General features: G+C 34.7%; 2 protein-coding genes across 6 annotated transcripts; both read left to right on the top strand.

Moving 5' to 3' along the window:
- Positions 1-17497: 17497 nt before the first annotated feature.
- On the top strand, positions 17498-21784 carry LOC110601050 (ubiquitin-conjugating enzyme E2-23 kDa). 2 transcript variants are annotated; one of them, XM_021738044.2, is made up of 8 exons: positions 17498-17698; positions 18614-18687; positions 18965-19044; positions 19351-19465; positions 19798-19850; positions 20678-20806; positions 21094-21257; positions 21536-21784. In XM_021738044.2, exons 2-7 carry the CDS (start codon positions 18644-18646, stop codon positions 21234-21236), a joined length of 564 nt encoding a protein of 187 aa, XP_021593736.1. In that variant the 5' UTR covers positions 17498-17698; positions 18614-18643; the 3' UTR covers positions 21237-21257; positions 21536-21784. The 2 variants fall into 2 exon arrangements, with proteins under 2 accessions (XP_021593736.1, XP_043806802.1); XM_043950867.1 differs by lacking the exon at positions 21536-21784 and having other exon boundaries at positions 17500-17698; positions 21094-21466.
- Positions 21785-40574: 18790 nt separating this feature from the next.
- On the top strand, positions 40575-45603 carry LOC110601500 (WAT1-related protein At5g40240). 4 transcript variants are annotated; one of them, XM_021738651.2, is made up of 7 exons: positions 40575-40875; positions 41060-41125; positions 41233-41346; positions 41439-41679; positions 41794-41952; positions 45072-45223; positions 45325-45603. In XM_021738651.2, exons 1-7 carry the CDS (start codon positions 40766-40768, stop codon positions 45479-45481), a joined length of 999 nt encoding a protein of 332 aa, XP_021594343.1. In that variant the 5' UTR covers positions 40575-40765; the 3' UTR covers positions 45482-45603. The 4 variants fall into 4 exon arrangements, with proteins under 4 accessions (XP_021594343.1, XP_021594342.1, XP_021594345.1 ...); XM_021738650.2 differs by having other exon boundaries at positions 40578-40956; positions 45325-45601; XM_021738653.2 differs by having other exon boundaries at positions 40578-40956; positions 45098-45223; positions 45325-45467.
- Positions 45604-72089: the final 26486 nt, after the last annotated feature.

The raw sequence follows: 72089 nt of genomic DNA, 5'->3' as shown, positions 1-72089 counted from the left end.
TGAGCTAAATGCATGATGGTATGAGTTTGGAGGCATTTGTGCATGTTTGAACCAAGTTTCTGCCCTTTGGGAGAAACCAGGTTCGGCAGCCGAAAGGACTTTCGGCCGCCGAACCCCCTTGTGGAGGCAGCCTTCGGCTGCCGAAGCTTGCCCCCGAAAGGAGACTTTCGTCTCTGTCTGGCAGTTTCGGCCGCCGAAAGTGCCGCCGAACATGCATGAGTTTCGTCTCTGTCTGGGAGTTTCGGCCGCCGAAGGTGCCGCCGAACTTGCCTGACTTTCGGCTCTAGAGGGACTTTCGGCCGCCGAACCTGCCGCCGAAAGTGCCCTGTCCAGCCTTTCTTTGCATGTTTTGCATGAATGTTTTGAGATGTTTTAGGGGGTTTTTGGGGGATGTCTTTAGAGTTATGTTCTAGTATGTTGGTCCCTCATTTGAGTCCACCTGTGTAGGTTTGGACCCGAGGAACCGAGGACCTCAGCAGTGAGTCAACTGCTTCAGTCAGTGTCAGAGCTAGCCAGAGGTGAGTGGAATGACTCTTATGCTTTTAAATAAATAAATAAATCAGTTTTGAGCATGTTCATGCACCACGGATGCCATGTGATATTTTAGGATGCTTGCATTAGAAATCACGAATATGTTGCATAATATGTTGTTGATGTGGATGAATGTTGAATGATCCATTAGCCCTCATATGTTATGATATGATGATATGGTATGGAAGTCCAGGTGTGGCCTGCACTACGCCCCTGGCACTATGTAAGAGAAAGACCGGATGTGGCCTGCACTACGCCCCCGGCACTATGGATTATGTATGTTATGTTATGTTATGTATAAGAGAAAGACCAGGTGTGGCCTGCACTACGCCCCTGGCATGATTGGAATATGTAGAGGGCTAAATGGTGACAAGTTCATCCTTGATATGATTAGTTGTGATGTGATGCATTCCATGATAGCATGTGTTTTAAATGCTTTACTATTCTGCTCACTGGGCTCTAGTAGCTCACCCCTCTCCCAAATTCCCCAGGTTTGCAGGTACAGGGTAGACCAGGAGGTCAGCAAGAGTTTTGAAGTCAGTTGTATGTAATAGATAGAATGTGAACTGACAAAATGTAAAGTTATGAATAGTTATGTAATGTAATGACATGGAGGATTAGAGGTTGTGCTTGACCTATGTGTAAGGTATCCCTTTTAATGCATGATCATAGATCTTTTATGATGTTTATGTAAACCAGCTCAACATATGTTGTAATTGCCCATTGGGGCATTGTTGAGATCCCACAGAGGGATCGATGTTTATGATTATGTCTATGTTCAGTGCATGCACAGGTTGAGTTTGGTTGATGTATTTGGAAAGAAAAGTTTTAATTTTTATGTATATTGTTGATCATGTATGGGATTATACAGGTTTACAGGTTATATGTCAGGCTTGCTACGGGTCCCGGCGGCCTTAAGCCGATCTGGATCCTAGCGCCGGTAGCGGTTCGAATTTTCGGGTCGTTACAATAGTTGTGAAGAGAATTTACGTGAAGCAAAGTTGGAGATGAAGAAGTTTGTTGCTAAGAAAAGAGAAGAGATAAGAAAGAGGAGGATGGAGAAAGAAAAGGATAAAAAAGAGACTAAAGTTCTGATGTCAACTTCCATAGAGATTGAAATTGAAGAGAAAGTTGTAATACATGAAGTTAGTGAAGCTATTATTGAAAATTACATCAGTGACCTTAAAGAAGAGATTGTGAATGATGGTGGACATAGGGAGGACATGATTAATGAGATGGAGGAGGCGAATGAGACTGTTTTGAAAGTTATAGAGGAGAATGGGTCACTTTCACATTATCTTTCTATGACTAACATTGTTATGCCTAGTTCTTTTGTTCTTGATGTGCAAGTTGTAAATGAGAACATCTATTAAGAAAGCTTTTTGATATTTTCACCTATTCAAGAGGAGGTCTTTGAAGATGCATTAGTTTCTAAAGCTTCCATTCCTAACATGAACATGAGCAAGATTCGAGAATGAATTTTTTCTAAAGAAGGAGGGAATAATATAGATCTAATAGGGAAGATTCACAACAATGGTATAGACCAACCTTATATTATTCACATGGGTCTAAAAGGAGTTTAAAATCATATTCATATGATCCAAATATACTTGGAGCATACTTCAATTTATATGGAGCATATTTATTATAATACTTGCAATTATGGGTTTAAGGAGTATAATCAAGCCTATGGATCAAAACTACACAAAAGGAAGCCTAAAGTGAAGATTAGTGAAGGCTTTTATAAAGATTCAAGTCCATTGGACCTAATTAGAAGGTGTACAAGTCCATCAAACCAAGTGAGTAGATTTGAAAAAAACATGTGGAATGCATATGCAACTTAAGTAGCATGTTCAAGGAATATGCACAACTCATGGGCAGTCTTAGGGGACATGTTATATATATTATTTTGGGCTTTAATGGTGTATTTTTTAAGTCTCTTTGTTTGGATTAAGTTTATGCTATCTTATTTACTTTAGTATTACTAGTTTAGTTGTTTGAACTAGTTGTAGGCTTTATGTTCCACTCTTACTTTCTAGGCCTTATATTGATGTTATGTAAGTCCGATATACATTAGATGGACCTTTATAAGGTATTGGGCTAAGCAAGTTTTTGGCCAGCCCTTGATAGAGGCACGTTAGGGCTAGTTTTTCCTTATTCTCTTATGATTAGGATTAGGTTTTAGTATTTAAGCTTAAGTTTTCTCTTTGTTCAGAGACAACTTCTTTAATCAAAATTCAGAATTATTCATGCTATTTGCGTCTTGCGAGAGTGTAAGACTACATTCTTCCAATTGCATCAAAAATCAAGGTAAACTTATCAATTTAATTGTAGCGTTTGTTTTGTTTCTTTAATCCTTAATTATTATTGTTCTTACTATCCTTTGAGTGGGATGCTATAAAGGGAAGTTTATTGTTAACCTTTAGAGCTATTCCATCTTGTCATAGAGTTTTTGGACTTGATCTATAGGGTTTCACATCAGGACAGGCAAATCAGCTTGAGTTAATCTTGCTTAGGGCCTAATCCTTCTAAATATGGATAGTCAGGGTGGATTGGCTTGAATTGATCTTATTGGACTTGATGGATTAAGAGAGATGTAGTAGGGGTTAGCTCCCATATGCATATAATATATGATGGATGTGTATATGAGTGCGTGTGTGGCTCCTTATTATCTTCTTGTGCAAATTTGTTTGTGTTATGTGTTATTTGTGTATTTCTTATTAGGTGGCATTAGTTGTAGATAGATTTATAGAAATTGTTTTGATATTCAATATTTATACTCATTGAGCTGAATGCTCACCCCTGTTCAAATATTTTTATTCTCTAGATGACAAGTGTATTTCTTTGAGAGTTGACTTACAATTCTTTGTCGTAGGATTATCTATATGTTTATTATATTTTAATATTTTAAAACTTTAACTCTAGAACTCTGCAATGACTATTGAATGTATCCCCTGAGTTATAGGAATATTTAGTTTTAATTAATATATTTTGTTATATTGGATTTCTTTTAGAGAGCTGAGCTCCCTATGTTGTTATTAATATTTTTTTTTATGATTAGTTGAGAATGTTGTGGATTGTAAGGGTGAGTTGAGCTCCACAAATTATTGAAAATTATCATATGAAAGTTGGGTAAGTTTTCTCCCTATTGATATGTCCAGTTTATGGCAGAACTCTATCTGTTTAATTTCTTAAACTTGGACTTTTTTTGGGCTAATTTTGGGTTTGATGCAATTTGAGGCTTACTACGGGCTTTGAGGGCCTTATACCGGCCCAAGTCCTAGTACTGATCCAACTCATGAGGTTGGGTCATGATAAAGTTGGTATCAGAGCTTAAATTCAATGGGAAAATTTTGTTTCTAGTATGTCATATGTGAAGCATAGGTTTCATGTTCATCTATTTTTGCAATTCATTGCTTCTAGTTTTAGTGTTACAGGTTAGGTATTATGGGTTTATATTTTTAGAGTGCAACTATTATTTTTGGGTATGATGTGGTGTATAGATTTGAGTTGGCATATTTGTTACGATATATCTATGACATGAACCCTAAGGGTTTAAATCATGAGTTAAAAATGAGTTATATATTGTGCATACCCTGTTAGAAGCACTCATGCATTAAAATGCATTATGTCTGCCTTGGTGTTGATAGATGTGCCATTTTAACACTTTATGAATGGAGTACTTGATTAGGACACATTAATTTATTTGGATTTATATGTGGCTTGAGAAAAAATAAAAAAGAAAAGAACTGGGATGATGGTCTAGTAGATGCATCGCAATAACCTATATAATACTTTTGAGGTTTATACTGTAAATTGCATATTACAGTATGAAAATTGAATTATTATATAAAACTGCATACACCATATATTTTATAAGAGATGTTGCAAATAGCTTCTATTTTAGTATTTTGTTTAGAGGTTAATGAGGTTAGGTTCATAATAAATATTAAAGGTTCACAGTGATGCGGAACCCAGGATTAACATGTGATAAAAAATTCTGTCACACAACTTGATAAAGAACAAAGCAAAGATATCTTTCAGAATGTTGTTCTACTATACCCCTAATCAATGAATGTGATTAGAAATATAGACAATCAAGTGAAAATTGCTTTACTACACCCCTAATCAACCAATGTGATTAGAAATATAGATAATTAAGCAAAGGTTGCTCTACTAAACCTCTAACTAATCAATGTGATTATAAATATAGATAATAAAGGGATTCCAGTTTTGAGAATGCCACAAGAAAATCTTGATAAGTTAACTAAGTATGGAGGAGATCCATATTAGAACGCCACAAAGTTAAACCTTGATAAGTTGCTAAATAATGGAAAAGAACCAAATATTATTCATAACATCATCTTTTTATTCATTGGCTAATTGTGACTGCCACCTTAAAGGTGTTTTTATAGCCTCCAAACCCTAATTTTATTGTAGGAAGGTGTAATTACAATATAGGAAGGGTATCTAGTCAAATAGTTAAACCTAGATTACATTAAAGATTATTTTCCTAAATTGTCTTGGAGAAATCTCCTTCCTAAATAGGCAACACGAATTTGGCTTCTAATATAGACCAAATTAATTTAAAATAATTCCCACAAAATACAAAATTATTAAAATAATAAAATTGACCTAAATGCAATTTGGCCATACATGCATTACGCAATCTGAAATTGTATTGCGTGTCCACATATGTTGAAGATTGTGTTGCTTATTTCCTTATTCTTCCATACTTTCCAAATATAGTTCTCATCTCGTAAGTCTTGAATTAAGCGATGGTAGCTTGATTTGTCATGATTTGTGATTGCAAAGTAATAATTTGTTTAGATCAATCGGGCCCATTGATTCTTGATTGCAAAGTAATAATTTGTTAGTTTGGATAGTTTAAGTCCGTAATTGCTTGAATTATTCAAACACAAGTAACTCTTGATGTAAAAGCCAAGGAGATTGCATAATCTAACAAGATCACCATACGTTTGGGTAGCTAGAATTAGGTCTTTCTATTTCTTAATGCAATTAACAGTTATATGATGCTAAAGCCCCAAGGACGTTCCTTGGAAACTTATTGATTAGTGATTAATGAGAGAACGTTTCCTAGTTAATGTATGCTTAAGGAGGGATATGGTGGTGAGAAGCGTCTTCCACCTCCATAACTAATCTATTGAGTCAAATAAAAGAACATAAGTGCTAATGATTAATTCCAACAACTGAAGTGGATCCAACTCTTCAACTAGAATTTTCTCATTATTGAATTTCCTTTACTTTACTATTTTTAATTCTAGTTTAGTTAATCAATCTCAAAACTCCCTTTTATTTTATTTTCAGTTTATTTACTTGGTCTTGATAAGAAAAATAGGTGAGTATCAATTCCCTGTGGATTCGATCCTTTTACCACTATCTACAGTTGTAAAATTGTGGATAACCAAAAAGGTTATTTTTGACCAGTTTCGACAACCGCTGTAATACCCGGCTAGACTCCGGTATTAGAATTCCTACCGTCCGGTGGAATCTCGAATGTCGAAACTCTCTAGTAGGGTAAAATATGTTTTTACAAATGTTTTTCATGTTTTTAATGATTAATTTTGAGTTAAAGTTTTAAAGAAAAGAAAAGAAAGAGAATGAAGGAAGAGCCCAGGTTCAGCCGCCGAACATGGCATGCATTCGATCATACATTTTATTAAACTATCTTTGTTCACTAGGCTCTTATAGCTTATTCCCTTTTCCCCTAACCCCAGATTTGCAGGATCAGAGTTAGCTCGGAAAAATCGGCTGAGTTGCTGGTATAGCTTTTTGTAATAGTATAGTTGTGGACATGTATTATTTTATGGATTAGAATTGTGCTTTGCCCTAGTGATCAAGCCAAATGTAGACCCATTTTTCATGTTGTTATTTATGTTAATTTACGCATTTTCTACCTAATTTTGTGGTTTTGATCTTATTTTACAGAAAATGGTGGAAAAGGGTAATTTGGTAAAAATGACCTTAAAACTGTCCAAAAGAGAGCAAAAGAGAACAAGCCTGGTTTGCCCAATTCGTTTGCCCAAAATTCAAATTGAAGCTAAAATGGGGGAAGTATGATTTGTTGTTTGACCAGACTTTTTGCCCACACAGACTGGGCAAACAAACTCGCAGGACAGAAGCAGTGCGCAGACAGCAAGCAAGACAGATTGTTTGCCCAAGCTATTTGCCTAAACAACCCGGACAAACAAGGCCTGCGACAGCAAGACAACAGAGAAGCGGAAATTCAAATTTTAAATCTTCAAGAGATCTTTTTCTCCCCAAACACATGAGGACAGCTTAGCAACCCTTCAAGCCACCTCAGCACTCAATCCCACATATCTAGGAAGCCAAATCTCAAGAGGATACACTTCCCTTCCAAGAATTCAACTCCAATTAGGAAAAGAACTCTATTCAAATCAAGAAACTAAGGGCCTCACATATTCAGCTATAAAAAGGGGATCAAACCAGCAACAAGGAGGGCTGTAATCAATACTCTATCATCGCAGATCGCGCACCAGCAGCCGGCCCTTCCTTTCCTCTTTCTTGTTTTCTTTCTTTATTTTCTTGTTAGTTTCAGCCATGAGTGGCTGAAACCCTTTTTTCTAGTTGAAGATTAGGTGAAACTTCAAGTTGTTTATGGATTGTGAGATCTGAACATATATTGTTTATCTTTTATTTATCGATATTTATGCAATTTCATGCTTAATTTCATTGTTGCTTTGTTATTTAGATCAATAGGGCCCATTGATTCTTGATTGCAAAGTAATAATTTGTTAGTTTGGATAGTTTTAAGTCCGTAATTGCTTGAATTATTCAAACACAAGTAACTCTTGGTGTAAAAACCAAGGAGATTGCATAATCTAGCAAGATCACCATACGTTTAGGTAGCTGGAATTAAGTCTCTCTATCTCTTAATGTAATTGACAGTTCTTTGGAAACTTGTTGATTAGTGGTTAATTAGAGGACGTTCCCTAGTTAATCTATGCTTAAGGAGGGATATAGAGGTGAGAAGCATCTTCCACCTCCATAACTAATTTATTGAGTCCAATAAAGGAACCTAAGTGTCAATGATCAATCCTAACAACTGAAGTGGATCCAATTCTTCAACTAGAGTTTTTCTCATTATTGAATTATCTTTATTTCGTTATTTGCTTTGCTTTACTATTTTTAATTCTAGTTGAGCTCAACAATCTCAAAACCCCCCTTTTATTTTATTGTCAGTTTATTTACTTAGTCTTGATAAGGAAAATAGGTAAGTATCAATTTCCTATGGATTCGATCCTTTTACCACTATCTATAGTTGTAAAATTCTGGATAACCAAAAAGGTTATTTTTGACCGGCTTCGACAATCGCAAAGTCACCTACTGTTTGACCTTAAAATCCCTGTTTTCATGATCCTTTATGTAAAAGTTTTAAATATGAGTTTATGTTTGAACTAAGCTTAAGGCATGTTATGTTGACCATACTGGAACTTTTGATGAGGGCTATAGTATGGATTTTATATTTCCAGTTATGTTACATGCACAGGTCGAGTCATGGTTCATGAAATGTATAGGTTTTTGTTATATCGTGTGATCATGTATAGGATTTTATCAAGTGTAACAGGATGTATAGTAGGCTTGCTACGGGCTTCGATGACCTTAAGTTGATCTAAACCCTAGCACTGGTAGCGGTCCAATTTTTGGATCGTTACACTCAAGAAGAGAGGTCGTCTGAGTCAACCCCAGCACTAGGTGTTGGATGTTGCGAGGCCAAGGGGATTCGACCTTAACATTCTCAGGTGTTTGCCCCATAGTGATAGGGACCGTTGTAGAGGCACCCCTGGTAGAAGACTCGGGCTGATTAGGAGCTGATTCTTCAGTTGCAGGAGGGGGAGAAGGATGAGGGAGCATGGTGATCTCCTCAGTGCAACGAGCTCGCTTAGGTGGTGGTTCAATCATTCCAGCAACAGGTTTGCACTCACGACCAACACGTACCGCCTTGGCAAACTTGTTCCTTGATCCGACCATATTTGCATAAAATAAAAGGTGAGTAAGTAAGGTAGTTTCAAAATAAAGGGGTTAGAAAGAAAAATACCTTGCACGGTAGCATGAGACATGCTTTTGTGAATGTTTAGAAGGCTAGGCAAGCGAGGAGCCCGAGCTTAATTAGCTTGAGTGTGGCTTTGCCAGGACAGAATGGCATTCCTCACCACCATGGTAATATCGATCGTCTGTGTCAAGGCCATCCTCTGAAGGAAGTCCAAAGACTCCTCATCCCGATGTGGCTAGACTCCATCCTTTCGAAACTCCATATATACGTTCCAATTAGTTTGGAGCCATCTAAAAATCCCGGATACCCGGTGGCGTAGATGAAAATTTCATTTTTTCCAGTGTTTGAGGGAAAAGGGTATCCGGTCAAAAAGGGTTTGGCATTTTCTCTTGCTAAAGAACCAGAATTCTTCGTTCTTTTAGGTTTCTAGCTGGTACAGCTGGGATAACAGTGCAACACTCGACTCGATGTTGTTGTTAAAGCAAAAAAAGCGGAAAGCTACCAAGATCCTCCAACTGTTGGGATGCAGTTGGGTGACTGCTAGCTTATGGAAACAAAGGACTTCAATGAAGAACCGATCCATCGGAAATCAAAGACCCGCCTTCAATTGCTCTTCGTAGATGATGATTGTTTCCTCCACAAGAATTTAGGCATCCACACGAACATGCGAGGTGGGAGCATAAACTCGGAAGGTCTTTCGTGAGATTTGATAGTGATCATAAAGCAGTCTACATCCTTCTCATTCAGCATGGAAGGAATGTTGTTTACCAAGATACTTTCATTGTCATGGATTGCCCTCAGCAAGATAATGGGAGCAGGAGGACGAATAGGGCCGTCGAAGAAGGACCTAGAGATTAAATTTCTACTAGAAGAAGAGGAAGAAGAAGTAATGTGTTGCTATTCATTTCTATGAAAGAAAAAGCAAATAGAAATTACCTTGAGTAAGGAAGTGTGTGAATGAAAAATATGAGTGGTTGAGTCTTTTCTAAAGCGCAGGAGTTAATTATGAGCAAAAGTGGTATTTGGAGGAGAACAAGGGTTTTTATATGACGGTTTCGACAGTTGATTTTGAATGTGGCTCGAGGAACAAAGCAATCATCAGTTATAATCATGAGCAAGCAAAGTGACGCGTGTGTGAAAAGCCAATCTAGATATACCATGTGTCCAAGATCGTGAATACAACTATAACCTTCGAATATGAAGAATCAAGACCAACGGGAACCTCTGATATAACACAATAATCACCCAAAGTAGGTCATGAACTGTCGCCATAAGACAGGACCACGCGGCAAAGATCTGATTAGATGATGCGTGGTCCCACCCGTAGAAAGGAAGACCCAGACGCCATAATTCTCGGTTCTTCACCGAGACTCGCCTTCTTTCTAGCAGAACGAGATTTCACGGAAAGTTACCATTAGAGAACACAATCCAGCAGATCCCTATTACACCTATAATCGTGAGATCTCGTATCCACTAACCGGAGGCAGTCAGATTTCCAAGAGATTTGATAACTAACTCTACCTTCTTATAGTATTTAGGCTGATGAACACAAAGATCAAGATACGTATTTTTACACAACTACTCTTGAATTCTAATCAATTCTTTACACTCTGTTCTTCAATTTACTGATTTGAGTATTGAAATGTTGTTGTAAGCGCCAACCACCTTACATTCTATTTCTTACAGATTAACTGATCGCAGTACAATTTCGTTTCAACCACATCATGTATATATTTTAATATTATTAATTATTATTTTTTATAAAAAAAATCCAAATAATTCAACTGCACCTTATGTTTTGGGTGTGTTTGAGTTTTTTTAGGCGTTTAGTCCAAATCAAAGAGTTTCAGCGAGGAAGAACCAATTTCAGATATGGAGAAGAAAATTGTCAAAATAAAATATTAATCTCTTGCAATAGCTTATCACTTTAAAATTAACTTGTGGAATATTTATGGTAATTATTATTTAGAGTAAAAGTATATAAAATATATAAATGTGACAAATTATAACGTTATTAATTTTAAATTAGGAAATTTTAATTATTTATTATAATAATAATAATTTATTGTCTAGATGCGAATATTGGTTTTCTAATATATTCTTTGATTTTATAATTTTATTATATAAATTAATTTAAAGTTTATTGAAATTTGAAAGTGGATGATAATTTTATAATTAAATTTAAATTTTAAAATATATAATATTTTACTATTGAAATTAATTTAAAATAAAAAATTTGAGATATATATGAATAATAAAAAAATATTTTTTAGAATGAAAGTATTAAAATAACACATTTAAATATATTTAAAAATAATTTATTACAAAAAATTAAATATATAATTATAATTTTTTTATCGATAAACAATTAATAATTTTATTTTCAGTATACCATGTTCGGTAAATGGTTATAATTTATTTTAGTAATTATTTTTTAAATAATTTAATTAATAAATTTTACTGCGTTTTTTTATTAAAGTGATTTTGATAATATGAAATTTTGTGATGATAAGAATTATATTTTAAATTTTAAATTAAATATTAAAAAATAGTAAAATGATAATATAAAACTATTGGATAATAAGTTGTGTTTTTAATTTTTTACAATTACTCCTAAATTTTAAAATTAATAAATAAAGAGTAGTCATGTAAGAATGTGTATTTTGATATCTACGATCATTAACTTTTATACTGTAAGAAGATAGGATTTAATATCGTATCTCCTGAAAATCCGGTTGGTACCAGCTAATTGATAGGGGATACTCTTTGTCATTATACTATAAGAATGTATCCTGATCTTCTTTTCCTTTCAAGGAACCGAGTATTTTTTTATCAGACTCTTGCTACTTGACCTTGTTTTTTAGTGCTAGCACAAGGCCTACATTGAACGATTATTGTGCTATATCAAAAGTCCTCCCACTGATTTTTGATTCTTGATATTCAAATGTGATAGTTGTTTTCACGATCTAGGGCATGTTGTCTGTTTAGATTGGTCTTCCATGCTTGTGTCACCATGCCTGCTCCTGCCCATAAATGACGATTGCTTTATTTTGTAATTTCATTTTTAGTGAGGAATCTTTCCATCTATACTATTTATCATTATTTTCGCTAAGTGTTTATATGCTCGGTACTCAACCATAACTCTCGTCTAATTATCATTAATAAAACTTAAATAATCTCCTTAAAAGATTATTAAGAGGTTAGCATCCAATCATAACACCCGATTACTGGCCTGACTAGTAGTCATAAAATAAATAACTTGGAAAATTTACAGAATGAGATCAACATCCAAATATGTGACCTAGCAGATAGCCGCCTTGTGGCTTGGGTATGATATGCCTCAGGGAAAATTTTATAATATGAGAATAACAATTGGTCACGTGGCCTAGCGAATACCTGCCTGGACATAAAATGTCTTAGAAACTTTTTGTAAAACGAGACTAACACCCAGATGCATGGCTTAGCAGATACTCGCCTTGTGGCCTAGGTATGAATTACTTTAGAAAATTATAAGTGAGGAAAACACACGGTCATATGGCTTGGAGAATACCCGTCTTGTGGCCTGGGCATAAAATGCCTTAAAAACTTTTTGTGAAATGGGAATAACACTCGGTTGTGTGGCCTGGCGGATACCCACACTTTGGCCCTTTTTGATAGAAACTTGTCTTTTATCTTTTGGGATGAACACCCGAAGACTCAACTAGTGGTTACTCACCTTCTGGTTGTGGCATAAAATGCCTTGTTTAGTGGAACTAACTCCCGGATTATGTGGCTTGGCATAAAATACTTTATTTAGCAAGACTAACACCCGGATTATGTGGCCTGGCGAATACTCGCCTTGTGGCCTTGGCATAAAGTACTTTTTTAGCATGACTAACACCCAAATTATGTGGCCTGGTGGATACCCACCTTGTGGTCTTGGCATAAAATGCTTTGTTTTAGCGGGACTAACACCCGAATTATAGCTTGGCGGATACCCACAATATGGCCTTTGGCATAAAATGCCTTGTTTAGCAGGACTAACACCCAAATTATAGCCTAGCGGATTCCTGCTAATGGTCTTTGATGTAACGACCCGGAAACCGGACCGCTACCGACGCTAGGATCCAGATCGACATAAGGTCGCCGGGACCCGTAGCAAGCTAAACATACATCCTGAATACCTGTCAAATCCCATACATGATCACACATATACATAAACATGAGAACTTTTCCTTTTCTTTTACCAAGCTCAACCTGTGCATGCACATAAACATAAACATAAACCACACACTGGAGTCTCATCACATGCTCCAATGGGGTATCTCATCAATTTAGCATAATATATCAACAAGATTAGGTTTATATATTAATAATATTTTAAATAATTTTAATTACAATTGACATAAATTTCAGTTATTTAAAATTGAAACTTTAATAATTTTGATAAATTAAAATTTTGATAATTTAATAAATTAAAATTTTTAGTAATTTAATATATTGAAATTTTAATAATTTTAATTTAAATTGGCATAAATTTCAATATTTTAAATTAAAATTTAATTTAATTTCATTATTTTAAATTAAACTTTTAATTACTATTAATAGGTAGTTTTTTATTTAAATTAAAAAATATATTCTCGGCAGTCGCAGTGTTCATTATGATTAACAGTATGATAGGTGAACAATTCGCTACCTTCAGCTATAATAGCATTTTTAAATTGTAAAACTTCATTTTGATTTGTTAAGTCTATGAAGAGCAAGTGTTCTATAGCTTTTGCAATATGAGAAGACATAAGATACTTACTTATAAACATCATAAAACATAGATCATGTATATACATGGGATTATTCAAACATACTATGGTCAAGCACAATTCTAATCCTCAATATCAATATTACATAACATGACTAATCATAACCTTACATCATTTTACAAATCATCATGTCCACATCTAACTATTACAAATCACAAGACTTTACTCTTCTTGACTCCCTGAACTAGCCCGTACCTGCAAACCTGGGGGATATAAGGAAAGGGGTGAGCTACTAGAGCCCAGTGAGCAGAATACTAAAACGTTTAAAACATATGCCATCATGTAATGCATCATATCACAGACAAATAACATCAAGGGTGAACCTGTCACCAAATAGTCCCAGCATCATATCCGTGCTAGGCCGTAGAATGGGGTCCTGGTCTTCCTGTCATATCATAACATTACTTACCATTGCCCCAGGGCCTCATCTGGGCACCTGGTCCATATTGTGCCAGGCCGTAGAATGAGGTCCTAGTCTTTCCTCAGGGACTAATTGGATCATACAGCATTCACCCACATCCACAACAAAGAATGCAGTGCAACATATTCGTGGATTCTAATGCAACAACCTATTATATCACATGGCATTCGTGATGCATGATTCATGCTAAAACTTGCATTAATTTAAAACATAAGGTTTATTCTACTCACCTCAGGCTAACTCTGACAATGAACTGAAGCAGCTAACTCACTGCTGGGGTCCTCGGTTCCTTGGGTCCGAACCTACACAGGTGGACTCAAATAAGGGACCAAACATACTAGAACATGACTCTAAAAATATCCCCCAAAAGCCCCCTAAAACACCTCAAAACAATCAAAGAATTCATGCAAAGGAGGGCTAAATAGGGCACTTTCGGTGGCAGTTTCGGCGGCCGAAAGTCCCTCCAGAGCCGAAAGTCATGCACCTTCGGCGGCACTTTCGGCGGTCGAAGGTTCTCTCCAGAGGCGAAACTCATGCATGTTCGGCGGCACCTTCAGCGATCGAAAGTCCCCTCCAGAGACGAAAGTCCACTTTCGGGGGCAGGCTTCGGCAGCCGAAAGCTTGCCTCCACAGGCAGGTTCGGCGGCCGAAAGTCCCTTCGGCTGCCGAACCTGAGTTTCTCCCAAAGTGGCAGAAACTCGGCTCTTACGCACATTTGCCTCCCAAAAACCTTCAATCATGCATACAACTCAACCAAAATATGCATAAACACATACATAAGCTCCTAGGGACTTTAAACTATCCTAAACCCCAACTACAACACATCAAAAGCAACTCAGCAACCTACATTATCCATAAACACAACACAAAACCTAACAAAGCTTAACTAACCTAAGCATGCATTTCTACCCCAAGAATCAACTTGAAACTTGTTTAAAACATATAATGAGCTCAAGATCGGCTCTTACCTCTTGAAGATCGAGAGGAAAAACGATCCTAGCTCGGAGATGGGAGAGATCGAGTTCCTTGAACCTCCAAGCTCCAAAACTTGCTATTTGCTTAAAAATCTTCAAAACAAAGGTGAAAACTCATAAAAATCATGGAAGATTTGAAGGAAGAACTCAAGATCGGCATGAGAGTGGCGGAGACTCACCTTGGCCGAAAATGGGGAGAAAAAGCTCACCCGTTCGGACATGGGGACCCCTTTATAGGTGGCTGGCCAGGCCACTTTCGGGGGCCTAACTTGCCTCCGCATGCATGCCATGTTCGGCGGCCGAACATAAGGTTCGGCGGCCGAACCTGGACTTCCCTCACTTATGCCTTCGGAGGCCTAAAGCACTCCCGAAGCGCATGCATGTTCGACGGCCGAACTTGAGGTTCGGCGGCCGAACCCGAGTTTTCCTCCAATGCTATTTTCATGCAAAAACTCATTTTCTTTCTTGCTTAAAAACATAAATTACATTAAAATATTTTATAAAAACATGGTTTTACCCTTCTAGAAGTCTCCAACTCCCGAGATTCCACCGGACGGTAGGAATTCCGATACCGGAGTCTAGCCGGGTATTACATTTGACGCAAAATGCCTTATTTAGTAGGACTAACACTCGGATATGGCTTGGCGGGTACCCGCCTTGTGATCTTGGCATAAAATGTTTTGTTTAGCAGGACTAACACTCGGATTATAACCTGGCGGTTACTTGCCTTGTGGTATTGCCTGGCGGTTACCTATCTTGTGGCAATGTCCTTGTCTTCACGCTTTTATCCATATCTTTACCTCTCTGGCTTTTGATTTTTCTTTTGACCTGTCCTTTTATGCTCTCTCAACGCTTGAACTTCATCATCCAGCTTATGTACTTCTGGGCTTTGTCCATTAGCTGTTGATAAGTAGCGGTTGGTTTCTTTATTAGAGAATCCATGAACTTGATGTTGCGCATTTTTTTTTCAAAGTTTCACATGCTATCTCATGATTTAATTCTTTCACCTATATTGCTTCTGCATTGAAACGTGAGATAAAGCTCCTTAAAGACGCGCCCTCTTCTTAGCGAATCTTTCGCAAGTTAGAGAAGAGCTTTTTAGGAGGTATGCAAGTAATAAACCTAGACTTAAACAGCATAGTAAATTATGTAAAATGGTGAATTGAACCTGGGCTCAGATGTTGATACCATTTCTGAGCCAAATCATTGGGGGTGAACGGAAACACTCGACACTAAACAAAATCATTAACGTCCTGAAACTGCATTTTTATTCTAAAGATCGCTAGGTGACTCCTGGGATTTGTTGTCCCATCATATTTTTTCCAAACTTGGGAGTTTGAACTTGGCAGTAAAAGTCTCTACTAGGATATCTTCTAATAGAGGCAAGGCATCGTCCAGGCCAAAGTCCTCTTTCTGCTCCTTCTGGTCCCTTTGAACAATCCATACTAGCTTTCAGTCGACATTCTTCGGAGCATCGTCTAATGACTCTTCTTTCTCGAACTTGACATTTCCTTTAGATCACATTTGGATTGCCTTTATCCGAGTCCTTGGGGTATCAATGAAGGCTTCCTCTCTTCTCCTGGGAGCCATGAAGGATGCCTTCCCTTGAGCTTTGTATTGCTTTAGAGTAGCCTACTACCTTTTAATATATTAGAGCATTTGCTCATTGTTCAGATTATTGAGATTTGCTTCGTTAACCATAGAGGGTTTGTTTTATCCGCTGTCAGGAGCGAAAGAAATGATAGTGCCTTCATTGGTAGCAACCTTAGCAGCAGCTCGTGAACTACCTGCCATTTCGAGAGAGAGAGAGAAAAATATTTCTTTTTAAGAGAAAGGGGATAAAAAATCGGTTTTAATCCAAATGAACATAAAGAATTTAATAGATTTCCTGGCAACAGAGCCAAATAATATGGCTGAAATGAAATTATGTTGCGATTGATCACGCTGCAAGAAACAAAACGTGAGATGGTTGACGCCTATGACAACTATTTTGGTGCTCAACTCAATAAACTAAAGAAAATGGCGAATGTAAGAAATTGCTTAGAATTCAAGAGTAGTTGTATAAGAATGTATATTGTGATTTCTGCGATCATTAGTTTTTATATTATAAAAAGATGAAGTTAATTATTATATCTCTTAAAATTTCGATTGATATCGACTAATTAATAGAAAATCCCGTAATTATAAGAATAATGGCATCTGTTGGATTTCTCTAACGGTAACTTTTCGTGGAGTTTTACTTCGTAATTGAAAGGGTCAATCTTAACGAAGAGCTGAAATCTGAAGTATCTGAATTTTTTTTTTCTCGATGGAACCAAATATCCTCTTATAAGACTTTTGCCATACGATCCTGTCTTCAAATATCAACATATTTCCTATATTGAACGATTATTGTGCTATATCAATTAATTTATATAAATAATTTTTTAATTAATTAATTTATAATGATGAAAATTTAGTTTAGTTTAATTTTAGTGATAATTACATTTAATTATTGATGTAACATTAAATTATTAGAAATATATTAATCTATCTCCTTATTTTCCTCTTGTAGATGTAGATTACAAGAAATTGGCAAGAGTTAAAAATAAAAAGAAAAGAAAAAGAAAAAGAAAAAGAAAAAGAAAAAGAAAAGGGAAAAAAACTAGAACAGAGCGGAGCGGGGTTTTGGTGGAGTGGAGCCAAACCCGCCATAATTTGCAGAGACATTCAAAAGTGGGTAATTCGTGTCGTGCCTGAAACATACGCACGTGCCTACCTCCATTTTTCGTCTCAACTTTTGCTTTCTTTTTTCAAAAAAGAAAAACTTCTTTTACCTTCTTTTTATTTGCTCTTCTTCTACGGCTCTGCCTTAAGATAAGAAAAACCTAAACACGAAGAGAAAAATCTTCAATTGAAGAAAACCTAAAAAATCTCTCAATAATTTACTCTGCAAATTCCGGTTAGCTATTAATTTCCATTAAAATTTTATTTTCAACTTTAATCGTTGATTCTCTTTGTCCAGTGATCTATAAATTGGTTTTTAATGTGTTGTTCTAGACTTAGATCCTAAATTTCCTGAAGATTGTTTGGATAAAATTGGGGTAATATGTGGCTTTTTGATGCTTGATTGATTTTTGTTTTCTGAGCTTGACTGTGATTAGGTTACTTTAGTTGAATTTGAAAGAGATTTATATGTAGCAAGGGAAATAATATGCATTTGCTTTGATTTGGAGATTGGCATACATTTTTGTTTATGTGCTGCCAAAGGACAAGTTTATTAGAGTAATTTGTTTGCAACAAGGGAAAGATTCTATGGATGATAATGATTTAGGCCTCTTGGAGATCCTCATCATAGAAATAAGCTTTTTTTCATACAGAACTAAAAGGGAGAAAAAAACATCATCTTGATACTCATGAATACTTTGGTGAGAAAGAGCTTACATGGCAATTATTAATCTGGTTACTCTTGTGCTAAAATGCTTCGGTGATGAGTAGGGTTGTTTCTTGTTTAATCCATGATACTGACTTCCTGAGTTGCCTAGGGAGTCATCTTTTGATATGTGTTGCAAATTACTATAGTTGACTGTATCCAGTCTGTCAATGATTGATGTATCTTCAAGTGGATTTTGTTATTCAATAGGGAAACAGTGATGATAAAATTTATGTTTTCAACTAATGAAAATATTATTATAATGGGGAGAGAAAGTGGATTTGGTTTTAAAGTTTGTTGATGTTGATGAAAATTCACTGGGTTCTGAAAAACTGGAATTGAGAAGACAAATATGTGTTAATGTTCCTGGTAGGAAAGGAAGTTGTTATTCTTTTACTGTTGAATCTATTTATTGAGTTAAGCATAATGGTTATTAAATGGCAGGCTTAGTAGCAGGGAGTAGCTGCTATAAGGATGTCATCACCAAGCAAGAGAAGAGATATGGATGTTATGAAATTGTAAGTGCTCTTATGATAATACTACTGTTTCTGTTGCTCCTTACTATTATGTTGCTAGCTAGAAGGCTAATTACTACCATGAACTTGTGACCTTATAATCTCTTCTCTCCTCCATCTGTTTGAAACTATATAATTGTATGCTTTTGGTTTCTCTGTTGCCTTTTGAACCTTAATGTCTTTGCTTTTGTACCTCACCTCTGATATGGATATTCAAATTATTTTGTAGATGGTAACCATTGTAATGGTGTTTCTGTCCTGTTATTTTTATGGTTTGTAGGATGATGAGTGACTACAATGTGGAGCCAATCAATGATGGTATTAATGAATTCAATGTGGAATTCCATGGGCCAAAAGAAAGTAATATACTCTTTCTCTTCCAAGCAATTGATTTCTTTGAATTGAAAATGCATGTGAATGCGTACATGCAGTCATGCACTCAAATAATCCTGTAAGATATGAAGAATGAATAATGACAAGATTTGAGAACCGTAGCATAATGATAAGCCTGAGTTGTGCCATAAAGAGCTACAAAAAGTTCTCATTTTTTTGTTTTTTGTTTTGTTTTCAAGTCTAATAATTTTGGAAGAGTTATGAGATTTTGCTCTTTATGACTGAGATTTTGTTCTTTATGACTATGTTTTTATGTTATCTCTTTCGTTGCAGGCCTTTATGAAGGTGGTGTTTGGAAAATCCATGTGGAGTTACCAGATACTTACCCGTACAAATCTCCTTCCATTGGGTTTCTTAATAAAATATTCCACCCTAATGTTGATGAGATGTAAGCTTTGTTGGACATTAAGCACCAATATCTTAGTTAAACCTCGTAATTAGCTCTACTAAATACAAAATATTGAGCATATTGGCCTTTCATACTATTTGAGCATACTTGTTTCCACCTTTTTGTTCTCTTTCTTATACTCATTGCATACTAGGAAAAGAGAAGGAAAATGGGAGCTTTTGAAAGTCAAATGTTGAGCAAATGCTAAGTGTTTTTCTTTTTCTCTTTCTTTCAGGGAATTCTGTAAAATATTGGAATGCTGAACATGGAGCATTATCTCTTGTTTATCAGGTTAAGTATTCTTAATGCTGATTTCCTTCTATAATTTGCAGGTCTGGTTCTATATGCTTGGATGTTATCAACCAATCATGGAGTCCAATGTTTGGTAATTTAAAAATTCTTTTCTATCCATGTAATAGCGGCTAAATATATCTGCCTTTTCCTTCTTTTTTTTCTTTTTTTTTTTTTTTTCCTTATGGCATAGTGTGAGTGAGTGTGTGCCTAGGATAATTAAACCTCAAAAATCAGCAACTTGTAACTCCATACTGATGCACATGTATTGGGAGACAACATCATACAATTTGGAGTCCACAATTTCACTTCTGTCATGTTTCTACTTAAGCTTAGTGAAAACTGCAGCTGTCCATCACTGAAATGTTTAAAGTATGATCCACATTTCATTGGCTATCTTACCCAATCTGGCGTCCCAATGAAAGCCTACTTTTTCTGTTCTTCTGGCTGAAAAAAGTGAAGTGCTTTTGAGGGTGTGGGACCTCATGTAGTGCAGCAATAACAAGTAGGGATGGAATTGGAAAAATGACATATTACATGTTTTTTGGCAAGTAAACAATTTTCTTAAGGGTTTCACTTTAAGGGATTGTTGATAGTGAAAGAACCATTATAACATGATGGTCTGTCAACTTTCCTGAATTTTGTTGGATTTTCTTTTTTATTCTTTCTTTTCTGGAAATAATAAAGAAAAAGGAGAATTTTTTAAGTACTCACAATGGTATGATAAATTAAATAACAGACTAGTTTCTCCCTTTTTAAAGCTGTTATATTAGTAGTGGTCCATATATTTACACTCCAACCTAATAATTAATGTGTTATGACATTATTTTTGAAATTATTCATTTATTTTATTCACCATTTTACCAATCTCACTGGACATTGATTCCTAAGTTTTCTTACCAGTCTTTTGTTTTGCTGCAGATCTTTTAAATGTATTTGAGGTTTTCCTTCCACAACTACTGCTTTATCCAAACCCTTCAGACCCACTAAATGGTGATGCGGCATCCCTGATGATGAAGGATAAGCAACAATATGAAGAAAAAGTGAAAGGTCAGACCATTTTGGCTTCGTTGTGTTTTCATAATTAGTTTGTTAATGCATTATTAAACCTTCTTTATGTGAAGTATTCTAAGGTGCTTTTGAACTGTTTCCTTTGCTGTCTTATCAAATATCTCATATTCAGTTCATCATTCTGTCAACTTAATAGATGGTCTTAATTATACGACTATAGTATTGTTTGAATTTGAGTTCTGCAAAGTTATTAATTCACATAATTATAAATAACCTTACCAGGTGTGTGTTTTAAATTCTTAGCTGATAAATGATTATGATGTCAGAGTACTGTGAACGATATGCAAAAAAGGAAAATATCACCATTACTCTCTCAGAAGAGAGCAACGAAGACATAAGTGATGAGGATGTTAGCGATGGAGAAAGAACATCAAGCGATGACAATGTTGCTGGTGATGCAGATCCATGATGCTCATCAAATTTAATTTAGGCAATCTCTTTCACATTTTACATATCCATTTACCTTATAGTTACTAGTTGGTCATTTATTCAGTTTCTTGTAAATTGATTAAGGGGCAGTTAGAGACCAAATACGTAATACTTCCATGTATAACCAAATGCATTTTAGCAAGGACATTTGAATATATAGTTTTTGAAACAAGGAAATTAGTAATAATACAATTGAAATTTTTATGTTTAGTTCTCTTCCATATCTATGCAATGTCATAACGTCAATCACTCGGGTATGGAATTATTTGTATTTTACAGGAAGCTGAAAGTGAAGGTATGCTTGGCTGCCGAGCCGGTTTTGCCCCAAAATCAGCAATTCCGGTTTGGGTGAAGAGAGAACAAGGAGTGAGTGGATAAACTTACCCGTCCTGAGAGATTTAGGTCCCAAATTTGGTTTGATTTACTGTTCATTTTGATTTCAATTTTGGGTTGATGTATCGGTGAGGCATTTTGGGGTAGTTCTGGTTCCAAATCGCCGTATTATTTTTGAAAAAAAAAAAAAAAAAAAGTGGATCGGAGCAATATAATGCTCGTTTTTTTTTTTCAATTATAAAAGAAACGATAGAGAAACACATGTAAATCTAAAAAAACTGGATTATCATGTATTTCATTTAATTTATAAAACATTTTATATGTATGATTTATTAAAATGAATGGATAAAATTAAATGAACATATAAATTTTAGATCTACTTAATTAATAATAAAAAATACACGTAGACAAAAATTATGTGATGTTTTTAATAGGAAAAAAAAAAAGAGCTTAATTAATTTGCATGCCTTATTGATTTATTCCTCATGTATGTCCAACTAGCAGAGTCTTATGCACAGTAATAATATACAATTTTATTTAAAAAATTGCTATTTTTATTTTTTTAATTTAATCCACCTTATAATTATTACTATTACGGTATGCACAGTAATCATATACAATTTTATTTAAAAAAATTGATATTTTTATTTTGATTTTTTAATTTACTCCACCTTATAGATTACTACTATTAAGTTAATTTTATTAAAAATGTTCTATTTTTACTTCAATTTAAATGATTTTCTATTAATTTAGTAGTAATTTTTAAATAGATCTTATTAATTCTTTTTTATACAAATTAATTGTAATTACTATAGATGTCACTATATGGTAAAATTGCTTATTTACTAAAAAAAAAATTATAGTTACCATTTGATTGGATCAAGTAAAATGGAATTGTATTTTTGCAGAAATATTTTTTATTAGGAGATTGGGATATGAAACTTGAATTTGGGCTTTACATACGAGCAAAATATACCTTTAACTATAAGATCAAATCAAGTTAGATAGTAGTCTTTTAAATATTGTTTAGAAGTTATTATATTGTAGGTGCTTTTATTATGTGATTTTAAATTTATATTTTGTATGTGGATTATAATCTAACATTAAATTTATAATTAATTTTAAAATAAAAATTATCAAAATTCTTTTATTTACTTGATAAATATCATAATTAATTCGTTTATAGTTACCATACCTATAGAGATATAATGTAATTGATTATATTTACATTATGTTTTTAATATTAATATCCACAAAGGTCGCTACAATTATAATTATACTATTAAAATAAACATTTTTCTTTTTTTAGAAAAGAAAAATAGCTATAAAGTCTATAGAGTAATTGTTTGAAGCAATTGAGCAGTATTCTCTAATAATTCACAACAATATTATTAACTTTAAGCATTCTTATAAATAAAATATTAAAGGGTAGTGCAATTCTACACTTACGATAATTGCAATTATGAGAAAAGTCATTATTGTGATAAAATTAGCTTTTTATTAATTAATCTGTTACAATTAAATGTAAATGGTAGCTAGTGAAAAGTATATTAAAGAGCTGAAAATTATTTTAATTGAATTAATTATTTGTAATTTAAATTAAATTATTTTTTAAAATTTTGATTTTATTTATAAAATTGTTAATTGATATGAATCATATTTCAATTATTTAAAAAATATTAATAATTTAATTAAATAAATTATATTAAAATTACAGGATTTCTAATTATTATAATTGGTAATAATATTTTATTCAATATTTTCAAAACTATAGCACCTATAAATTCTTCCTAGTTGAATTTTTATTGCATCAAATTCTGAAAAATTTATATATAACACATTATTTTTAGATCAAAAATGAAAATAAAATGATAAATTTTTGGTATTTTAAGCTAATAAAAATCCATTTTAATTTTGTTCTAGTTATAATAGATGTTTAGTAAGTCTCAAATTTTAGGATAGGCTAATTTTGACAAAATGACTTGGAGCATCCAAAAATTCTAAATAAATGATTTGGAGAAAAAATGAAATTCCATAGGCGGCCCGTGAGTTTCATGTGTTGCCCTCGGCTAGTTTAACAATCCAGGCCTAGGGGCTTCCATTCCAAAAACTTTAAAGTCTATCACTATGTTATATTCGGTATCCGATTTCGGATATATAAAAATAAAATTTTAAAATTAAAAAATAAAATTCCAGTAGAGCAATTGAAAAATAATATTTACATAAAAAATTTTACAAATTGAATCATTTTATCTACATCAAACATTAAATATGATCAAATATGGAGTTTTTAGAATTTTTTATTTTATAATTTTAATAGTTTAATTTATAATTCATAGAAATATTAAATTTTATCTATATTTTAAATATTTTTAAATTTAAATAATTTAACTCATTATTTATTAAGTTCATATTTTATAGATTTACCATTTATATTCTTAAATTTAAATAGTTCATGAAATTTATTAAATGATTTAACTATTAAATATTCATAAAACTTTCTAAAAATTTATATGTTAATGCATTTTCTAATAGAAGAAATAAATTTGAGTTTATAAAATATAAACATGTTTTATAGTTGATTAGTTTTAAAATAGAGACGAATTAATAATTTTGGGTGATTTACGATTTAGTCTCTGGGTATTGTCATTATTAACAAGTCAGTCCCTATATTTTTAGAAACCTATTAAAACGTCTTTATGTTTTCTCTCCGTCAACGAAATAGTCATTCTGTCTATTTTTGCCGTTAAAAATATAATAAAAGACTAAATTACCCCCAATTATTTTTCTTCTCCTCCTCCTCCTTCCTTTTCTTCTTCATCAATTCTTCTTCCTTTTGCTTCTTCTTTTTCTGCTTCTTCTTTTTCTGCTTCTTCTTCTTCTGCTTCTTCTCCTGCTTCTTCTTCTTCATCTGTTTTTTCTCCTTCTTCTTCTGCTTCTTCTCCTTTTTCTTCTTTTGCTTCTTTTTCTTCTTTTTCTTCTTTATCTTCTTCTTCTTCTTCTCATTCTTCTCCTTCTTCTTCTTCTTTTTCTTCTTTTTCTTCTTTATCTTCTTCTTCTTCTTCTCATTCTTCTCCTTCTTCTTCTTCTTTTTCTTCTTTTTCTTCTTTATCTTCTTCTTCTTCTTCTCATTCTTCTCCTTCTTCTTCTTCTTTTTCTTCTTTTTCTTCTTTCTCTCCTTCTTCTTCTTCTTCTCCTTCTTCTTCTTCTTCTTCTCCTTCTTTCTCTTCTTCTTCTTCTTTTTCGGAGGAGGAGGAGGAGGAGGAGGAGGAGGAGGAGGAAAGAAAAGATAGGGACTATTTTGTTGATAAAAAGAAACAATAAGGATGTTTTAATAGATCTGAGAAAAGATAGGGACTATTTCGTTGACAAAAAAAACAATAAGGACGTTTTAATATATTTCTAAAAATATAGGGAGGGACGATTTCGTTGACAGAAAGAAACGATGAGGAGGGACTATTTCGTTGACTTAAATAAACGATAAGGATGTTTTAATAGATGTGAGAAAAGATAGGGACTATTTCATTGATGGAAAAAAATAATAAGGACGTTTTAATAGATATGAAAAAAGATAAAAATATTTTAATAGATTTTTTAAAATGTAAGGACTAACTTGTTAATAATTACAATATACAAGGACTAAATAAATGGTTTTATTTGAGGGTAAAATTGGATTTTAAAAATTTTTTCTCTCCTACTTTATCTAATTTTAACGGAAAATAGGACGGAAGGACTATTTCGTTGACGGAAATAAAATATAAGGACGTTTTAATAGGTTTCTAAAAATACAGGGACTGACTTGTTAATAATGGCAATACTCAGGGACTAAATCGTAAATCACCCAATAATTTTTTAAAAACTTCAAGCATTTATATTAATTATTTTTTTATTTATTTAAAAAAAAATTTAAAAACTTCAAGCATTTATATTAAATTACATTATTACCCTTAAAAGAAATTTATACAAATTCAGAGGGTCCATGGCTGCCTTGGCCCCTCTCTTTCCGTTTCTGGTCACACGCCCGAGAGCGCTCGACCTCAGGAGGCCTAGTTGATTCTTTAAAAAATTTTATTTAAATAATTGAATTTTTTAAAAAAAGTTTCTAATTTAAAAAATAATAATAATAAATTAAAAATAAAAAAGATAAAAAAATTTTATGAGTGACATTTAAAAATATAAAATTAGGCATTTTTAGTGTAATTATTTTTTAACAATATTTAATTATTATTGAATAATTTTTAACAAGTTTTTTAGAAAATGTCTGCATAATATATTTTTTTTATTGTTGTCGCAATCATTTATAATTATCATTATGGTTATTTTTTTAATCCTTTAATTTATTTTCTGTATGAGTATAGAAATATGATATCAATTTCATGTAGGGTACAAGTCATTTGTGTTCCATATAATCACTTTTGCCAAATAAAAAGTTTAGGTAGATAAAATGATTAAACAAATTATCCTTTAAGATAAATCTTACAAACATTTCAAATGAAATAAATTATCTAATATAGTTTATCATCGATGTAAATGACAACATGCAATTAATTATTTAGAAAGGTTATCTTTTACAAGAAAAAGAAAGATTATGGCTTTAATAACCATGTTGCCTAATTTCAACCTGAAAGGAATTTTGAACCCAACTTGAAAGAAGGTTAACGAGTGCAAAAGAAGTCTTGCATTAAAATTTATTAGTGAATATGTCAAATAGGTTACAAATAAAATGGTATGTTATTCGATAAGATTATCAAGATTTAATAGTAGGTCTATAGTTAAGCCAAAACTTCTTATTATTGATTATGGTCTAAATTCATAGGATCTTTACATGTTTCTTGAAGTGTTTATACCTGTAACTCAAATTTATATCAGATGCGAATAGTTTTTTTTTAGAATTATTGTTATCCTTGTAGTTTTTTTTTTTTTTTGGCTTCTAAGAATTTTTTTATGATGAATAATGTGTTGTTAATAGTTTTATAAATTTAAATATAATATTATTTTATTTCATGAATTGTAATTGTTCATTTTTTAAATATCATATGTTGATATATTATATATGAATTAATTTTTTTGGATGTTCGATCATAAAATGTTTAAACTCTTAAATTAAAAGTAATTTAAGACATGAACTTTAACATAACTAATTGTGATTTATTTTTATAATACATTAGGATTTTAGAGTATAATTGAGAACATAGTAAATGTAATATCCGGCTAGACTCCGGTATCGGAATCCCTACCGTCCGGTGGGACCTCGGATGTCGGAAACCTCTAGAAGGGTAAAACTATGATTTTATGAAATGTTTTCAAGTATTTCATGTTTTTAAGTAAGGAATTAAATGAGTTTTTGCATGAAAAATCTTTGGAGAAAAACCCAGGTTCGGCCGCCGAAAGTCAAGTTCGGCCGCCGAAAGTCAAGTTCGGCCGCCGAACATGCATGCGTTTTGGAGGCACGTTAGGCCCCCGAAAGCATGAGTGAGGGAAGTCAAGGTTCGGCCGCCGAACCTCATGTTCGGCCGCCGAACATTTGCATGGATGCGGAGGCACATTCGGCCCCCGAACGTGGTCTGGCCAGCCACTATAAAAGGGTCCCTTAGCCGAAAATGGGCGAGCTTTTTCTCCCCATTTCGGCCAAGGTGAGCATTCCGCCATCCTTCCCCAATCTTGAGTTTTTCCTTCTTTTTTCCCTGATCTTTACAAGTTTAAAACTTTGTTTTTGAAGATCTTGGAGCTTAGAACGAGTTTTGGAGCTTGGAGACCAAAAGTTGGAACTTCCCCCATCTCCAAGTTTAGATCTCCTCAACCCTCGATCTTCAAGAGGTAAGAGCCGATCTTAAGCTCAATGTATGATTTAAACAAGTTTTATGAAGTTTTAAAGGGTAGAATGCATGTTAGGGTATATGTTAAACCTATGGGTTTTTGATGACTTTTTGAACAATGTAGCTTGATTGTGTGTGATTGAAGTGTTGTAGATGGGGTATATGCATGTTTGAGGCCCCTAGGAACTTGTATGCATGCTTTGGTTGAACAATATGCATGTTTGGAAGGTTTGGAGGCGAAATGTGCTAAGGGAGCCAAGTTTCTGCCCTTTGGCAGAAACCAGGTTCGGCAGCCGAAGGTACTTTCGGCCGCCGAACATGGCTGGGGAGGCAGGCCTTTCGGCTGCCGAAGTTGCCCCCGAAAAGAGACTTTCGTCTCTGTCTGGCACTTTCGGCCGCCGAAGGTGCCGCCGAACCTACCTGAGTTTCGTCTCTGTCCAGGACTTTCGGCCGCCGAAGGTGCCGCCGAAAGTGCCCTGTTCAGCCATTTCTTGCATGTTTCATGTGATGTTTTCAGGATGTTTTAGGGGGTTTTTGGGGAGTATTTTAGAGTCATGTTCATGTATGTTTGGTGCCTCATTTGAGTCCACCTGTGTAGGTTCGGACCCGAGGAACCGAGACCCCCGGTTGTGAGATAGTCGTTCAGAGTTCGTTGTTAAAGCTTCAGTTACCAAGTGAGTGGAACAACCCCTTAAGCTTTAAAGTAAATGAATAAATGAATGAATCATAAAGCATTGCCCATGCATCATTATGCCATGCAATATTAGGTTGTTTGCACTAGAATTCACGAATATGTTGCATTGCATACTTTGTTGTTGATGTGGATGAATGTTGAATGATCCATTAGCTCTTGTATGTCATGATAGCCTATGTGAGTCCAGGTGTGCCTGCTACGGCTCTACGCCCCTGGCACTATGACTGATTATGGAAGTCCGGGTGTGCCTGCTACGGCTCTACGCCCCCGGCATGTATAAGTAAGAAAGATAGGGGCTAAATGGTGACAAGTTCATCCTTGTTGTGAAATGTTTGTGTTATGGCGCATACATGAAAGCATGAATAAGAAAAAGTTATATGATAATAATAATAATAAAATGAATAATAATATACCTAAAAATGGAGGAATTAAAACAAATGTTTTTAGTTTCTGCTCACTGGGCTCTAGTAGCTCACCCCACTCCCTTTATCCCCAGAGTTGCAGGTACAGGATAGATCAAGAAGTCGGCTAGAGTGAAGTCAAGTCATGTATGTTGTAATAGATAGTAGTGGACATGAATATGATGTAATGAGTATGTATGACCATGTAATGTAATGAATGATTTGATGATGTATTGAGGATTATAGTAGTGCTTGACCTAGAGGTGTGTGAATCCCCATTACGTACAGAGTGTTTAATGAGTAATGATGTTAATGACTATGATTATCCAAGCTGATATGTATGATGATGATACCCCATTGGAGTATTTGATGAGGACTCCAGTGTGGGGTTTATGTATTGTTTTGTGCATGCACAGGTTTTGCTTGGATAAGAGAAAAGAAAAATTTTTACAGATCATGTATATGTTGTTATGTATGGGATTCCACAGGTTTACAGGAGGTATGTAGGCTTGCTACGGGTCCCGGCGGCCTTAAGCCGATCTGGATCCTAGCGCCGGTAACGGGTCGGATTTCCGGGTCGTTACAGAGTGGTATCAGAGCCCTAGGTTCATATGATCGGACCTAGAGTGTCGGGCTCATAGATGTTCTAGAAGGTCAAGCACACTAGGAAAATCATGTCCACTAGGATAGGATGTAGAGTCCTGTCTATATGATGATATGCATGTGCATAAATGCTATGATGTGATGCTCTGTATGTGATGAGGGTTCATGTGTTTCCACATGAACCATATGATGCTAATGATTGCTTGTGCTATGTGCTGTTTTTCAGAAGATAGAATGAGAGGAACTCGTCGATCTGCACGATTGACTGGAGTGCCACCTCAGGACGAGGGCGCTGATGCCCGTCCTTCAGCTTTGCCTAGGGCAATGTCCAGTAGGTCCAACAGAGACAGAGTAGCTAGAGACCCTAGAAGGTCTTTGGATCTGGGTAGAAGCAGATCAGTACGGGGAACCGTGCAGGGAGGAATGTCTGAGGATATGGAAGTAGATCAGAGGAGGGATGGCAGTCTCGGTGTGAGCATGCCGGAAGAGGGCATGGGAGAATCAGAAGGAGGCACTCAGGCCTCGAGTTATGTCCAGCCACATCACTACCCACCCTATTCACACCATCCAGGGTATTCGATGGGAGGTACATCGGATTACCCCAGTTTTAGCCCTTATCCTCCACATATGCCATACCCACCTTACTACCCACCATACTCTCAGTACCCCATGTACCCACCTCCACCTCCCTATACCAGTACAGCAAACCCTACCCCAGGGGATGTTGTACCTCCACCACCACCAGTATCTACTGTCCCGGAAACACAAGTACCCAAACCTACCTCATCTGGAGGGAGCAAGGTCAAGATGACCGATTATATGAAGCTGGGTGCTCCCCAGTTTGAAACCGGTGATGATCCGTTCGTGTACTTAGAGCGGGTCAAGGCAATTACAGATGAGATAGGGGCTGATGACAGTAGAGCCATTCAGATGGCCGGGTTCACGCTTAAGTGCAAGAAGGCACGGGAGTGGTTCAAGAATTATGTGAACCCGAGAGTGGACAGCATGAATTGGGAAGAGTTTTCAAACGAGTTTGCAGGATGGGCTTTCCCTGATAGTTCAAGGGAATTGAAGATGATAGAATTCGAGCAGTTGAGGCAAACTGATGACATGAGTGTAGACGAGTACACAGACAGGTTCCTGGAGTTGTTGCCATATGCTGGGCTGAATTTGGACACAGATCAAAAGAAGTCAAGGAGATATATTATGAGGCTGCACTCCAGGTATTCCTCTTTGGTACAGTCAGCAGAGAGAGAGAGTTTCCATGCCATAGTGGATATGGCTAGGAGAATGGAGGCTAGTGCTATCGTTGAGGGGAAGGTAAAACAGACAGTGGCACAGTCTTCTGGTTCCAAGACCCCAGGTGGGGAAAGGGTAGACTCTTCTTCTCTAAGTGCAGCAGTTGCAGGCAGTAAGAAGTGGGACAGAGGCCACAGAAAATCTAAGAAGAATAAGTTCTGGAACAAGATCAAGTCAGGTCTGGGTTTAGGCAGTGGCTCAAGCTCTGGCGCAGAGGTTACAGCATGTATGAGATGTGGGAGACCACACAAGGGAGTATGTCTGGCAGGGACAAACACATGTTTCAGATGCGGACAGGCGGGTCATTTGGCTCGAGACTGTCCTAGAGGAGCCTTTACAGCACCGTCTCAGCAGACAACCTCCGGCAGTGTGGTGCAGCCAGTAGCTCCAGCCGCAACACAGGCCAGTGGCAGAGGCAGAGAGAGAGGGTCAGCCTCTTCATCAGCAGGATACAGAGGTGAAGGTCCATCAGCTCCGGCACGGATCTTCACTATGACTCAGCAGGAGGCCAACACATCCAACACCGTGGTGGCAGGTAATCTCATCATTGGTTGTTCTGATGTGTATGCCTTAATGGACCCGGGTGCATCTCATTCTTTTATTGCTCCGAGAGTCGTGGAGAGGGTAGGATTGATGGTCTCTGGGTTAGAGTGTCCCCTATGGGTCAGTGGACCCAAGTGTGACCCGTCAGTGGCAGAGGCAGTCTGCCAATGTAGTCCAATTTTCATAGAGGGGAGATGCCTTTCCGCCGACCTCGTGGTTCTAGATTTGACAGATTTTGACGTCATTCTAGGGATGGATTGGTTATCGACCCATGGTGCTACCTTGGACTGTAGAGACAAGGTGGTCAGATTCAGAGATCAGGATGGGTCAGAGGTCGTCTTCAGAGGAGACAAGAGGGGTACACCTAGAGGTCTGATCTCAGCTCTTCAGGCTCGTAGGTTGCTTAGGAGGGGATGTCAGGGGTTTCTAGCTCAGGTGAGGGAGTTAGATAGTCATGTCAGAGAGCCCGCCTCAGTGCCTGTGGTGAGTGAGTTCTTAGATGTTTTCCCAGACGAGCTGCCAGGGTTACCACCTGCTAGGGAGATAGAGTTCGAGATTGAGTTAATGCCTGGTACCAGACCGATCTCTATCCCTCCCTACAGGATGGCACCAGCTGAATTGAAGGAACTGAAGGAACAGTTGCAAGAGCTGGTAGATAAGGGTTTCATCCGACCGAGTACTTCACCTTGGGGTGCTCCGGTTTTGTTTGTGCGGAGGAAGGATGGATCCCTTAGACTTTGTATCGACTACAGACAGTTGAACAAGGTCACTACCAAGAACAAGTACCCTTTGCCGAGGATCGACGATCTATTCGACCAGCTAGCAGGAGCAGGTTGTTTCTCCAAAATAGATCTGAGATTAGGGTACCATCAGTTGAGGATAAGGAATGAAGATGTACCGAAGACAGCTTTCAGGACCAGGTATGGGCACTATGAGTTCCTTGTGATGCCGTTTGGGCTGACCAACGCCCCTGCAGCATTCATGGACCTCATGAACAGAGTATTCAGTCAGTATCTGGATCACTTCGTTATTGTCTTCATAGATGATATCCTAGTGTATTCCAGGAATGCAGAGGAGCATACCCATCACCTGAGGACAGTTTTGCAGACCTTGAGAGAGCATGGCTTGTATGCCAAGTTCTCCAAGTGTGAGTTTTGGCTTAGGAGCATTTCATTCTTGGGGCACATTGTGTCAGAACAGGGTATTGAAGTAGACCCCAAGAAGGTAGAGGCTGTAGCTAACTGGCCTAGACCCACCACAGTGACCGAGATCAAGAGTTTTCTGGGTTTAGCAGGTTACTACAGGAGGTTCGTTCAGGACTTCTCAAAGATTGCTGCTCCTATGACCAAATTGACAAAGAAGAATCAGAAGTTCATATGGACCGATCAGTGTGAGGAAAGATTTGAGGAGCTTAAGAGGAGGTTGACTTCAGCACCGGTGTTAGCTCTGCCAAAAAGTAATGATGACTTCTCAGTATATTGTGATGCGTCCCGTGTGGGACTGGGTTGTGTGCTAATGCAGAATGAGAGGGTGATCGCTTATGCTTCTAGGCAGTTGAAGAAGCATGAGCTGAATTACCCCACACATGACCTAGAGATGGCAGCAGTGATCTTTGCACTCAAGATGTGGAGGCATTACCTTTATGGGGTAAAGTGTGAGATCTTCACAGATCATAAGAGCCTGCAGTACATCTTGAGTCAGAGAGAACTGAACATGAGGCAGAGGAGATGGGTAGAGCTGTTGAGTGACTATGATTGCAAGATTCAGTACCATCCGGGTAAGGCGAATGTTGTGGCAGACGCCCTAAGCCGGAAATCACTCGGCAGTCTATCCCACATTTCAGCAGAGAGGAGGCCGGTGGTGAAGGAGTTCCACAGACTTATGAGTGAGGGATTACAGTTGGAGTTGTCTGGCACAGGTGCCTTAGTGGCTCAGATGAGAGTGACACCCGTGTTTCTGGAGCAGGTAGCTCAGAAACAGCATGAGGACCCAGAGTTGGTCAGGATAGCCAGAACGGTTCAGTCAGGCCAGAGTAATGAGTTCAAGTTTGATGATAAGGGGATCCTCCGCTACGGGAACAGATTATGTGTGCCAGATGACATTGGTCTGAAGGGAGATATTATGGGGGAAGCCCATAATACCAGGTATAGTGTTCACCCTGGAGCCACCAAGATGTATCAGGATCTGAAGAGAGTGTATTGGTGGCCAGCTATGAAGAAGGACGTGGCACTGTTCGTGTCAGCCTGCGATGTGTGTCAGAGGGTGAAACTAGAGCATCAGAAGCCGGCTGGAATGTTGAATCCACTACCGATTCCAGAATGGAAATGGGAGAATATAGCTATGGACTTCGTAGTGGGGTTACCGGCGGCGTCCAACAGATTGGACTCCATATGGGTGATTGTGGACAGACTCACCAAATCTGCTCACTTCATCCCTGTCAGGAGTGGTTACTCTGTGGACAAGTTGGCGCAGGTGTACGTAGATGAGATTGTCAGACTGCATGGGGTCCCGGTATCTATAGTGTCAGATAGAGGGCCCCAGTTCACCTCCAGGTTTTGGCGGAGTCTGCAGAACGCTATGGGTACCAGATTAGACTTCAGTACTGCCTTCCACCCACAGACAGACGGACAGTCAGAGAGGACCATCCAGACAATAGAGGATATGCTCAGAATGTGTGTGCTAGATTTTGGCGGTTCTTGGAGGCAGCATCTACCTTTGGTGGAGTTTGCCTACAATAACAGCTATCATGCTAGCATAGGGATGGCTCCATATGAAGCTTTGTATGGGAGGAAGTGCAGATCACCTATCTGCTGGGAGGAAGTAGGAGAGAGGACTCTTGCGGGTCCGGAGTTAGTAGAGCTTACCAGTAGGGTGGTACCCATAATCAGAGAGAGGATCAAGACTGCTGCTAGTTGGCAGAAGAGTTATGCAGATATCCGTAGAAGACAGCTAGAGTTTCAGGAGGGGGATTTGGTTTTGCTCAAGGTGTCTCCTATGAAAGGAGTGGTTCGGTTCGGGAAGAAGGGTAAGTTAGCTCCACGGTACATCGGTCCTTTTGAGGTGCTTCAGAGGGTCGGTAATGTGTCGTACAAGCTAGACTTGCCTGCTTCGATGGAGAGAATCCATCCGGTTTTCCATGTTTCTCTGTTACGAAAGTACGTGTCAGATCCGAGCAAGGTTCTTAGTGAGCCTGATGTGGAGATCCATGAGGATCTCACCTATGTAGAACAGCCAGTGCGGATCCTAGACACTCAGATCAGAAAGCTGAGGAACAAGGAAATCCCGATGGTGAAGGTCCTTTGGAACCACCACAATATTGAAGAATGCACCTGGGAGACACGGGAGTCCATGCTCCAGCAATACCCCCATCTGTTTTGAGGTGAGTGTTAGTTGTTCTATGTGTTGTATGTTATGATTGATGCCATGCTTTGTATGTTAGTTGAGGAACATTCGGGGACGAATGTTCTTAAGGGGGGGAGAATGTAATATCCGGCTAGACTCCGGTATCGGAATCCCTACCGTCCGGTGGGACCTCGGATGTCGGAAACCTCTAGAAGGGTAAAACTATGATTTTATGAAATGTTTTCAAGTATTTCATGTTTTTAAGTAAGGAATTAAATGAGTTTTTGCATGAAAAATCTTTGGAGAAAAACCCAGGTTCGGCCGCCGAAAGTCAAGTTCGGCCGCCGAACATGCATGCGTTTTGGAGGCACGTTAGGCCCCCGAAAGCATGAGTGAGGGAAGTCAAGGTTCGGCCGCCGAACCTCATGTTCGGCCGCCGAACATTTGCATGGATGCGGAGGCACATTCGGCCCCCGAACGTGGTCTGGCCAGCCACTATAAAAGGGTCCCTTAGCCGAAAATGGGCGAGCTTTTTCTCCCCATTTCGGCCAAGGTGAGCATTCCGCCATCCTTCCCCAATCTTGAGTTTTTCCTTCTTTTTTCCCTGATCTTTACAAGTTTAAAACTTTGTTTTTGAAGATCTTGGAGCTTAGAACGAGTTTTGGAGCTTGGAGACCAAAAGTTGGAACTTCCCCCATCTCCAAGTTTAGATCTCCTCAACCCTCGATCTTCAAGAGGTAAGAGCCGATCTTAAGCTCAATGTATGATTTAAACAAGTTTTATGAAGTTTTAAAGGGTAGAATGCATGTTAGGGTATATGTTAAACCTATGGGTTTTTGATGACTTTTTGAACAATGTAGCTTGATTGTGTGTGATTGAAGTGTTGTAGATGGGGTATATGCATGTTTGAGGCCCCTAGGAACTTGTATGCATGCTTTGGTTGAACAATATGCATGTTTGGAAGGTTTGGAGGCGAAATGTGCTAAGGGAGCCAAGTTTCTGCCCTTTGGCAGAAACCAGGTTCGGCAGCCGAAGGTACTTTCGGCCGCCGAACATGGCTGGGGAGGCAGGCCTTTCGGCTGCCGAAGTTGCCCCCGAAAAGAGACTTTCGTCTCTGTCTGGCACTTTCGGCCGCCGAAGGTGCCGCCGAACCTACCTGAGTTTCGTCTCTGTCCAGGACTTTCGGCCGCCGAAGGTGCCGCCGAAAGTGCCCTGTTCAGCCATTTCTTGCATGTTTCATGTGATGTTTTCAGGATGTTTTAGGGGGTTTTTGGGGAGTATTTTAGAGTCATGTTCATGTATGTTTGGTGCCTCATTTAAGTCCACCTGTGTAGGTTCGGACCCGAGGAACCGAGACCCCCGGTTGTGAGATAGTCGTTCAGAGTTCGTTGTTAAAGCTTCAGTTACCAAGTGAGTGGAACAACCCCTTAAGCTTTAAAGTAAATGAATAAATGAATGAATCATAAAGCATTGCCCATGCATCATTATGCCATGCAATATTAGGTTGTTTGCACTAGAATTCACGAATATGTTGCATTGCATACTTTGTTGTTGATGTGGATGAATGTTGAATGATCCATTAGCCCTTGTATGTCATGATAGCCTATGTGAGTCCAGGTGTGTCTGCTACGGCTCTACGCCCCTGGCACTATGACTGATTATGGAAGTCCGGGTGTGCCTGCTACGGCTCTACGCCCCCGGCATGTATAAGTAAGAAAGATAGGGGCTAAATGGTGACAAGTTCATCCTTGTTGTGAAATGTTTGTGTTATGGCGCATACATGAAAGCATGAATAAGAAAAAGTTATATGATAATAATAATAATAAAATGAATAATAATATACCTAAAAATGGAGGAATTAAAACAAATGTTTTTAGTTTCTGCTCACTGAGCTCTAGTAGCTCACCCCACTCCCTTTATCCCCAGAGTTGCAGGTACAGGATAGATCAAGAAGTCGGCTAGAGTGAAGTCAAGTCATGTATGTTGTAATAGATAGTAGTGGACATGAATATGATGTAATGAGTATGTATGACCATGTAATGTAATGAATGATTTGATGATGTATTGAGGATTATAGTAGTGCTTGACCTAGAGGTGTGTGAATCCCCATTACGTACAGAGTGTTTAATGAGTAATGATGTTAATGACTATGATTATCCAAGCTGATATGTATGATGATGATACCCCATTGGAGTATTTGATGAGGACTCCAGTGTGGGGTTTATGTATTGTTTTGTGCATGCACAGGTTTTGCTTGGATAAGAGAAAAGAAAAATTTTTACAGATCATGTATATGTTGTTATGTATGGGATTCCACAGGTTTACAGGAGGTATGTAGGCTTGCTACGGGTCCCGGCGGCCTTAAGCCGATCTGGATCCTAGCGCCGGTAACGGGTCGGATTTCCGGGTCGTTACAGTAAACTTTTGACTCTAAACCTAATGGAGAATAATTATTAACATAATTAATTATTATTAAGGTTAGTGTATGTATGAATTAAGACATTAAGACATTAACTCTTGTGCATAAATATCCTTAATCTAGACTAAAAATAATATATGTTTTCAAAACTTTATAAATGATCTTAATAAGGGAGAAACGCTAAATAAGGATAACTGTGAAATCTAAAGTAAGAAAATCTAATATGCGTGCTTGAGAAACTAGAAGCTCTTAGCCTAGTTTTTAGAAAGACTATAACTGAGCGACATGGCCCAGCATAGGCGAGACTAGTGGGGATATGATGCTTGGAAGAAAAGAAATCGACTGTCCGCATCACTTTACTGAGCAGTACATATGATGTTATGCGTGGTTTGAGAAATATGAATTATCTACAGATGTATGATCTGCACTGAAAAAGAGATCTGGAGGGATTTCGCTTTCCAATCTTATAACTCACACTATAAAATTAGAAACTTATAAGAACAGTTATAATCGTGATATAAGAAAAAATTTCTTAAATTCACGAGTAATAGAATGAGTTAAAGATGCTTGTCATATTTTAATTGAAAAATAATATGTCCAAGTTGTCGTATGCTCTTTGTCCACAACTTCCATATCAAGTATATGGAAGATGTTATGTGTTACTTAGAGTTAGAGTAGGAATATTTATGTTTAAATTAAATGAATTTCCCTTAAAACATGAATTTTCTAAAGAACAATTACTTTTTGCGCAGTTAATAAGCCCTTGGTATGCGGATCTGGTGAACTATATGGTGAGCATAAGTTTTCTAGCAGGAATGACAAGAAGCAAAAAAAAGTAATTGAAGCATGATGCACAACAATACATTTGGGATGAGCTGTACTTATGAAAGTTTTGTGCTAACCAAATAGTAAGTGTCTTTGAAAGTGAAATGGAGTCCATTTTTTGATTCTGCCACTCAGAAGCTTGTGGATGGTACTTCGGTCCAAGGAGAACAGCAAGGAAGGTGTTAGAATGTTGATTCTATTGGCCCAATGTATTCAAAGACTCCTATATGTTCTGTAAAGTATGTTCCAATTATCAAAAGATAGGTAATTTAGGATACCGAGATCAAATGCCCCTTGCACCAATACTGGTACTGGTAATTGAAATTTTCTATGTATAGGGTATAGATTTTATGGGTCCATTTTCCTCTTCATTTGGAGATCAATATATTCTGCTTGCAGTTGACTATGTTTCGAAGTGGGTGGAGGCTAAAGCCACTAGAACTAATGATTCGAAAGTTGTTTATGTGTTCTTGAAAAATCATATATTTGCTAGGTTTGGAGTTCCTGGACTGCTTGTTAGTGATCAAGGAATCCACTTTTGCAATAGGGTGATCAAATCACTGTTGAGAAAATATGGAGTAACTCATCATACCTCTACAACATATCATTTGCAGACAAATGGTCAAGCAGAGATTTTCAACGGGGAAATTAAATCGATCCTAGAGAAAACTGTCAATATCGATAGGAGGGACTGGAGCAACCATCTTGATGATGCACTATGGGCCTATAGGACTACCTACAACACCCCAATAGGCATGTCACCATTTCAGTTAGTTTATGGCAATCCTTGCCATTTGCCAGTTGAACTAAAGCATAAAACTTTCTGGGCGATAAAGTAATGGAACAGCAGCTTAACTGAGGCAAGTTCTAATCGAAAGTTGCAATTGCAGGAATTGGAGGAAATAAGAAATTAGACCTACGAGAGTGCCAGAATTTACAAGGAGAAAACCAAGATATTTCATGATAAATCAATTTTTTGGAAAAGTTTTAAGGTGGGGCAAAAGGTTTTACTTTTCTATTCTCGATTAAAACTCTTTTCAGGAAAATGAAAGATACGATGGATTGATCCATTTGTTGTGATTAAGACATTTAACTATGGAACCGTTGAAATTTAAAATCTTGAAACTGATAAAATTTTTAAAGTTAATAGCCATAGGGTCAAACCCTTCTACGAGGGGTTCAAGCCTAAGGACGAAGAAACTATGATTCTGAAAGAATCACAGATCGAAGCTTGAAGTAAGGGAAGTACAGCCCAAGTAAATCCATAATTGTTTAATTGGGTTAATAAAGTAGCAATTAGCATATTCATTTATGTTAAGTGATTAATTGATTTGACTTAAATAATTCGCATGTTATTATTAATGAAGTTTGAGTACTTCTCTCTTAAAGCAATTAATTAATTAAATCTATATGCTTGATGGGATTGTTAATTAATTAGGAATTAATTTAAGCGCAACACAGATTAATTTATAAGGAAGAATTGGTGGAATTCGCTTGTTTGAATGGGCACATTAGGCCGAAAAAGTAATTTGGGCATATTTGATCCTTGATTCAAAGTTTAAGAGTATATTTAGACTTTTAGCCAAAATTTTATAGACAATAAAATGAACTATTTTTTAATCAATGATCAACTATAAACCTCTCGATTTTGATTATTTTCTGCTGAATTTTAATTTGATTATTTGTTTCACTATTTTAATTACACTATTTTTTTTCTTCTTTAAAGTTTTCTTTTTAAATCAATTTCTCCAAACAACAATTTCCTTCTTCTCTATTTTTATTTTAAACTATTTTTCTTATTTTATTAGTCATCTAATTTAAATAAGATTAAGGTTTATGTGATATCCATATTCATGTATCTTATTTATAAATTTTTTTAAATCAAAAAAGGAAAATCATTTTAAATTGATGAATTTGACACCGATCATTTATCAATCCTGTATCTCAAACTTTTTTTGTATTCTCTTTACACTCTGGTTTGGATTAGTTTTGAATACATATTACTTTTGAAAAAAAAAAGTGTAGATGTATCTTCACATCTCACCATTCACCAAGAGCAATCTAGTGATTTAATTAGAAGAAAATTTTATATGCATCTGGTATAAAGATTTGCATATTCAACTAATGAAAAGTTAAAATTTTATATTAATAGGTGAATCCAATCATATTATTAATAAAAATTCATTTGCATATTGGACAAGTGTATATACTTGGATGCATGGAAAAGTTCTCCTTTAAATAGACCAAAGCAACTGCAAACTGCAAACCAATTGTGAAAAGACAAAATTGTATAGCTAAAGTCAGTGGCGAATCTAAAAATTTAAGATAGGGCCCAATTTAATCTTTTATTAGTAAGGTCTTACATTTCACTCATTTCATAAGAATTTCTTTTTTTTTTTTAAACACATAAAAATTATATTAATAAATTTTAAAAAATATATCCTGAAGAAATATAAAAGAATAATCATTTCAAATATTTGAGTCTAACATAAAAATTGTTTAGTAATTTGTCAAAGACATTAGTCAATTTGAATAAGAGACATTAACTGATATGTATATTTAAATTTATAAATATTAGATAAAATATGGATAATTAAAATTATATAGACTAAATAATTTAAATATTTAAAATAGGTTAATGGATTTTTTATAAAAAAATTAAACATTTTGATTTTATAAAAAAAATATTTTAATTATATAATTTTTAAATATAAATGAATTAGTAAATTTTTTATAAATACAGTAGCTTAATAATAAATTTTTTATTATTTATCTAGACTTGAGGTAAAATAACTCAAGTAGTACTAAAAAGTTCTGAAAAACCCAGGGCGCTATGGCCCTCTTGGGCCTAACGTAGCTCCGGCCGATGGGCTCGCATAGAGTAATTCTGTGATTTACATGATCAAAATCAATTTGATTCCCGCTATTCTATTGGAAACTCTATTTCATTTTATATAGAATCTGTGATTCACATGATAAAAAACAATTTAATTTCCACTATTCAATTGAAAACTCAGCATTATTATATTTTATATAGATATGGCTTGATTTATTTTCCCTAACTTTGCTTCCTGATTGAGGCAATAAGTCGAACACAACATTGGCCGTTGACGTTTATTGTTTGTAGCTAGTAATTATCCAGATACACGGCACATCGTCTTCCCAAGAAGAATCGATCACTATTTTAACGTAGCCTGAGTTGTTGGGAGGAACTTCAAGAATTGTGGAGGAGAGATGGGCCGGTCTTTTTTCTACAAGGAATTTCTCGCAATCGCAGTAATGGTCTCAGTGGAATGCACTCATGTTGCGGTTAATACTCTGTTCAAAGCAGCCTCTTTGAAAGGGTTGAGCTACTACGTCTTCGTCTTTTACTCCTACGCAATTGCATCTCTTATTCTCATCCCTGTACCCTTTTTCTTTCGCAGGTCTCTCTCTCCTATCCTTGGATCTCCTTCTTCTTCTTCTTCCTTTCCTTTTTCTTTTCTATTTATTAATCCAACCCAACTCCTCCCTTTTTGGCATATGCAGCATCCCAGTTCCTCCATCAATGAAGCTGCCTCTTCTCCTCAGGATCTGGGTTCTTGCATTTATTGGGTACGGAATATTTAAAAGATTTAATTAAATCCCCAAAAACTTTGCAAGTTTTGGCTTTTAAAATAGGCCAACATTTAGATGTTCCTTTGTATTTTTTGTTAAGGCAGGTTTATATCTCAGATCGTTGGAACTAAAGCTATAGAATACAGTTCACCAACTCTTTCTTCAGCAATGAGCAACCTAACGCCAGCATTCACATTCGCTTTGGCCATTATTTTCAGGTTGACTCTTAAGTGCTCCCTCCTTCTCTCTGCCAGACCTCCAATTTTTCATTGTTTTCTCCTCTTAACTTGAATTGGGTGCGTTGTAAAAGGATGGAAAAGCTAGTGATCAGAAGCTCAAGCACACAAGCTAAAATGATTGGAACCTTTGCATCAATGGCTGGGGCATTGGTGGTTGTTCTCTACAAAGGCCCAAAAGTTTTATCTACTGTATCTTCTAGACTCTCCAATTTACTTGATCCGCCTGTGGGCTCACCAAGTTCAGATTGGGTTATCGGCGGCCTCTTGCTCGCTGCACAATCATTTCTTTGTTCGCTTTGGTACATCCTTCAGGTATTAATTTCAACAAAATAAAGTGATGATTTTGACATTATGGAGATTATTTATTAATTTATTTTAATAATTAATGTGATTTTAATATTTATTTTTCATGTGGGACCATAGTAGACTCATATTATGAGCATATGTTCAAAAGAGCTACTTGTGACCTTCATCTACACGTCGTTCGTCACCATCATATCCGCTCCTGTGTGCTTTGTTGCTGAAAGAAATTTGGACGCGTGGCAGCTGAGACCAGATATAGCATTAGTCGCTATTGTTTTCTCGGTGAGTGATACTCTATTTCCAAGTTTGATAAACATTATAAATATATTTTGTTAATAAAAATTTATTATTTAATCATATCATAAATAATTTTTTAATTTTAAAAAATATAAATAAATTTTAAAAATTTAGTAATTTATCTCTTTATCACTTTTAATTATTAAATATTTACTATTTAATATCTCTAATATAAAGAAATTCATTAATAATTAATTTTTTAATTTAAAAAACATATTAGCGTCTAATTTTTTAATAACTATAAAAGCCTTTAAAAAAAAATTCAGCTTCCAAATAGCGACATAATAACTACCAAATTATTGACCTTTTAGCGTGAAATTGACGATCAACTTTTAATGACTATTTGGCGACAAAGTCAACAACTAATATTTGCAATGGCATCTTATTTCAAACATTTAAATAGTTTTAGCGACTAAATTTCAATCAATCGTTAATTTTATCCATTAATCAATTACGAATTAATAATTTTAGTTACTCACAAATAATAATAAATTTTTATCGAATATTAAATCTCTCAAATTTACTTATATGCATTTATCATTAATATGTCTGAAGTGACATTCCCTTTATAAATAAATAAAAAGAAATTATAAAAAACTGACACCACCCTTTTTTTCTACTAATTTCTACTAATTTATCCTAATATTATTTTTTAAGAATTTTAATATTGAAAAATTACAGTTTTAATTTTTGAAACTCTATGACTCTGATAATATGCCTCTATGATCGGTAATGGGTCGATTATTTTGAGTATTAGAATTTTAATGAGACATGTTTATATAATATATAATTAAATTTGTGATGAATTCATATTTAAAAATTAATATTTTTAATGAGTTTGTTTAAATTCAGATTTTATTTATTAGGTATTCCATTTATATTGATAATTAATTTAATATAAAATATATATTTTATAATAATATTTATATATTTAAAATTTAAATTTTTTTAGAAATATTAATTTTTAAAATAAAAATTATTGATGAAAAATATATTTTTATACAAATTATTAATTAAAATATATAAAATAAGACGAGTCGAATTATTATTCGAGTAATAATAATTAGATTTAGAACTAATTTAAATAATTTAAGAAAAATGTTAATCACATTTGAGATATATTCATATATTGATAACATTAATATAATTCACATTCAAATAAGTTAATTTTGGTCGATAATCTATTCATTAATATTGTTGAATGTCTTCAGCAACCACCTTAATTATGTTCATATCCAACTTCCTTTTATAGGCATGTAGGGTCTAATTCAAAATTAGATTGGGTTCATGCGAATTTAATTTTTATCGATTTGATTTTACTGGTAAATTTATAATTTTATTATAAATACTGTTATTATTCATAAGTGAATTTCAATATTTTTTAAAATTTATTAAAATATCTCTAACTTTTGCATTTATTAATAGTTTAATCCTTTCTTCTAATTTCAACCTATTTTTTATTAAAAAAATTTGGCCAAATAATAGAGAGAAGTTTGAAAACTCAAAATTTTCCTCTCTCACCAGCTCTCACATTTTCCCTCTCTTTTATTATAACCACACATATTTGGAATTTAGCATCCATAACTATTGATATACAATTTCACAAATCAAAGCAAATCTATCCTCAACATTATCATTGTACACATCCTGAACTTGAATGGAGTAGCCCTTAGGTATAATTGACATTTTCAACATACAATTTCAAAAAGCAACACATAAATTAATTGATATTGCTAAACATAAATCGATAACGTGACCGGAATAGAGTTATACTGTGATTGGTTCACTTGCAAGACAATGAACGCGAAAAGGGCAAGTATAATCTTTAGAACTCAAGAGTTATGGTGTAAAATAATAACGTACATTTCTCCTTTTATACTGTAAGAAAATTGAGATAAATATAGTATTTTTTTATAATCCGACGATGATGGAACTAATTTCGTTGGCAAGAGATCTTCATTGGCTAATTGGTCAGAAATCTCGTGATCGCAGGCGTAAAGAGGATCTGCTGGATTATTACTGTTTAAAAGTAATTTTCTTATGCAGACTAACCCTGAAATTGAGAGGGCAAATCTGTCTGATCTAAGGTCGACCTGTCCTGAACGGACCTGAAGTGTTCGAATTTTCTTTTTTACTAGTAGAACCGCGTATAGATTTATGCCATGTGACCTTCTTTTATGATGACAGCTTACTGTTTATTTTGGGCGAGTTTCATGTAGCATTACTAATACGGTAAAATCCTTTGAAAAAGAAACTAATATTGTAAAACTCAAAATCTTGAATTTATAAAATCAGAGTTTTTAGTGAATAGATCTAAAATTGAGAATCATAAATACAGTTTAATTTATAAGCAATCAGCTTAACTTCTATTATAAATAAAAAAGTTAATTTTTTTAATTTATAAACTAATTTTTTAAATTAGCTTAAACATTAAGATAAAAACATTTAAAGTAATTTTATTTTAACCAACTCTATCTATATCTACGCTAAAAATTGAAAGCAGTAATGATAAGGGCTACAATCGATTATTAGAAAAACTATTGGTAGAACTACAAATAGTCATTGATGAAAATGCAAAAGGAAGGGCAGACTACACATTTGCTAGAAAAGTCTCATAGTACTCTAAACTTTAAAAAAATTGTATGAGACACCAAAACTATTTAAATGAATCTAAGATGAACTCATAATCATATTTAGTGGGTAGTGTGAATTTTCTATGTCATTTTAAAACCAAATTAAATTCAAAGAGAATATTATTTGAGTGTAGAAACTATAAGGTGAGTTTCAATTTCAAAATTCATATATTGTATATGATCATTATTATCAATATATTGACTGTTAATAAAGAAAATTAGATAACAATTTGAATCTTATGCATGTATATAAGCGCGTTTGTAATTTATACTGTTTTGTATTAAGATTGCAAGATTATCCTAATTATACTTCGTATAATTTAGGTGTGTCGTATGATATTTTTAAAATTTAGAATGTTATTGGATATTTTTAGTAAATTTAGAAGGTGCTGATGAAAAGGAAATTATATAGTGCTATATTGATATTAGTACAAATATTGTCCAAATTATTTGATCCTTAAATTTATTTAGGGTATTTGTGGGCAATGCTTTAGCAGCATAGTTCACTCATGGGGACTACGCTTGAAGGGGCCTATTTATATTGCAATATTCAAGCCAATGTCAATTGCTATTGCAGTTTTTATGGGTATCATATTCCTTGGTGAAGCTCTCCATCTTGGAATGTATGTATTATTTTTTTTTAATTTTTAATTTCTTAAATTAGGGAACTATTAGTTCATAGAATTGCTGGCTCATAATTAATTTACCTTTTTTTTTTTTGTAGAATCATTGGAGCTTTAATAATATCAATGGGCATTTATGCCGTATGCTGGGGAAAAGCAAATGAAGAAAAATTGAGCGAGAATAATGGGTTTGGTAACCTAGGACAGCCGCCCACTGAAAAGGTCCCTTTCTTGCTGACGTCCACCGAGGATGTGTAATTTTTAAAAAAATTACTATTTAGTCCTTGTACTTTAATAAAATTAACTTTTTAGTTTCTTTATGTTTTATAAAAAATAAAAAGAATTATTATTTAGTTCATGAGAAAACTCATTATAGTTAGTTCTTTAATTTTAAAAATATATTAAAAATTTTTGAGATTTTAAAAAAAATATAATAGTTAGTCATTTTATTAATTTTAATTGTTAAATATTTTATTATTTAATTTTTATAATATAAAATAAATTATTAGTTGGTCTCTAAATTTTTTTAAAAATATATATTAATTAGTCTCTTTATATCGATGATAAGTGGGAGACTTTTTTAAAGTTTAGGAAAGTTTTAATATATTTTTTAAAATCAAGAGATTAATTAATGAATTTACTTATATTATAAGGACTAAATAGTAGTTTTCTTAAAATACATTAAATAAAATTTCACTTTTCATATAGTTATATTAAATAGTTTCTTATTTTTAAATTATAAGGATAAAATAATTATTATTTTGTAATTAAAGGAACTAAATAATCATTCTTTTGTAATTAAATGGACTAAATAGTTATATTTTAAAATTATAGATACTAATTTGGAATAAGAGAATTTTAGTTATTTTACACATTACTAATCATTCTTTTGTAATTAAATGAACTAAATAATTATTTTTTTTTCTTTTAGTTTTCTCTCTTCTTTATTTTTAGGGATTATATTTTTATAAAATGGACAAATATTTTTACTTTTATATTATATATCTTTTCATATTTATTTTTACCATATATAAAAAATTAATATTTCAACCTTATGAATAACCTCCAAAATCAGATTTAATGACTCTTTTAACCATTTAAAACTTTTTTTTATCATTACACGTAATATTTATTAATATTTTTAAATTGGTTTTTTTATAATTAATGATTAAAAGATTTTGATTGTAGCTATCATTAAAAAATTAAAAATGTTAAATTATCAACTTTTAAATATTTTAATCATAATTGCAATTATTTAGAGATATTTTGGTATTAAAATTTGAATTTATATAAAAAAGCAAATAAGTAAAAATCTCAATTCTAATATGGATAAAATTAATTGGGACATTGGGTTTTGGAGGAAAAGTCTCGCCAACTTAATAATGAATTTATTTCTGTCATCATCCTTATTATTTCTTAACTAAATATAAATATTATTTTTGTAAATAACAATCATTATTATCACATTAAAAATATTTTTTAAAAAATTATTATTAATATTTTTAACAATATTTAAAATCTAAAATTTACATAATTTTTTACCATTAAAAAATATAAATTAAGATGGAGGTACTCTCTTTTTCAAAATTAAAAAAATAATATAATAAATTTCTTATTATCAGTTATAAATGCATTAATTATCAATACTCAATATTAAATTAAAATAAATTCTAAACAAAAGCAGTTACTAATTTAAAAAGGCTCAAACAAATTCGAAATTAAAATAAACAAAAAAAAATTGAAGGGAAAGGAAAAAATTGAAGTTCTCAATGGTTAATTAATTTAAGTAGTTTTGATATAAATAAGCTTTAAGTAAAATTATTTTTTGTAAAATTTTTATAATTTTGATAAAATTTGCTTTTAGTTCAAAATTAATTTTTAGAAGAATTCAACACATAGTTAGTTTTATCAAACACAAAAAAAAAAAAAATTCAATTCATTTGAATTCTCAAAATTAGCTATTTTAAACAAGGAGTTCATACACTTTTATTGTGTAAATATTGTAAGGTTCATATTACTTGCTACAATGAGAATCCCTTGTGAAAAAAAAATATTAACATGGTATTATTTGAGGAAATATTTTTTTAAAAAAATCCTGCCATAACAAATGATTCATTTGGAGACTCTTGATTTTTTTTATTGGAAAAAAATTATTAATTGCCCTAAAAATAAATACTACAATAAAAAATAGAAAAGACAATTTTTAACATAAATACTAACTTAATTCCATGGATAGTAACGAAATGTATTTTTCAAGAAAAATGTATTTTTTAAGAATAATATTACGTACAACTATTATAATAACTATTTGAGTAATTTACATTATATATTTCTCATTATTTACATATTCTCTCGAATAAATGTAAAAATTTATGCTATTTCCACCTAGTATTTAAGCTATTTTATCGAAAACAAATAACCCTCTAAATTTCTGAAGAAAATAATCCTTTAGATCCCTATAGAAAAATTTGAAAATAAAATCCACTCTCTCGATGTTTTACAGAAAATATTATGAGAGTAAAAAAATTTTGGAAAAACAAATAAACACCAATCCTTCTATGTTAAATTCTTAGACTGAGGTTGGTGGGTAGTCCCCTACTACCAATCTCAATATATTATTGTTTTAGATTTTTTTTAGTAATCTTCTCTTCTCTCTTAGTCTCTCTTTTTTCCTTTGATTGAAAGATTTTTTTTTATAAGAATCAAAGTGATACTAATATGATAAAAGACTAGAAAATAATGATCCGTTCAATAAATTGGGACTCTATTTTGTGAGAAAAAGAGATTTTCTCATATTGGGATATTTTAGTATTGGTTGGTTCTTGAAATTAAAATTTTCTATGATCTTATGAAAAAAATGACAATCAATCAATAGTACAGTGGACGATTTATGAAACTGCAGTTCAATCTATCTACTCAAATTTAGTGAGAAATACAGTGATTCTAAATAACCTTTAGACGATAAAAATAATATGCATGATTCATCTAACCATGTGATTATACATGGACTAAGTGATACAAGTTGAAATTTGGTATTTTTATTTATTTTTTGGATCCTGAAAAATTATCGGATTTTTGGAATAAAGTCATTGCTTTACTTCTAACTTTCTCCTTTCCTTTTAAAGTTTCTTTACCTAAGTCAATATGCTCTTAGTAAAGAATTAAAAAATAATATATTCAAGGCATTTCTCATCAAATTTATGCATGAAAATATAAAACAACAATGTTTTCTACACTTTTCCTTCATTACCTTTAATTTCTAAGGTATAGCAACTCAAAACTATAATCTTCTTTACTTATTTTCTTTCTATCTATAGCCCATTCTTTATTTATTAATATGATAAAGAGATTAAGCTGAAGAAAACTTTCATTTTTCATAGAATAAACTAGCTTGAAAATAGTGGAATGCTCATTTGGCTCTTTCACGGTGCATGGTTCAGACAAGACAGGTAAAGGAAGAAGGCAACTCTATTTTTTTAAAAAAAATCTTATTCATCTCCTTTTAACTTCTTTCACTAACAAACAGAAGTTGGTAGCTTTAATCCAAAGGTTAAGTTCGATTCCACCTTTAAAACTTTCAATTTCTATGTTTTAACCTACTAATATTCTTTAATGGTTCAATTAAGTCTTTTAAACTTTAATATTTAGATTGACCTACTAAAATCTCATATTTTAATCCTAGGAATGCTTACATAATGTTCACAGCAAAATTATATTTTCCTCCTAGTAGGGAAGTACCTCACTTTTTCCTTAATATCGCTGAAGTCTATAAATTATTTTTATTTTTAATCTTATCTCAGACATACTTAAATCTATAAGCAATGCAAGTTGGACCATTAAGTACCACTACTAAAATCTATAAGCAATGCAAGTCTATAAATCATTTTTATTTTTATTTCCGTCGCTGATATTAAAAAAATCCATCGCCGATACTTTCAGCGACGGACTCAAATCCCTCGCTTAAAGTCATGTCGCTAATTTTTTCCGACAGAATGCAAATCTGTCGGAAATATTAGCAACGAATTTTCAATGGATTTGAACTCCATTGGAAAAATTTGCGACGAATTTTTGACGGATAATTCCATAAAAATTTTTTTGGAAATTCCAAATCCATTCGATAACTAATCCGTCGCTAATCTGTCGAAAATAATTAGCGATGGAAAATTTCCAATCGAAAATCTATCAAAAATGTTAAAACCATTTTAACAAAAGTTGTTGGAAATCCGTCGCTAATATGAAGATTATTTTATCAAATCCGTTGCTAATCGATTAAAATTTGATCGCAAAATTATTTATATTTTTAATTTATTATCATAAAGAAAATAATTTTCTGCTTTTATTTAGATATTTCCTGTATAATTAAATTTACAATTAAGAATCATATTTAATATAAATAAAACATTATTCATAATCATTATAATTCAAGTTCATAATACTTAACAATTTTCTTAAAGTTTAAAATAAATTCATAATACTTAATAATATTCATAGAATTTAAAACTAATCCATTAATTTGTTGAACCATTTGATAGAGAAGTACAATCTGCAGTTGTATTATGTGGTGAAGATCTTTTTTTGTTCTTCAATGATTTAATCTGATCTTTTATTTATTTTTTTTATATGTGTTCATATTTGCTATTGCATTTGCTCCATGTCTTCTTTTATTTTGATCCGGTTTTGTTCTAATATTTATTTAACCTCCTCTAAATAACAAATAGTTTGAGAAGGTCCTCAAGGATGAGCTGATGTGCATAAAAAAAAGATAGTTGGAGTTCTTGATTTTGCAATATCAGAAGATCCAAAACCATAAACCCTCCCTTTACCACTTCAAGAAATTTCAATCCATTTATTCAAATCAAAAGCAGACTGACTTTCACAATTATCATCCACATTCTCAGCAATGGCACTTAAATAAGCTTCCTAAGCACAAAAAAAAAACATAATAGATATTTTATTAACCATACACAACTAATGATAATATAATAAATAGAAAAATAATGTGATAACAATAAATAAGCAAAAATTAACTTATATCAACTCGTCGTGATTTTTAATCAATGAAAACACCTTGACTCCCATTTTTTGTGTGAGTTGCACGAAATAATTCTAGTTGAGTTGGTTGTCTACCTAACTTCTGTACCTACAGAAAAGAAATAATCACACAACACAAGATGCACGAATAATTTCTAACTATCTATATAAAAATAGAATTGTATAAATAAAAGTAAGAAATAATAGAGTTAAACCAATCTATTCTCATAAACCTCTACTTTTATTGAACCACCAGAGCATTTTGTAATAGTTCCATCTTTTTCTACGTTTCTATTTGTTTTACTAGCTTCTGGTTTCTTCCTCCACTCTGATGTACTCCAATATGCAACAAGTTCATTCCATATCTCTGCCTCCATCCAATCTGGTCCTAAATTATGTAGATAAGCAATATCTGTCTTCTTTTGCTTGTGCAACAAATCATTCTTAACTCTATTCAGAATGTCTCGCAGTCTTTCTTTGCCTACCTTTTCCTAAGCAATTCGAACTATATCTTTTTCACTCTCATCCCATACATATCGACTTTACAAATAACAATCAGTATTCTGTAAATTTAACAAACTTAAAATGCATATTAGAAATCTTAGAATATCAGTTGTATTTACTCAGAAAAGTCCGAAGAGCTCGTCTTTTGTCTTTAAAGGTATTTCTGATCAAGTTTTTCATGGAGCAGTGTAACGCATCTTAATGTCATTAGTGATTAATTTACTAATAGTGGAATCTAAAAAACTGTAATATTTTTATATATAATGAGTAGTTGTAAGTAATAATACATATTACATCAATATTAAAAAGTTGTATATGACTTACACAGTTCCTTTCAATCTAATCAATTGTCCATTAGACGGGTTTGATGGGATAGGATGTCCCAAGTTCGAACTTCTAGTTCGAATAGATGATGATGATGATGTGTTTGCTTGCCCCTCTAATGCTTGTGAAGTACGCTCCAGTGTTTCCTCTTTTACCTCTGCTGGCTCATCTATTTCATTCATAAAGAGTTGCTGGCGCAACTCATCTGTTTCATTTATAGAGAGCTGCTGGCTATATCCTCTACCTTTAGATGATACTGCTCTTCATGATATCTTTAAAAAAAATTGTCCATAAGTTTAAATTAATAATAAAGACAAACAATATATAAAATCGAAATCAAAATATAAGTCTATGAATACATATAAAAATATGATATACTTTACAATGTATCATTCAGAATCATCATCTTCTAAGTTGACATCATCATCATTATCAGCACCATCATCTTCTAAATCGTTATCTGACTCTTCAATATCCTCTTCCTCTTTCTCTACATCCTCATCTTCATCTTCCACCACTCTAAGTGGTTGTTGTGCATGTTGCAAGTCATTAACATCCACATCAACTATAACACCTGAATCAAGTAACATTATGGGATCATTAAGTTTGGTTGTTGGTACAATTTCTTGAGGTCTTGGGATATCATCATCCTGATAAGCAACATCATTGAAATTTTACTCATTTGAATTATTGTTAACCATGGAAGGTCCAATATTATAAATGCTCCTAGCTTTGGTTTTGAGAACTGTACATCAGTCAACTCTTACTTTATTAATTTTAGGATATTTAATGTAGCAAACTTGATGAGCATATTGAGCTAAAATAAATGGATCAGATCATGTTAGCCTTAATTTGACATTGATTTCCACAAAACCATATTGAGGATGGACTCTTACCCCTCTATTAGTGTCAAACCATTCACACTTGAAAAGAATTATCTTGTTTCTCTCTCCAAAGTACTCTAATAATAATACATTATTCAACAAACCATAGTAATCACTTTCATATTCATTATAACAATTTCCTTTCACCCATACACCACTATTTAATATTTTTCGCTCTCTGCCATAATCATGTCTATGGAATTTAAATTCATTCATAAAGTATCCTTTATATGATTGTACTTTTCGGCTACGCCCTTGAGCTATTTGATAAATGTAGTTATCAACTTCTTTCCTTCCCGCCTAATGTTGAAATATTAAATTAGCAGTCAATAATAATGCAATGCTAAAATCATCACTTGCAATACTTACATACTCTTTTAATCAATTAATGAGTTCTCGCTCTCGCATCCGCTCAATTTGTTGATCGCTGATATTTGGTATTATTTCTAGTAAATGAGAATCAAACACCCTACACTAAAAAATGAATTTTTCGTATCATAATTTATTTTATATAATTAATATGGTAATACTTAATTTAAATCACTTACTCAATAAATAGATCAATTTCAGAACAATTCAACAACACATATAAATGTGCTACGCAGTACTCTTCATTTGACAACATTCTGCCATGATTCAAATGCTCAAAAGGTCGATCTGCATGAGTGAAAATCAAAAGGTGTCCCATAGGTTCTACATGTCCACCATCATCATTTCTTGAAACTCTATTTAGCCTTATCGAGATAGATGGCTCAAAATAGTGTGAGCAAAAAGATGAAATTTCCTCAATAAGATATGCCTCAACTTTTGAACCCTCAACATAATCTTTATTTTTAACTTTTTTCTTCAAGTCAAAGAGGTATCTAGTAAAAGAATAATTAGACTTTTAGTTGATTTATTTGATATTTATTTACAATACACCATATATAAAAATTTAGTATTGCATTTACCGTTCAAAGGGATACATCCAATGATATTGCACTGATCCACCTACCTTTGCCTCGTATGCCAGATGAATAGGTAAATACTCCATTGAGTCAAAGAAACCTAGTGGGAATATCTTCCCCAACTTGCAAATGCTCTCAATAATATTTTTTTCTAAGATATTCATATTTTCTTCTATGATTATAGTTGCAGTTATGTCTCTAAAAAAATAATTCAACTCAGTCAAAACATCCCAAACTGCTTTAGGCAATATATCACGAAATGCAATTGGTATCAATCTTTGCATCAATATGTGGCAATCATGGCTTTTTCATCCATAAAATTTACAACCATTCACACTAACAGACTGAGCAATGTTTGAAGCATAACCGTCAAGTACCCTCAAATCCTTATGCCATTGACAAATTGATCATTTCTGTTCTTTATTCAAAGAATAAGTGGCTTTAGGTTTGTATATTTTACCATTATTATATAACAATTCTAACTCGGGATGATTGTAATAGACTTTTAAATCTTGTCTTGCCTTGATGTTGTCCTTTGATTTGCCATTCACATCCACAACTGGTGTAGAATATACTATCAAATATATTCTTTTCTATATGCATAACATCTAAATAATGTCCAAGTAAATTTTATTGCCAATATGAAAGCTCCCAAAATATACTCTTTTTTATCTAATTATGTTGTACTCCAAACCCAGGTATTGTTTGCTTGCCAGTAGTTATTCCAAACACAACATCACTCAACAAATTAACCCGATGTTGTATAACATCACCTGTTATACGAAGAGGAGGATGAGTTTTTTCTATAAAATATTTTCTAAATCTATCTTTTTGTCTTCTATATAGATGGTTAATAGGAAGGAATTAACGATGACAATAAAAAAATAATGCCTTCCCACCATGATACAGTACAAAGACCTTATTGTTTTCCATATAACATCACTCAACAAATTAATCCGATGTTGTATAACATCACCTGCCATATGAGGAGGAGGATGAGTTTTTTTCTATAAAACATTTTCTAAATCTATTTTTTTGTCTTCTATATGGATGGTTAATCGGAAGGAATTAACGATGAAAATAAAAAAATAATGCCTTCCCACCATGATACGGTACAAAGACCTTACTGTTTTTCATACAATATGGACATGACATTGTACCATATGTGCTCCATCTAGATAACAAACCATATGTAGGAAAATTACTTATTGTCCATATTCATTTGAAAGTTTTGGCTAGATTTAGCATCATAAGTCCAAACTCCTTCATGCCACAACAATTTCAACTCATCAATCAAAAGCCTCAAAAAAACATCCAAACTTTTTTCAGGACTTTTAGGGCCTGAAATCATCATATTCAGAAATATCTAAGGTTTTTTCATTGCCATCCATGGAGGTAAATTGTAAACTACAACAATTACGGGCCAACAACAATACAAATTAGATCGTTGCCCAAAAGGATTGAATCCATCAGTACATAATTCAAGCCGAACATTTCTTGGATCAGATGCGAACTAAGAGTGGATGCGATCAAAATATTTTCATGCCTCACTAACAACAGGATGAGCTATAGTACCATCAATATGTTGGTTAGAAGCATGCCAAACCATATACTCAATAGTTTTGAATGATGTAAAAAGTCTTTGAAGTCTAGGAATCAAAGGCAAATATCATAATACTTTAAATGGTCTCTTTTTTCGTCACCCCATAAATGACTGTATTGGTTTATATTGAAGGTGACCACATATTATACATGATGTTCTATCGATGTTTTCTTGAAAGTACAACATAAAATTGTTTACACAAACATCAATTTTTGTATAACCAAGGTCTAGAATGGACATCATCTTCTTTGTATTATAAAAGTTATCTGGTAAGAGGTTTCTATTTGGTAAGAGGTTTTTTTTCTGGTAGCATACTTTTTACTATTCCCATAAACTTATTAAAACAACTATGACTAATGTAAAATTATGACATTATGTTTAGTAATTGAGATACAACAGATAACTTGGTATGATTATTGTAAAATTATGACATTATGTTTAATAATTGAGATACAGTATATAACTTGGTATGATTATTGCAGCCTTCCCATAATGGCACATCTGTATCGTATAACAATTCATAGAATTTTGAAACTTCTAGGTTTGACTCTATGGTTTCATTGTCCATTTCAGAACTACCAACTCCAAATGTACCGTAATTTATATCTATTGCTTCTATGACCATACTTCTATAATTATTGACATTGTTGGTTGTAGCAAGACAATCAGTAGACTGTTTCTGAAGTTTTTCAGAATTTATTTCATGAGTGACAGATTCATCATGCGCAATCCACTTAGTATATCCTTTAACAAATCCATTTTTGCAAAGATGATAAGTGACATCTTGCTTATTCTGAAATTTTATATTCTGACACTTAGAACATGGACAGCGAATTTTATCTTGGCATATAAACTATACTGTGTATAGGTAAAGTTTAGAAATGTCTCTACTCCAATCTCAAATTCAGAAGTAAGGAAGCCATTTTGATCTAGTTGCTTATACATCCAACTACGATTTACCGATATGATAAATGTATTTTGAAATATAAACAAATTCAATTCTAATTATACACTAATTTAACAAATCAAACATACAAATCAAATATTTTTTAATTAAAGAGAAAATTAAGTCTTTTTTTAAATTTATCTTCTCTAATTTAAAAGAGAAAAATATATTTTTAAACTAAGAATTTAAATACTAAACGTTATGGAGGTTAAAAAGCAATGGAGTAACTACCTTTAATTAACTTTTAATTATACCCATTTTTCAAGTAAAATAAACTCCTTATCAAGTCAAGTGGGTTCGACTTGATAAACTCAAATATTTTAATGTTTTAATATTTTTTTCTTTATTTAATTGTAATAAACTCATAGTGTGTTGTGTTAGAAATATAAAATTGTTCCTACTAAGAGCGTCTTTAATGCTAACTAGATAAGATTTTGAGCAATGATTATAACTTTTTGTTTCACCTATTTGCTTACCTATGCATACATAAATTAACATAGATAGAACATGGCATGCATGCTTCGATTTGATTAAAAATCTTTCCTTTTACTGATTAATTATGATGCCTGAACCTTCATTAAGCTAATAAAAATGATTTTGCAGCAATTGTAATTTGAATTGATATGTGTCTTAGCAAATTGCAAAGTAATTAAGCAAATATACTTTAGATGGTTAAAAAGAATTTCTTAAAATTAAATATATTAATTCTTTAGATTAATTTTTAGAATTACATATATTAGCATCTCTGCATATTAATTAAAGAATTATTAAGGAATAATATGCAAAAGCCTTTCAGTTTTAAGGGGAATCAATTTTCAACTTTCTATAGTTTTTGTTTTCAACTTATTTATAATACTTAAAAGTTTTTATAAGAAAATTTAATCAAGCAAATCTCCTAGACACTTTAATCTTACTAATAAATTTAATCAAGTAAATTTCCAACTATTTAATTTGTTTATCGGTTTGTAGTGGGGGAGAGGAGAGAGTGCAACGGTGGTGTGTTCTGAGCGGCAACGAGAGGAGCATCCAACAGCAGCAGCGACGACAACAGCACTGACGACAGCGGCAACAACAGCAGCAACGGTGGCAACAACGACAAAGAGAAGAAAGAGTGCAGCTGAAAAAAAAAAAAGAGACGATGAAAGAGATGAATTAGGTTTTTCTTATGTATTCTTTATCTTTTTCGACGGAATAAATTTTGTTGCTAATATTTTTAAAATTCGTCAGAAATATATAATTAAAGTATTCGTCGCTAATCCATTGCTGATTGTTGCTAACTTTTTTTTGACGGAAACAATTTTCGTCGCTAAACCCGTCCCTGATAGTCTATTATTTTGTAGTGTACATTGATGCTCCATTGACAAAAAGGTCAACTATCTAACACCTCGGGATTAGGTAAGCACATTGGAATTAAGCTAGCACCTCCCTTAGTGCTGCTTACCCTTATTACACACAACTATAAGCAATATTATTACCCTTATTACACACGACTATAAGCAACACTATTAACCTTATTACACACAACTATAAGCAACACTATCCCATCTTGGGATTTTATAATGTGTTATAGGTTGGATAGTTCGCTGATGAAATAAATTTTGAGTGTAATAATAATAATAAAAATAAGTTGTAATTTATATAATTAATAATAATAATGTACTGATATAATTATAAAGGGAGAATTACTAATTAATCTCTGAGTGTTAACGAAATTCATAAGTTGGTACTTATAATTCTTAAACTCAATTAAAATGTCCCTAATTATTCATAAATACTACTATTTGGTTCCTTTGTTACAATTTTTTCTTAGTCAAGGAAACTTTCTATTAGTCAACTGAGAGAAAGAAAATTTGATGCCTAAAATACCCCTATTTCTTTAGTTGTTACAACAAAATAAGTTCTTTTGGTCTTTCCATTTGCTTTTTTAATTAAGCACAAATTGACAAAACCAACCCATCTAGAGATTGAGAAGCAGCACTTGACATTGATCAGTAAGGCTATGATCATATGTAACATTGACAATAAATAATGTTGTTGCAAGAACACCAAAGAAAATCGAAAATCAAATGTTAAGGCTTCTAAGTGAAAATTGCCTTGAAGAGAGAAGCCATTACCTTCTGTTGTAGAATCGAAGATCAGGTATTGAAGTTTGAGTTTCTGCAATAAAAGATCACTACTTATTCTAAAAAATTATGAGTGTATAACCAAAGGGAAAACAAATACAATACAGAGTTGAGCTTGTAAGAAATTAACCCTAAATAGAGCACACCTTAAATCTGAAATGCCCTCATTTGTCAACTACTCAGTAATTATCTTATTAGTTATACATATTGGGTTTTCTTTTCATTTTTGAAATGCTCTCGTAATGGAAGGTACTCAGAGTTGTTGGAGTTTGATAAGGAATTGATGGTGTTGAGCTTTAAAGAATGGAGGAGGCTGAAGAGGTAGAAGATGATGAAGATCGTAGCAAATCATTGTATTTGGACTCTTAACCCAAGTCCAACCAGGGACGAGAACAAAAAAGATTTGAAAGGCGAAGCAAATGAGATTTTGAAGATGTATGGGAAAGATAAAGAGAAGAGTAGCACGTGATTGAAGGGTTTTTCAAAGTCTGAGATTGGAAAATCTGTGAGCAACGATTCCAAGAGTGATTTATGAGTTTGAGTTTGAGGTTGAATTTGAATTAGATGATCAACGATCAGAGTAAAAGAAGAGTTCTATTTCTAAGTATAGGGGAAAAAAATCATCTATGGCTGTGGATGTGATCTGATGAGGATGCAAGTGAGAGTGAGCGTGAAAATAAATAGTGGGAGAAGAAAAAGCAACATCTACATTCTAAGGAGAGAGAGTTGTAGAGGCAAAGAGGTAGGAGGCTAGGAGAGAGTTGTTGGACAATTTAGATTTTTCACATAAAGATAATGGACTAGATTTTAACAAATGGACCTAATGGTTATCTATGCGAAATATTTTAATTTGAATTAAGAAATATTTTTTTTTTATACAATGGAGGGTTTCATATCCCTAACATACTGATTATGGTACAAAATATTTAACATTATAGTAAAATACAATATAATTTTTGTAGTTTAACAAAACTTATATATTAGTCCCTTTTTTGGAAAGCCAACAATTTTGTCTCTGTAATTTAGACAAATTACTCCTTGCCGTGATAATATAGTTAACCATCATTTTTATTTAATTATTTAGGGATTAACTTGCTATATGTATTTAAAGTGTAGAGACTAATTTGTTGGTATAAAATTATAGAGACTAAATTGTGAATGATATAAACTGAATTATAACTACATTTTCTTGGATTAATTTATTAAGTCTTTTCAAAATTAGAAAGACTTAATAATTGAGTTTTTAAAATATAAAGAGTTGTGTTGATTTTATAACTCTTTGTTTAATATGATTTATTTAAAAAAAAATAATTTAAATAAATTATTAAAAATCATACATAACTTCAATTTCTTTTAAATAGAAATTTTTTTATGTTATAAAAAACTGAATTCTTTTATTTTAAATAAAAAATATATAAAAAAATTAATTAAATTAAATTCTTACAAAATCTTTTTAATTTTAAATGGAGAGTAAATGGGTACATTAAAAAGTTATGAATATAAAATGGACAAACAAAAGTAAGTCCAAGAAAAAAAGTGAGCATAAATTATTAATGGCAAAATTTAACTTTTATTTAGTTATAATGTTTGGAACTTGAATTTTTCTTTTAATTCAATTTTTTAATTTTCCTTTTCTTTTTGTTAATTACTCGCTAGACTTAAATCGGTTATTAAATAAATAAATTATTTAAATAGTAAATGAATAAAATATTAATGGATTTAATAACAATCTATTATAAAATTAGTAAATTCGTTACTATTTTTTAGATAAAAAATTATTATTTTATTTTTTTTTTCAAATTTCGCTTTTCTTATTAATCAATTTTTTATTTAAAAAATAGTAATGAATTCGATCCATTATTAAATTCGTTACTAATTCGCGTATTTATATATCCACACCTTATCTCCCTTCGCCATTTTATTTATTTTCTTTTTTATCTTCTCTCCTCATTTCTTTATTTTTCTGAAATCTTATTTTCTTCTTTTCATTATTGACTCTTTTTTTTTTTCTTTCATTTTCTTCAATTTTCTCTTTAATTTTCTTTCGTTATCAATCTTTCCTTTATCTCTTAATTTTTATTTGATTTTCTTTTATTTTCTCTTCTACTTTCTATCATTTTTTCTTTTTTTTTTAATTATTCTTTCATTTGCTTTCTTTTCTCTCGTATTCTCTAACTTTCACTACAAAAATTCATCAAATCACTAATGGATTGAAATTCGTTAGTAATAGTAATGGATGTTAGTAACGGATTTTAGAAAATATATTATCCACTAATAGAAGTACACAACCGTTAGTATTTCCATTAAGGACTATTATGCTTTTTAATGGATAGTAATATCCGTCACAGATCTATTAGTGAGATACTAACATATATATGATCCGTTAAAAATCCATTAGTGAGTTCATTATAAATTCATTTCGTATTATTTTTACTAACGGACCCAATAATCCGTTAGTGAATTGACCCAATTAAACGATATCCCAAAATCAAATCCCTAATTTTTATTTTTTACAAATTTGCAAATTCCAATCTCGCTGAAGTCCCATTTTGTATTGAACAAGTGTAGCTTCCACTGCCATCACCGTCGTCAAGTGTGTCATTCCCGTCATCACCATCAATAGGTGAGCCATTCCCCTAGGTCACGCCATTCCCACCATGTAAGCCGTGCTTAAATCTTTTGCTTTGTTGTTTTCTCATTGTCACTAAGGTCAGTTTCTCCATTAACATTGTTCTGAAAGTAGTACTGTTACCAACTGGAATTATCAACTATAATTATTATAATAACCAGTACTGTGATCAACCATTTGGTCTTTGGCTTCATATTCTTTGTTGTTTCTAGGAATCCTCTTTAATGCCCTTTGTTGTTTCCCTTTTGAAATTTTTGATGGAGTAACCTATTTTTTAGTGATGATTTGGCTTCATATTCATATGTCTCCAAGATGAAGCCAAAAATCATGGCAGAATTTTTGCAGCCCTTGTTTTGTAATGAAACAGATGAGATGTTTTCTTCATTTTGTATCTATCAGTTGTGGTTTGTTTGCTGGACTTGAGCATTTCTAATTATATCTTGATTATCATTCTACTCGTTTACTGTCTTAAAAAGCTAAGAGCATTCTGGAGATTGATAAAACAAACTGAAAATTTACTTCAAAACTAATTAACATTTAGGAAGATTGATAAAATTCTTTTGCTCATTTAAGGAGAAATGTTCTCATTGCAAGGTCAGAATATGCGCCTGAACAAAGCGCAAAATGAACAAGTGGCTCTAGGTATTCTAGAGCATAGGCATGACTAGAGCTTCCTGTCTTAGATTTCCTTCCTGGAGAAATCAGTGTTTGTAGCCATTGGATAAATAGTAGGTTAAAAGAGGCAGTAAGAAAATGAAATTATTTGGGAAGAAGAATAGTAATATGTCATACTTTTATAGAATAGGCATGATTAGGTATTTATTTCATAAAATCTATTACCATGATGTCTTTAACAAAATCACCAGGTTTCCTTAATTAAACATCATATCAATCAAATGGGATGTTTTCTTCATTTTATGTCTATCAGTTGCGGTTTTTTCGCTAGACTTGGACATTTCTAATCATATCTTGACTATCATTCTACTTGTTTGCTGTCTTAAAAAGCTAAGAGCATTCTGGAGATTGTCTATCAATTGTAGTTTGTTTGTTGGATTTGAGCATTTCTAATCATATCTTGACTATCATTCTACTCGTTTGTTGTCTTAAAAAGCTAAGAGCATTTTGGAGATTCATGAAAATTTTAAAATACCAAGTACAGAGAGACAAAGAGGAGGGAAGAGAGAGATTCTTAGCAGAACTATTTGACCAAATTTACATAAACCCTAAAACAAACTCTCTATATATGCATATATATATATATTATTTTTTTATTAATTTATTTCCTTATTTTTCCTCTCAAAATATATATTCTTTTTTTACCATATATAGTTTTATGTGTAAATTTTCAAGATGAGATATTTACATAATAATATATAATTAATTAAGTTATGGACATAGAGCATATGTTATGTGATTGGTGTTTGAAATTGATATTATTATTGCATATAATGCATATATTAATGGCTACTTTTCAGGTTCCGTTAGAAGATAGGGTTTATAAGTATTCTAGTTTCATATCAACATAATTATTATAGTTATTATGTCTACTAAAAGAAGTTGGATGTATGCCCATATCAAAAAGAGTTTACTGAACCCAGATTTTTAGACGGAATAAATGAATTTATAGAGAAAGCTAAGAACTGTCTAGATTATTTAAATGGTGATTAGATTCGTTGTCATTGCAATAAATTTAAATGTCAAAACCGTAGCTTTCAAGATGAAAATACAGTCAAATATCATTTAATAAAGCATGATTTTGTGCAAAATTACATTGTTTGGTACTTGCACGGTGAAACTGAAGTGCATCATGATTCTAATGATGCACTATTAGACATGTCTCATGGTTCTGATAGTGTTAATCATCCAAATTTTAATCGATTGGAGAATATGGTCATGGATGCAACAGGTTGTCATGTAATAAATAATGAGACATATGAGATGCCAAATTCTGCTGCACAAAAACTGTATGATATGTTAAATGCAACTAAGTAAGAACTATGGCCTGGATGTGAAAGTCACTATCAGTTATGAGCAGTTTCACGTTTACTAAATCAGAAGGCAGAACATCATTTCTTAGATCGGTGTTTTGATCGAATTTGTGAACTTATCAAGGAGATATTACCGAGTGACAATGTCATGACGGACAGCTTTTACTCAACAAAGAAACTAGTGCAAGGATTGGGACTTCCTGTAGAAAAGACATATTATTGTATTAATGGGTGTATGATTTATTAGGGGAATTCATACAGAACTAACTAGATGCAAATTTTGTGACTATGCAAGGTTCAAATGACTAAAGGACACTGTGGGAAAAGGTAAGACTCTTATACCATACAAAAAGATGTATTACTTCCCCATAATACCACGTTTTCAAAGATTTTAAGCATCGTCTGTTACAGCAAAGTATATGACTTGGCACAATGCACATGCAAATGAGGATGGGGTGATGCGCCATTGTTCAGATGCTCCTGCTTAGAAGCATTTCAACCAAACTCATCCAACCTTTGCAACAAAGGTCCAAAATGTTAGACTCGGCCTTTGCACTGATGGCTTTCAACCATTCGGTCAATTTGGACAATAGTATTCTTCATAACTAGTAATCTTAACTCCATACAACTTGCCACTAGGGATGTGTATGAAAGATAAGTACATGTTCTTGACAATTATCATACCTGATCCTAATAATTCAAAGGAAAAGCTTAATGTATACATGCAACCATTAGTTAATGAATTGAAAGATCTTTGGAAAGTTGGTGTGGATACTTACGATGCTTTCTAACAGAACAATTTTATCATGCGTGCTACTTTAATTTGGAATATTAGTGACTTTCCCGCTTATTCAATGCTCTCAGGGTGGAGCACAATGGGACGCACTGCATGTCCATACTACATGGAAAATACAGATGCCATTACATTAAATAGGGGAGGTAAACAAACATAGTTTAATAGTCATTGGAAGTTCTTACCACAAGACCACCCTTTTCGTCGAAACAAGACATCTTTTATTAGGAACTGAAATATCTTTAAGTCATAGCTATCAATTAGAATTGAGGAATAGTTGTTAAAATAAATTGAAGAAATTGGCTTGATGCAGATAATAGACAATGACAGTCAAGAAATAAATAGTCAGATTTCAAAGAGAACTAGTTGGCGTAAACAGAGCATATTATGGGATGCCATATTGGTCATCAAACGTGATTCACCACAATTTAGATGTCATGCACATTGAAAAGAATGTATTTGAGAATATTTTTAATACAGTGATGAATGTGGAGGGAAAGACAAAAGATAATATAAAATCATGGGAAAATTTAAATGAAATATGTAGAAGACTATAATTGAAGAAAGATCCAATCAGCAGAAAATATCTAAAAGCAAGTTATTTTTTGAACAAAGAATCAAAGGTGTTATTGTGTGGTTGGCTGAAAACACTAAAATTCCCTTATGGATATGTTTTTAATCTAGGGAGATGTGTTGATAGTCGGAAGCTTAGATTGTTTGGTATGAAAAGCCACGACTGTCATGTTTTCATGCAACGAATTCTTCTTATAGCTTTCAGAGAATTGTTACCGAATAATGTTTGGCAACCAATAACAGTGCTTAGTAATTTTTTTAGAGAACTTACTTCAACTACGGTTACTAATTGGGACATGCAACAATTAAATGAATAGATTTCTGTGATCTTTTATAAGCTTGAATGATTTTTTCCTTCAAGTCTGTTTGATTCAATGGAACATTTACCAGTATACCTTGCATATGAAGCATCAATTGCAGGACCAGTACAATATCGATAGATGTACCTATTTGAGAGTTATACTTACTAATTGTTTACATATATAGGTAAGCATGTTGATTTACTCACAAGACATTTGTAATTTTATTTCCACACAACATATACTTAAGAAAGTTAAAGAACAATATAAAAAATAAAAGGGTAGAAGGTTCAATATGCAATGCTTATTTGGTGGAAGAAGCAATTACATTTTCTGCTCATTATTTTGAAGTACATGTCATGACAAGATATCAGAAGGTGCCACACAACTTGCCTGAAGTTGTCTCTGATGAGGATGTATCGGGTAAATTAAGCATATTTAAATGCATAGGTAGAAGTTTCGGAAAGGAAAAATCGAGATATATGACTGAAGATGAAATTCGAGCTGCTCAAACTATATTCTCTTAAATTGTCCAGAAGTAAAAACATACATTGAGTACGTATTGTTAGTTTTAGTAATAGTATAAATTCTCTTAAATTGTATATTCTATCAAAACACTAATTGTAAATTTATATGTATAGCATATATATAGTGTAACAGCCCGGAAACCGATACCCCTTTGTAACGGCCCGAACCGCCACCGGCGCTAGGATCCAGATCGGCTTAAGGCCGCCGGGACCCGTAGCAAGCCAAAAATACTTCCTATCATCTGGTTAAATCCCATACATGATCACAACTTTAACATACAAACTGAAACATATGATGTAAATACCGAGCCTGACCTGTATGCGACATAACTGAAAACATAAAGGAACCCCCTACTAGAGCCCTCATCACAACTCTAGCTGGGTCAACATAACATACATCAAACTGGTATTACATCCAAGAAACTAGAACCTAACCTGTGCATGCATCAAACCACAAACATCAGACCTCTACTAGGGTCCTCATCTATATCATAACGTGGTAAACAACACATGCCACAAGATTAGTTCAAACATAACCCAACCTCTAGCATCACATACATCATGTACTAAAAAGGGACTAACCAAGTCTCAGGGCCAAGCACAGTACTAATCCAATGAACATAACTCTACTATACTTTACATTACATTTCTCTTACAAATCCATATATCAATTTCAATACATGTCCACACTAAAAGTACTAATCTAATACTATTACAAACACACGTCACTTTATCTTTACCCTGCTGACTTCTGAGCTCTGACTTAAACCTGCAACACTGGGGTTAGGGGGAAGGGGTGAGCTAAAAAGCCCAGTGAGTAGAAACATAGAAAACAGTTCATTAATTACATGCTTTCATGAAATGCATCATAACACAGAGAAATCACATAATCTTGTCCGCCTCGGGGCTTATGCAATATTTATTCCCCACGGACCCTGGTTTCTGAGAGTCTGTCTTTTTGCATGCATCTTTCCTCTCAGAGGATGGACATGACATCAAAAATCCCTCTGTCGGTGCCCGGCTCCCCCATAGGAGCTCACAAAGGCCTGTAACATACATGACATGGTGTCTGGTCCACAGAGAGCTCACATGGACTTTCCTACATGTACTTGTCCGGCTCTCAAAGGACTAAGACAAGACTCGTGACAGATATGGGCTATTGAAGTCGCCTCGGTCCACCCTTCCTCCATCAACATCAAATAATGCAATGCGTCATATTCGTGAAACTAGTGCAATCAATCTACTACATATAATCATGATGCATGAACATGCTTTAGGCATTAGATTTTGTGCATAAAAGATTAAGTTTAGTTCTACTCACCTCCTGGCAGACGCTGACTGACTCTGCAACTGCTAACACTGATGGCCTCCTCGGTCTCTCGGGTCCGATCCTACACAGGTGGACTCGAATGAGGTGCCAAACACATTCTAACAACTCATAAACAACTCCCCAAAAACCCCTCTAAACATCACTTAAACATGCATGGAAAACACCCAAGAAACGGCTGGACAGGGCACTTTCGGCGGCACCTTCGGCGGCCGAAAGTCCCTTCCAGAGACGAAACTCGGGTAGGTTCGGCGGCAGGTTCGGCGGCCGAAACCCTAGGACAGAAACGAAAGTCCCTCCTTCGGGGGCACATTCGGCAGCCTAAAGACTGCCTCCCGTGCAGGTTCGGCGGCCGAAACTCCTTTCGGCGACCGAACCTGGTCCCCTCTGGACGACAGGTCCGATTCTGCCAAGCCAAAAACCAAACTCAAATATACCCAAATCCTCACATACTCTCTCCCAATCATGCATACTCACTCCCACAAGCATAAAGGAGCATAAACTAACATAAACTCCTCAACACAAACATCACATAACATACATTGGGTATAAAACCCACATAAACCTAAACATGCATATCTACCCATACTCAACCATCAAAACCTTCATAAAACTTCATGAAAACACTAGGGAAGCAAGGATCTACACTTACCTCTTGAAGATCGAGGGTGGTGTGATCCCTAACTTGGAGGTGTGGAGAATCCAAGCTCCAAAAGTTCCAAGCTCCCAAAACTCCTTTTAAGCTTTAAATCTTCAAACACAAGGGTAGAAATCATGAAAAACTTGAGAGATGGGTAGAGAAAACACGAAAACGACCAAAGGAAGGCATAAACTCACCTGAGCTCGAGAATGGGGAGAAAACTCACCCATTTCCGATCTGAGGGCCCTTTATAGGTGGCCTGGTCGAAGACCTTCGGCAGCCTAACGTGCCCCCTAAACTCATGCATGTTCGGCGGCCGAACTTGACTTTCGGCGGCCGAACCTTGGCTCGTTTAAACAAGACCTTCGGAGGCCAAAGGCGCTCCCGAAGCCTTCCCATGTTCGGCGGCCGAACTTCACTTTCGGCGGCCGAACCTGGCAATTGCCTCCTTGGTCTTTTTCCTTTCAAAACTAAATTTATTTCCTTTTAAAACCATGAAATCATGTGAAAAACATTTTAGAAAACACATTTTACCCCTTCTAGAGAGATCCAACACCCTAGATTCCGCCGGAAGGCAGGAATCCCGATGCCGGATTCTAGCCGGGTATTACATTCTACCCCCCTTACAAAAACATTCGTCCCCGAATGTTAAAACAACAAACACAAGCATGCAAGCAAGCAAGCGAATCCTAAAGTTTCTCTCCAAAGAGAGACACCAAACGCTGGAGTAAGAACTCCCAGGTTCCTAAACTCCACAAGCTTCTGCTGCGCTACTCTGATCCTTCTCTATCTTCCTCCTTCTCTGCTCTTACTCTTCTCTTCTCATCTTTACTAACTGGCTTCTTCTCACTACTAACCCAAAACTAACTCTAACTCTCACAGGTAGTACCCGAATTTCAGATCTATCTTGGAAAAACAAACAGCTCCTACTAGCTGTCCCAATAGATCATCCATCCTACATGGGAATACCTGCCCTTGGTAGTGACCTTGTTTAACCGCTTACAGTCGTTACAAAGTCTCAAGGATTCATCCTTCGTTTCCCACAACCATACTGGAGCAATCCAGAGTGAGGTACTAGGTCGGACAAAACCCCTTGTCTACCAAGTCTCGCCTCTACTCTACTGCTACCTCTCTCTATGCAGGCGCCATCCTATAGGGAAGGGTAGAAATGGTTCTGCGTCCAGACACCACTCCTATACCAAACTCTAACTCCCTGACAGATGGTAAACCTGACAACTCGCCTGGGAAGACATCTAAGAATTCTCTCTAACAACTGGCACTGAGGCTGGTTCCCCGACCTGACTGCTGAACTCTCAAACAAGAGCTAGAACCCTCTGACAACCCCTCCTACGCACCCTACGAACCTTACAGGCTGACATCAAACCTCTAGGCATCCCTACTGTGTCCCCTCAGAAGAAAATCTTTGACCCATCCTGTTCTCTGAACCTGACTACCTTGTCTCTGCAGACCAAGATAGCACCGCGAGTAGAAAAACCAGTCCAACCCTAAACTGACGTCCAGACAGTCGAGTCTAGGACCTCAATGTCGGGTGGAAGGCATCTACCCTCAACTGTCATAGAACTGGACCGGCAGACTGACTCTGCCACAGATGAATCACACGAGAGTCTACTGACCAAAGAGAACACTCTAGCCCAGAAGCTATCAACTCAACCTCTCGACGGCTCCTAGAGCAACTAAAGAAAGAGAAAAACACTAGGGTTCACAAAACATACACATCAGAACATTCAAAAGTGAGCATACCTGGCACCACCATGTTCGATGTGTCTGCCTCTTGCTGAGCTTGGGTGAAGATCCGAGCTGGAGCTGACGGACTTTCTCCACGGGAACCCTCAGAAGAAAAGGCTGACCCTCTTCCTCTGCCTCGACTACCAACCTGAAACATGGCTGAATCTGCTGGTTGAGACTGTGCTAACCGGGGCACAGTAGGACACTCACGTGCTATGTGTCCTTCCTGTCCACACCTAAAACAAGCTGTCGTCCCAACCCGACAGGCTCCTTTGTGCGGCCTTCCGCACCTCAAGCACCTTGAACTGCCTGAGCCAGAGCTTGAGCCACCAAAACCCAAACTAGCCTTCAAATTCTGCCAAAACTTCTTCTTCTTACCCCTAAGGGTTCTGCCCCACTTCACTCTTCTAGTGGTGGCTGTACTCAGAATGGAGGGATCAATCCCTCCTGAACCTGAAATCCTGGAATCCTGAGTCTGAGCATCCTCCTGAGAATCTCCCATACCTTCTTCTGACACTCTGATTCCCAAACTAACATCTCTTCTCTGAACATCCATCTCTACTTCCCTCATACTAGCTGACATCCTTCTTGGAGCCATTGCTTCTCTGCTTACATCAAAAGACCTTCCAGGGTCCCTTGATGTTCCCCATCTGCTGACTCCCCACGACTGCGCTCTTGGCAGAGCAGGGGGAAAGGTGTCCATACCTTCCCTCTCAGATGGAACTCCAGTCGATTTCACAGATCGACGAGCACCTCGCATTCTGGCTCCTCTGAAGAACAACACACAAGCAATCAAACAATCATTAGCATCATACGGTTCATATGAAAACACATGAACCTGCAACATACATAGCATACATAACATATCATACATAACATTAATGCACATGCATAAACTCATGGCATTCCACGTCAGCATATAAGACAGGACTCTACATCCTATCCTAGTGGACATGATTTTGCCTACTGTGCTTGCCCTTCTATGACCTCTAAGCCAACCTCTTTCCGATGTGCAACACACCGTACTCTTGAGGCCCAAAGCTCTGATACCATTCTGTAACAGCCCGGAAATCGATACCCCTTTGTAACGGCCCGAACCGCCACCGGCGCTAGGATCCAGATCGGCTTAAGGCCGCTGGGACCCGTAGCAAGCCAAAAATACTTCCTATCACCTGGTTAAATCCCATACATGATCACAACTTTAACATACAAACTGAAACATATGATGTAAATACCGAGCCTGACCTGTATGCGACATAACTGAAAACATAAAGGAACCCCCTACTAGAGCCCTCATCACAACTCTAGCTGGGTCAACATAACATACATCAAACTGGTATTACATCCAAGAAACTAGAACCTAACCTGTGCATGCATCAAACCACAAACATCAGACCTCTACTAGGGTCCTCATCTATATCATAACGTGGTAAACAACACATGCCACAAGATTAGTTCAAACATAACCCAACCTCTAGCATCACATACATCATGTACTAAAAAGGGACTAACCAAGTCTCAGGGCCAAGCACAGTACTAATCCAATGAACATAACTCTACTATACTTTACATTACATTTCTCTTACAAATCCATATATCAATTTCAATACATGTCCACACTAAAAGTACTAATCTAATACTATTACAAACACACGTCACTTTATCTTTACCCTGCTGACTTCTGAGCTCTGACTTAAACCTGCAACACTGGGGTTAGGGGGAAGGGGTGAGCTAAAAAGCCCAGTGAGTAGAAACATAGAAAACAGTTCATTAATTACATGCTTTCATGAAATGCATCATAACACAGAGAAATCACATAATCTTGTCCGCCTCGGGGCTTATGCAATATTTATTCCCCACGGACCCTGGTTTCTGAGAGTCTGTCTTTTTGCATGCATCTTTCCTCTCAGAGGATGGACATGACATCAAAAATCCCTCTGTCGGTGCCCGGCTCCCCCATAGGAGCTCACAAAGGCCTGTAACATACATGACATGGTGTCTGGTCCACAGAGAGCTCACATGGACTTTCCTACATGTACTTGTCCGGCTCTCAAAGGACTAAGACAAGACTCGTGACAGATATGGGCTATTGAAGTCGCCTCGGTCCACCCTTCCTCCATCAACATCAAATAATGCAATGCGTCATATTCGTGAAACTAGTGCAATCAACCTACTACATATAATCATGATGCATGAACATGCTTTAGGCATTAGATTTTGTGCATAAAAGATTAAGTTTAGTTCTACTCACCTCCTAGCAGACGCTGACTGACTCTGCAACTGCTAACACTGATGGCCTCCTCGGTCTCTCGGGTCCGATCCTACACAGGTGGACTCGAATGAGGTGCCAAACACATTCTAACAACTCATAAACAACTCCCCAAAAACCCCTCTAAACATCACTTAAACATGCATGGAAAACACCCAAGAAACGGCTGGACAGGGCACTTTCGGCGGCACCTTCGGCGGCCGAAAGTCCCTTCCAGAGACGAAACTCGGGTAGGTTCGGCGGCAGGTTCGGCGGCCGAAACCCTAGGACAGAAACGAAAGTCCCTCCTTCGGGGGCACATTCGGCAGCCTAAAGACTGCCTCCCGTGCAGGTTCGGCGGCCGAAACTCCTTTCGGCGGCCGAACCTGGTCCCCTCTGGACGACAGGTCCGATTCTGCCAAGCCAAAAACCAAACTCAAATATACCCAAATCCTCACATACTCTCTCCCAATCATGCATACTCACTCCCACAAGCATAAAGGAGCATAAACTAACATAAACTCCTCAACACAAACATCACATAACATACATTGGGTATAAAACCCACATAAACCTAAACATGCATATCTACCCATACTCAACCATCAAAACCTTCATAAAACTTCATGAAAACACTAGGGAAGCAAGGATCTACACTTACCTCTTGAAGATCGAGGGTGGTGTGATCCCTAACTCGGAGGTGTGGAGAATCCAAGCTCCAAAAGTTCCAAGCTCCCAAAACTCCTTTTAAGCTTTAAATCTTCAAACACAAGGGTAGAAATCATGAAAAACTTGAGAGATGGGTAGAGAAAACACGAAAACGACCAAAGGAAGGCATAAACTCACCTGAGCTCGAGAATGGGGAGAAAACTCACCCATTTCCGATCTGAGGGCCCTTTATAGGTGGCCTGGTCGAAGACCTTCGGCAGCCTAACGTGCCCCCTAAACTCATGCATGTTCGGCGGCCGAACTTGACTTTCGGCGGCCGAACCTTGGCTCGTTTAAACAAGACCTTCGGAGGCCAAAGGCGCTCCCGAAGCCTTCCCATGTTCGGCGGCCGAACTTCACTTTCGGCGGCCGAACCTGGCAATTGCCTCCTTGGTCTTTTTCCTTTCAAAACTAAATTTATTTCCTTTTAAAACCATGAAATCATGTGAAAAACATTTTAGAAAACACATTTTACCCCTTCTAGAGAGATCCAACACCCTAGATTCCGCCGGAAGGCAGGAATCCCGATGCCGGATTCTAGCCGGGTATTACATATAGAGTAAGTAAAGTCGGCACAACCAAATATCAGAGATGCAATTGTTGATGAAAAACTGGAGAGAGAGTTTGCCGAGTGGTTTTACAAGTATGCATATGATTTGCAGAACAATGTAGATAATCAGTTTATAAAAGATCTGTTAAAGGGACCACTGAGAAGTGTCACCACTTTTGATGGGTATATGGTCAATGGATATAAATTCAACACAATCAAAGGAAGTTCGAATAGGAACACAATGAATTTTTTGTGTATGTATAAAAGTAAGCAATTACAATTCAAAAGAAATTGACTACCATGGACAGTTGGTAGAGGTGTTGAGATTGTAGTATCCATGGTTACCAATTAAGCGGACTGTACTGTTCAACTGCGATTGGTTTGATCCAACACCAAATACTAGAACCAAGGTACATAGAGAGTATAGAATAGTTGATGTTAACAATAAGCGAAGATTCACTAAGTATGAACCATTT

Source organism: Manihot esculenta, chromosome 15 (assembly GCF_001659605.2).
Source record: "Manihot esculenta cultivar AM560-2 chromosome 15, M.esculenta_v8, whole genome shotgun sequence".
NCBI lineage: Eukaryota > Viridiplantae > Streptophyta > Magnoliopsida > Malpighiales > Euphorbiaceae > Manihot > Manihot esculenta.
Note: the sequence above shows the minus strand (reverse complement) of the source record. Positions and strands in the feature narration are given on the sequence as shown.

Coding starts and splice junctions, on each gene's coding strand:
- LOC110601050 (XM_021738044.2), top strand. CDS start 18,644: ATGTCATCACCAAGCAAGAGAAGAGATATGGATGTTATGAAATT. Junction 19,466..19,797: donor CACCCTAATGTTGATGAGAT/GTAAGCTTTGTT, acceptor TATAATTTGCAG/GTCTGGTTCTATATGCTTGG. Junction 19,851..20,677: donor ATCATGGAGTCCAATGTTTG/GTAATTTAAAAA, acceptor GTTTTGCTGCAG/ATCTTTTAAATGTATTTGAG.
- LOC110601500 (XM_021738650.2), top strand. CDS start 40,766: ATGGGCCGGTCTTTTTTCTACAAGGAATTTCTCGCAATCGCAGTAATG. Junction 41,347..41,438: donor GCTTTGGCCATTATTTTCAG/GTTGACTCTTAA, acceptor GCGTTGTAAAAG/GATGGAAAAGCTAGTGATCA. Junction 45,224..45,324: donor GAAGCTCTCCATCTTGGAAT/GTATGTATTATT, acceptor TTTTTTTTGTAG/AATCATTGGAGCTTTAATAA.